Source organism: Takifugu rubripes, chromosome 16 (assembly GCF_901000725.2).
Source record: "Takifugu rubripes chromosome 16, fTakRub1.2, whole genome shotgun sequence".
NCBI classification, from domain to species: domain Eukaryota; kingdom Metazoa; phylum Chordata; class Actinopteri; order Tetraodontiformes; family Tetraodontidae; genus Takifugu; species Takifugu rubripes.
This window is the reverse complement of record NC_042300.1, coordinates 4,551,133-4,622,039: the sequence shown is the minus strand read 5'-3', so window position 1 is coordinate 4,622,039 and position 70,907 is coordinate 4,551,133. Positions and strand designations below refer to the sequence as shown.

Below are 70,907 nucleotides of genomic sequence, written 5' to 3'. Positions count from 1 at the left end.
CGCTGCCCCGGAATCCAAACTTCACAGGCTTGTTTATCACGGAGACGCTAATAAAAGGTCAGAATTTCCAACGTTGCGGATCTCCGGATCTCTGTTTGATGGGGCCTGATGGATGAGCCCGACACCTGCTCTCGGGGGATCGATGCCGAGACTTGAATGTCACACAGTTGTTGCATCACCAGCAAGAATAAACCCAAATTCCGCCCTTTTAGATCCACCAACGCCCACGAGGAGCCGAGAGTCGAGGCTCCAGAAGGTGCAGACGACGACGCCTGTGCACGCGGGGTCGGGGGCGCATCTGGCGGCGCCCGGATCTATCTGAGCAATCAGATGGAGCTGGCGAAGCATCACACGCCAGCCTCGGCGCCCAGCGGGGGCCTGGAGGAAGGCAAGGGGGGCGGGGCGGCGTGTGCAGATGGCTGATAACCCACCGTGTGGCGAGCTGAACCGCCACTACCGACTCTGGATCTGAGATTATCTCCACACACACACACACACACACACACACACACACGATGGGCCGCATCACAACAATCGCCTGCATTTCAGTTAGCAGAGGTTTAGCTAGCGTGTGGCTTTGTGTTTTTAAAAAAGAGCCGTTCCTCACAAAGGAAATTTCATCCTTGGAGCTCCACGTAGAGCCGACGCAGGCGGGAGAGTTGGTATAAAAGCCTCGCTCTTTTGTTCTGAAGCTCTTTTAATTGAAACCGGTGTGTGTGTGTGTGTGTGTGTGTGTGCATTCCCACCAACATAATCACATTCTAGAAGCTTCATCCACCAACGTGCTGTCGTTCACCTCCGGCTTCATTAACATTAACGTTGTTTCCATCTTTGACTGATTTCCTCAGAACTCCGAAACAACATCCAGGACCAGCAACTCCATCTACACGACCCAGAGGCAGCAGGAGGAACGGGGCACACAGGTGTGTCAGCTTGGAGCAGGTCAGGTGACCACACAGGTGAGGGAATCATCAGCCAGTCCTGGTGTGAGATACTTTCAGAGCTCCAGTTTGTGGCAGAAATGAGCCAGAACCACCTGTGTAGATCACCAGAGGTGGGACACGGTCGTTAGGGGCTTTTAGCAGGGAGAAACCCTGAGCGGAACCAGTGACCCATAAAGCAGCAGAGGACAGACAGGACACAAAGACTTAAATAGATGGAGGAGGCAGAACGAGACACAGGTGGGACAGATGGAGGCGGGGACACAGGTGAGTCCTGGGGGAGGTTTTATTCAATTATTTAACTCTTTTGGCCGTTTCTCCCTAAAAAAAAACGGTCCACAAAAATCTCCTGGACGGATTCAACAATAAAATGTAAATTAAAAACGCCTCTTCCTCTGGATCCGCTCCACAACAGCGTGATAAAACGGGAAATTATTGTTCAGTGAGACGCGGCGTGGGGGGTCAGCCTGTGTCCAGTAAAGGTTTTATTTGCTGGCCCGTGATGCGTCTGTGTACAGAAGGCTTCGGCTAGTGCAATATTTGGAAGTCGTAAAGATTTACGGCGGCGTCCTGCTCCTGCTGCCAGGCGGCGTCTCTTCACCCTCCTGCTGGCGGCAGCTGAGCGGCGGCGTAGAGGTGTAACACGGCAGGAAGTGGGTGGGAAGGCTCGGCGAGGCCGTTTTAGACTCAGCCCAAAGTCGTTATCAGCCACTTTCTGCGTTTTCAGCCGCCGCCAGTCGGAAGATTACTCCCTAGTCCCGATGATTTGGAGAAGTCGCGGCGTTCCCATCAGCGGCGGGCCTCCGGATCAATACGTCGATATTCCCGCCGTTTTCTACCCCCGCCCCCCCCCCCGCAACAGCACCATTCCTCCTGCTTCAGCCGGGATTTGACTCCATTCGGCAGCGCTAACGTATCAGGTTAGTCAGCTGCTAACGCGGATCAGAAGGTTCGGAATCATAATTGAGTCATTTTTTTTGGGGGGGGGGGCTCTTCTCACTCCTGAGAAATAACAGAACCGTCCTGTCGGATCACAGCAGCGGACCGGCGCCGGATCCCTCCTGTTGCCTCGCGACGAATCCCTAAAGTGTTTATCGCACGTTAAGAGGCAAACCCGTGAGGCTGGGAATGTCTTGACGAGGCACTTCCTGCCTCCGCATCAGCTGCAATAAGAACCTGCTGACGGGGCGAAAGCGCCCCCCCCCGTATCTGATCAGAACCTCGTTCGGGTCCCTGCCAGCTGCTGCCGACGTGCCACTTCCTACTATTGAACCTGGCAGTCAAATCTGGACGGCCGCTTTGTTCGCAGCACTTCCGTTGGCTTTTCCTGACACTCAGGCGAGCGCCGACGTTCCCGCCTTTGTGCTGATGTTCCCACAAGGAGACGATCAATTAGCCCAACGCCGCTCTGTCGGAGCGAGAGCAAAGAGGCTCGAAAGGAAGAGTGGAAACACGGAGGAGGAGTAGCGGGGAGAGAAAAGCTTCCTGGGGTTTCCAGACCATCGAGATTCCAGCTCCGCTGATGGAATTTGGGATTTGTGAAATCCCTTTATTGCCATCGTGGAACCGCTGTATTATTACAGCTTTTTCCTGTAAGCCGCATTCTCCACAGAGGTGAACAACGCGCTCCGAGCCAGGATGAGGGACTCTACATCCTCACCCCCATTCACGCCATATTTGCTTTAGCAGACGGCTCAAACAAACACGCGTAATCCTGCCGAGCTCGGATTCCAGTTTGTCCTCATAAAATCCCGTTTTCAGGCAGGAAACGAGCCGAGTGTTTGGTTGGTTCGGAACAATTAAAATGGCTGTGATATTAATAACGGAGGGAACGCTCCCGTGCGAGGCCGACGCAGGGTGGGGGGCGGGGCTACAGCCGATCTACCAATCAAAGGTGTCCAATGACATCAAAGCTGCTTTAGAAAATGTAGCAACACGCTCGATCCTGAGGTTCTTCTGCCGCTGTTTTACTTCTTATTTTGATACTTTCAACTCTTTATTAGAGGAAAACTTGAGAATCACACGCGTTTTCCAGGAATTCAAACTTTTTTGCTGTTGTAAAAGAAGCATGTTTTTTCATTTAAAGTGTGTTTTAATTGGGCAACAATGTTTTTGCTCTCTTAACGCGGAATTTTAACAGATCATTTTAAGAACGTGTTCTGGAGTTCCTGTTAAAAACTGGGCCCAGTTATCCGCGCTGTTCTGTGTGCGATGCTTCATCCATTAGTAATAACGCTAAACATCTGTACCATATTTACAGCCCAATCAAACGGAATGGCTAATCCGCCCACTGTTGCATCACGTCCGCGGCTTCAAAAGCTGGTTGAGGCTAATTATTTGTAATTAGGAGAGTTTTTGTTGTTGAGGGCGTAAACAAAGAAATTGTACAAATTCAGCAAACAGTGAGGCCTGCGGGCCGACTCTGCTGGGATTATTGATGCAAGAGCGTTAGCCACGCACGTCAAATTAGCCCTTTTCCAACTCCTAAGTGATGTTTGATGTTGGGTAGCCTCGCCTCCCCTTTGACCCAGCAGCCTAATTAATACGGTAGAAATGTGTGATTTCATCAGGGTTGATCGGAGAGCTCCAGTCGCAGTTTTATTAGCATCTCATCTGCTGGAAACGATCTGGAGGATAGCAGAGAGGAGGGCCTCCCACCCACAATAACATGGTCAAACATTCAAGAGACGCTTGTGAGCTAACAAGGCTCGTCTGCATCAAATTCTGCTGGTTTTTTTCTTCTTCTAATGCAGCTTTTTTAAAATTAGGCTGCTAACGTTTCCTAAAGTGAAACCGTGCGCAGCCCTTCGTGATGAACTCATCCACAGGCTGCTTTTAGCTTCAGCTACACAGAATTTTGGAAAGAAAATAAGTTAAACAAAAAGTTAGCAAAGTGCAAAACAGGGTGAATGGTAGGCTAATGCTAGCGTTAGCGTTCCTATCCTCGCCCTCGCTCAGTACGGATCTCTCTTGACATCTCTGACACCATCAAAGTCGGTCACCAGTCAGGTGATCGTCTCCCAGGATGTGTCCGGAAGCGGCACTGCAGGCTAACGTTAGCTACAGCAACACTGTCGTCTTTGAAGCGCGGCTCCTCTTTTCTCGGTGCCAGAGGCGCGCTGGAAGGCAGCGGCCAGAAAGGAACAAGCCTCAAAGGAAGAAACAACGGAATTCCGACGTTAGCTAATTGTGTTTCGGATCTCAGAAAGAGAAAACGTAGAAATTGTTTTGATCCGTCGTTTTTGCGTCGCCACCTTTAATCTAGTGGAGTGGAAATGGAAAAGGGTCAAATATTTCAGTCTTGGGAATAAAACAAGGAAAGGGGTTATTTTCCCAGTAAAGACATTCCGATATTTTGCTGCCACAGCGACTTGTTACCAGGGAGCAACATGGCGGGAGCAATTTGCCGCGTTCACCGGTCAGTCTGTTCTTCAAAGGATGCTTTAGTCTCGCTGCCGTCGCTCCAGTGCCAGATTACAGCCTGTCGGGCCGCCTGCCGCCACGGCCAGATAGCAGGAATATCGATACGGCCGTTTATGTTGCCGGCTATATTTTCCGAATGGGAACGCTGTCGGGAACAGCCTGGAACGGCCAGGCTGTTCCTGGCGAGGGCCGAGACAAATGCGGCGTAGCGCCGCGATCCATCGACAACTCTCACGTCGTTTCATCCAGGATTATTAATTATTGTGATCTGGCTGCACCAAAGAGGAGCTGGGATACGGGAAAGGGGGGGCAGAGGGGATGGAGGTCCCCCCGTCTGCCAGCACGTTTCATCCCATTGTCTCTCTTTTTTCCCTCCTTCTTTGGTGCCAGCCACAGCCGGACGCCCAGATGAAGCTCCAGGGCGGCGAGTTTGGAGGAGGCGAGAGGCTAAAGTGCTCGCCGGCCGGCCAAGGTTCCGATTTCTGGGATTTGCCGGTGAGTTGTGTTCCCGGTTTAATGTTGTCCGAGCAAACACGGCGATTATTTCCACCCTCGATGCAGTCGGCGACGCCAGGGAAGCAGCAAAATGGTAAAAAAAAACCCCCAAAAACCAGGGTGAGCTGGCCACAACGTCTGTTACTCCCCATCCCAACGTTCCAACGTTCCAACGATGGCCAGTGTAGCAGGATCCTGGTTTAACTGGTCCAGTCCGGTTCATCCGGAGGGCAGGAATAAAAGTGGACATGGAGGTCCAGGCAACAGCACAGTCAAGCCATTGTCAGTCTGTTACATTTAACATTGTAAACCTGCAAGTAAAGTGTGTGTGTGCAGATATGTGTGTGCGTGTGTGTGTGTGTGTGTATGTGTGTGTATACTGTATATATCTGTGTGTATATGTGTATATATATATATGTGTGTGTGTGTGTATATATGTGTGTGTGTATATATGTGTGTGTACATATATCTGTGTGTATATGTGTATATATATGTATGTGTGTGTGTATATGTGTGTGTGTGTGTGTGTATGTGTGCGTGTATATATGTATATATGTGTGTGTGTGTATGTGTGTATATGTGTGTGTGTGTGTGTGTATATATGTGTGTGTGTATGTATGTGTGTGTGTATATATCTGTGTGTATATGTGTGTATATATATATATGTGTATTTATATCTGTGTGTATATGTATCTGTGTGTGTGTATCTGTGTGTATATGTATATATATCTGTGTGTGTGTGTATATACTGTATATCTGTGTGTGTGTGTGTGTGCATATGTATATATATCTGTGTGTGTGTGTATATGTATATATCTGTGTGTGTGTGTGTATATGTATATACATCTGTGTGTGTGTGTGTGTGTGTATATGTATATATCTGTGTGTGTGTGTATATGTATATATATCTGTGTATATGTGTATATATATATATGTGTATTTATATCTGTGTGTATATGTATCTGTGTGTGTGTATCTGTGTGTATATGTATATATATCTGTGTGTGTGTGTATATACTGTATATCTGTGTGTGTGTGTGTGCATATGTATATATATCTGTGTGTGTGTGTGTATCTATATCTGTGTGTGTGTGTGTATATGTATATACATCTGTGTGTGTGTGTGTGTGTGTGTATATGTATATATATCTGTGTGTGTGTGTGTGTGTGTGTGTGTGTATATATATCTGTGTGTGTGTATATGTGTGTGTGTGTGTATGTGTATGTATGAACCCGTCTCCTCGCCGCTGGGCTCCGATGCGGCTCTCCTGTAAATGCTAATATCTGCATGAGAATTTCAGACATGTTGGCTGTGCTGTTGATGAATTCAATTAGTTTCCCATTTCTAATGCATAAATACCCCCCCACCCCAGACGTGCTGGACGTCCTCCTGTCTCAGCGTCCTCCATGTTTATTTCCTCCGGGTCCTTCTGCAAGCTAATAGAGGTTGTCATGATAAATGTGCGCGCTGGCGTCCGTGTTATTAAAGTGAATATTACTTGTACGCGTGCTCACTTCATCATCACCTCACACCATTAATCCTCAGCTCACCGCCGACGTTCTTCTTAACTCTTCCATTATTGATGGAGTTTTACATTAATTACTGTGTAAATTATTCTATAAGCCGGTCTTGATGAAGCACAAACGCATCCCAGTAAATAAAGAGTCGACGCGGAGCTGGGCCTCATTTTAGGATTTATTTTCTTCATTTTGTGTGTTAAGATGATACAAATTGTTGCTAAAGCTAAGCTAGCTTTGGAAATAAAGGTGCAAACAAACTACATCCAAACCCGGAGAAGAAATCTGCAGATCAGAGAAATGCAATTAAATGACTTGTTTTTTCACCTTAGTCATGCTAACGGTAAATGCTTCTGCTAACTTGGTCAACCTGTTTTGCCAGTAAATTACAGAATTCTGATGTTTAGCTAACATTAAGTCCAAAAACCTCCGTTTTTCAAGTGTTTGTTGGCAGAACACACAAATGAGCAAGTGGCTTTGTCACACTGACAGAAGTTTCCTGTTGTTTCCTAGCAACAACCGAAAAATGTCTCCGAGGAAATTTGGTAAAACCGAGCTCCTCTTCTCATTTATTCTGGAAATGGATGTTGCGAGTGGCAGTTTTTGTGCGAGGTTGTTATGAAGGATCGTGAGTGCAGGTTTTTTCCACGAACGCGAGGAAGTCAGTAGTTGACGGCGTCGCAGCTGCCGCCGTGGCCTTTAATCAGCGCCGCGCACGTATTTCACCGTTACACCCTACAGGAGGAGATGTGAGGCGGTGGCGCGTGGACGAGGTAATATCTCATCTCATCTCATAAAACCCGACCTTGATGTTCCGTGATTAAGATGCTATCGGAGCAGTTCTGAGGCCGCGGACGCAGCCGTAAAGGTCAGCGTGGGATTTGCTTCACGCCCTGAGTGATGGCGTGCAAAGATGGCGGTCACGAGAAGTCACCCGCGGTGACGGTAGCGCGTCTCTGCTTCTGATGGTGGAGGTTCAACAGAAGCTGCTTCCTCGCTGCGCCATCAGCACGGGCGAGCTAGCGTCCCAGCTAGCTAGACTGTGGAAGGAAGATGAGAAAAGTCCTTTGGTTGGCCTTCGCTCCGGCTTCGCCGCGGCCTCCGCTCACGTCGTTCATCACTCACTTCTCGCCAAACAAACAGCGAAGCATGTTTGACGCTGGCGTCGCCTTCGTGCTTTCCGCCGGCTGGATCCAAACAGCGAATCTGCTGAAAAAATAAACCTCATCTCCTGCACGTTCGCGCTCGGCCTGATTGGACTTTAATGAGGACGTGAAAATAGTTCTTGGGGTTCGCATCAAAATTGGCGCGATGGCGGCTGCTTGGCGTGCGATGTTCACGCCTCTCGGTGTCTCGATGAAGAGAGCGATTGTTCGGAGGAAATGGCCCATTTCAATCGGGCGCAGCTGTAGATGCGTAGCAGATGTGCCGCTGCATTTTTTTTTTTCCCATTCCGCGCTCACCTCGTCCTCTCTTGCTAACCTTCCGCTAGCGCGCTCTGGCAGCCGTTTTATTAGCAACACCTGTGTCATGTTGATAACATGGTTCCATTTTGTGCTAGCGGAGGAGGAACGGGACATTTCCCTCCACCTGTTCCCTGAAACAATTGTGGTTTCCTCGCCGCCTCCGACGCTAACACCAAGAAAGCGGAGCGAAAAGTAGCATCATCCGGCTCGTTCAGAGGCGGTTGGATGGCCACCACGTGGCCTCCTCTGATTAGAAAAGGGCCTCCAACGGTTCCTAAATGACACCTCCTGCCCCGACTGACTCTGAATCAGCCCCTGAGCCGTTTAGCAGCTCAACCTTCCGCTAATTAGCAGAAAAGTCACAAACTCACACATGCAGAAACACCAACCTCCAATCAGGGGCTAATTTATTAAAGATAAATGCAGTTGATCCAAACTCTGACAGGATGATTAATGCGAGGAAGAAGGCCAGTCTGCGTTCTGCTTGGACGGGTTCTGGTCTCTTCATCCTGGATGACATCACCCCCCCCCCCCCCCTCCCCCAGGTCCGTGTTAGCCATGTTATGTTCTAAAAGTTGTTTCCGGTTAATATTAAATGTTCTAATTAAACTTTCGCCGGAGTCCGACTGCGATAATGTCCGCTGAACTCTACCTGCCCTCCGTCTACACGGAGGTTAAACGGACTCAACCGATGTTTTGCGTAAATCTCATTATTTTACCGTTTAAAGAGCCGCGGCCTTAATTAATTTCCTGTTACAGGACAAAGAGGACAACAGGCCGAATTAGCCGCCAAAGACCTTTTACGCTTGAATTACAACCTGTAGCGTAGAAATACAATTAGTGGGCGCGGGGTCGTCGCCATTTAAACATTAAATGTGAAGTTTAAAAGGAGACAAATTGACTAGAAAAACAGTTTAGTGATTTAATCTGATTCCATTTAATGTGCCGGGCTGGAAAGTCACCTTAAGACCTGGAGGACTTAGGAAATGAAGACCTTAAAACCACCAAGCTGCTATTTTTAGTCACGAGAGGAGATCCCACAGAATCCCACGTGATAAAATGGGATTTGGGGGGGAAAATCCCAACACGGAGGACGATCAGGTGGCCAAATAACAGCTCCTGTCTTTGGGGGCGGGGCAAATCAGACCCAAAACTGCTAGCGCTGTTCGCAGCCTCGCTAACGCTGCGCTAAAATAAATAATTTCTTCTGCTTTCTACCACAATTTTAATTAGATATAAACGCTTGTTGCTTATATTTATTTTGTTTGAGCGGCGCCACATTTAGCTATCGGAGTATGTGTTAGTTCGCAGCTTCCTGGCTAATATATTAGCTTTTTACGCAGGAAACGACCACACCAAAGCTCAGGGGAAGAGTTTGGCTGCCGGTCAGGGCTGAAGAAGTCGGCACGAGAGTCGATTACATGTTAATAATGCTCAGTGGGCATCGTTAGACCATCGGTGGAAACCAATTAGCCACGATTGCAGAGTTCTCCTGACAGTGGGGAACATATACAACAACGGAACGCTCATGCAAGGCGTGCTAAAAGCAGACAAAAGAGGTATATTATGGAAAAGTAGGCGCTGATAACATATAATGGCGGACTGCGTATGTTCTCAACCTTCAGCGTGGGCTGTTATTTTCTGCTATCATGTCTGAAGGCTGGAAAAATGAAATAAAAGCACTTTGTGGTGCCTGTTCTCACCCTGGGATCTGAGACACCGGGTGGACGGGTGGACGCGGGTCCCGAGGGGAGGGACACGCGGCGGCAAAAGTTCCGATTAAAAAGACATCGGTGTGGAAGATGGAGAATATGTGGCGTTTTCAATGAAATGACCTTTAGTGTCACGGTTGCTGTGTAAAGACTGAGCTCCTTCACGGGGGAACTGGATGAAACGGACCCGGTCGCTCTGTAGTTCTGAAAGAGCTGAATCAAGATCTGTTTCAATCCACAGCTGCTTTTTACCAAATACGAGGAGCGATGGACGCAGAGATGGAATTAAAGCTTAATTTTGACCTTCAAAATAAAAGCACACGCAGGTCTGGCATTTGGAGGCTCTGATGCTCGCTCACGCCGATTAAAAACAGGTAATTTAGGACAAACTCCCGTTGATTCCCACTGCCTTTGAAACAGGAACCGGTTCCAGCTCATCCCTGAGAGGCTCCCCTCCGATTTTAAATGTTGAAATGTTTAACCTTTACATTTACCACGATGGCGGCGGTGACATTTGACACGCGAGGAGCCCTGATCAGGCAGGGATGAAGCTACACTCTGAGAAGTGAGGGTTCCACCTCTGGACCCTCCTCGAGGATTTGGGGGGTTCTGGTGGACGTTGGTCCCGCTCAGACCTTTAAAGAGCCCAGCTGTCAATCACCATGGGTCACCTTGTTTGTGGAGTCTGAAATAACACATGAGTGTGTTCTTAGCATGTTGTTAGCATGTTGTTAGCGCATCAAGAAGTAAAAAAGCATCTTAACTTTATTGGTATTGAGTTCTGGAGCCTGTCACCAGGGGGCGCCGCTGTGAAGGATTCCTCCTGGTTGGAGGGGCTTCCTTAGCGTGTGTGAGCGTTGGAGCGGCGAGGGAGGCTGGATGTGGTCAGGCGGCGCTCCAGCCGCTCCGGCCCACCGGTAATGGTGTTTTCTCTGTGGGGATTCACATATTGAAACAATGAGAGCCGCAAACAGCCCCGTTTCAATTACGCTGAAATATTTTACACATGAGGCAGCCGTCGGGGCGCAGGCGGGACGGAGGACGTACATCAAGGGAAGCAGGTAGCGCTTGAGCGTGCCTGGAAGGTCCCGCGGAAAAGCTAAAGGCAGCGGGCGTAAATCTCACCTCGCCGGAATCCGATTTTTTTTTTTCCTCCGCGCAAAAAAGGGGAAAGTTTAGGATTTTTATTTTACAGCTCTGTCACCATCCAGAAGTAGAAGGCTGTAAAACGGGCGCATTACTCAGCGGCCACGCCCGCGAGACGCTCGTTAAAGCGGCTAACGCTAAACACAGTCCTGGCATGTGCTGCGGTTCAGCTGTGGCGGCCAGATGGATCCGGAGAGGGAACCGTCCCCCCTCTGGAAGATCAGCTCAGGGGGCCGCGTGTCACGCTCCCACAGATATTGTTGTTAATAAAAAGCTCGTGATGCTGCCGCGGCGCCGCTAGCCGGACGTTAGCCTCAGTGGGGCTGTGAGGAAGAGGAGGCTGAAGATGAGCGGACGACCAGGTAACACAAACGCCCCCTTCTGTTCACACATGACACACGGGGGTTCACTCCCAACCTGCTGATGAGGTGGATCCTCGGTAACGACCCGCGACCGTCGTCATTAGAGACGGATGAATAAAGACGGATTTAAGGTGATTAATCAGCAGCATCTGAAGAATCCGCCTCTTTAACGGCGCCTTCGACGCCTGTTGAGACGCACGTTTACGCTTTCGGGGCGTTCGTTCTGTCTCTCTGACCTCCGGATTATTGTTGCCGCGCTCCAGACCGAGGGAGGCTCCGGCAGGATTACCAGAAAAACCCGTGATCCTCGGCGAGGCCCAGCTGAGTCAACTCGGAACCGCGCTGGGTTCTGCCCACTTTTTAAAGCACACGCGCCTCGTTCGGGGCTTTGACCTTAAACGGGCCGGAGGGGTCGTCGGGGAGCCGGCTGGGCCAGATAGCATCACGTCTGTGGCCACGACACCGCTGGGACGACTGGGGAGGCAGCGGAATCGGACTGGGATGATCCGGCCGCAGCACTGACGCTATCGGCCGGATCATCAGATCCCAGAGAATCAGATCCCTTTCACGACCTTCACCAGATCGTTATCACACCCACACCCACACGTGTGGGTGTGGGTGTGGGTGTTGCGTGTTCTCACATTTGCTACATATCGAGTACCAGAATCAAAGTGGGGGCCATTGGCTGCAAAATGGGAGTGTTTAGCTGAGCCTCTTTAGAGGACTGTTGGAGGTTTGAGAGGCTGCAGGTTGAGGTTTGGGATGAGTTGAGGTTTGAGTCGGGGTTAAGAGTAGGATAAGTTAGGATGGGTAGGTCAGGGTAATGTGTTGTGTCCACCTAGGGTATAAATGTGAGGATGTGTGTGTGTGTGTGTGTGCGTGTGTGTGTGTGTGTGTGTGTGTGTGTGTGTGTGAGATGTGGTCGGAGCTCACTGTCAGTCGTCCCAGAGGTGAAATCGAGCCCCGAACTGATTATTATTTTGGATTTTTGACTCGTTGCCGTCGTCTAATTGTTGCCTTTGCGGACAAAAGTATAAAAACTACATTAAAGAAGAATTTCCTGCTGCGGAAGAAAAGAGAATCCGGGCCGCCGCCGTGCCGCCGCCCTGCGCCACAACGCTGCAGCTAAAGTGAATTTTGCATGGCGGCTTCATTCATTTACGCCGCAACGAAGATTTATTCATATAGTTTCAGGTTTCCAGAACAATTTCCGATCATGTAACGTAAGTAAAATTCAGATCCATTAAGGGATCTGCAAAGGTGCATAAATCACCTTAATAAAACCGTCACCCTCCATTTTTGATTTATTAAAATGAAAGGAGCCGCCCCCGCCGCCCCCACATCCCGTTCAACTCCACGTCGTGTCGTTGCCGTGGGAACGCTTTAAGATTTAAATGTAAACAACAACAGAACGCCGGCAGATTAGCATTTTTGTTTGATTCAATAATAAAGCGCGTCACCGCGGAGCGCCGCGAGGCCCCGGAGCCACGATTGACAGAACACGACTTTAATCAATTCTAACGTGTCGCAGCTGAAAATGACAACGTTCCCAACATCGGAATCTGTCACCGACGCTCGATGGAACACCGCCGGCAGAACGGGCGGCATCAATCACGCCGCGGCGGCGGATTTGCGGCGGAAGCGCGAATCACATCTGCTGTGATTCAAGATGGATGAAAATGCGTTTGGGAAGCAGGAACCTGAAACCCGCCGCGGCTCAGCCCGACCCGGCCCGGCCCCCCGGGATCAGCTCGGATAATCTCTTCCTGGTTGCTAAAGTCTTTTAGGAATGAAAAACACCTCAGGAGGAGAAAAGGTTGGTTCTGTATCCGCGGAGTCGGGACAATGGAGCGTCTGTGGCGAGACGATCCGGGCTCCATGTAGCACAAAGATACCAACAGATGAGTCGGCTGTGACTCGCCGGAGAAGCTTTATCTAATTTCTATGACTTTGCGAGTGTGTGTGTGTGTGTGTGTGTGTGTGTGTGTTGGGGAAACCGTGGCTACAACTAGATAACCTGAAGCTTGTTACAGCCTCGGCTGTAGGACGTACGCTAGCACCCCCTAGTGGCAGGTCGGGGTTGTTCCCTCGAGTGTCAGGTGATTTTTAGCGATAAATTTATTCTATTTCTACGTAAAGAGCGTCAACTTTGCACGTTAGCTAATGCTAGGTTCAGTGCGTCTGCATTAGCCACAGAATTTGCCCGACGTGTTGGCGCTAATTGTAGACGCAGACGACCTTCTGATAATATCGGCTTTTTTCATGTGATTTCTGAGACGCAGGTCTCAGCTCGTCCTAGCCAACAGGTTGGCAACATGCTAACTGCCTCTCAGGAGGCTTTGATGAGAGGTTGGTTGAACGGGATACATGAGAGGAGGAACCGTTCGTCTGTGCGTTTTATATTTTCCCACATTAAGTGAAGTAGGACTGCGGGAACCATCAATGAGCGGCGTTCGTTCTCTGCTCACGGCGGCGAAATATTTGAATTTCTGAAAGCGCGATGACAGAACGGCTCATTTTCTTTTGGCAGCTGCAGAATAAAGTTATTACACCGAGTTGTCTGGCAACTTCTATGAAAACAACTTTTGCATAAAAATTGCCTTCTAAATGTCAACGCGCTAATTCTTCAGCGTCTCTGTCAGACATCCTCGCAGCCAACACGGACCCAGATCTCCATGACAACATTTGTTTTTCTGTGAGGAAAAAAATTCCATTTCACAAATACAGGTGTACATGCACGCTGTGTGTGTGTGTGTGTGGGGGGGGGGGGCGTTATCATTTTCAGGAGGATAAACAACGTTAGCGAGAACACTAATCTTGGTGTTGCAGCTTTGAGCATCTCCTCCGTTGCCGGGGTATAAATAACATAATTAGCCATGGGAGGAAACAAAAATGCCACTTATCTCGCTAACGGCTGCGGCGCTCCACATTCCGCCGCCCGTCTCTCACTCCCGTCCATCCGCCAGCGCGGAAAAGCGAGGGACACTCCGGCTAGCGGGAGGGAGACGAGCGGCAGACGGTGGTTAACGTTCACGCCGCGGGTCGTGATGCCGACGGAGAGCGCGGACGAGTGAAGGTCAGAGGTCAGAAGGTGCGTTTCAGGGTCAGCGAGCGAGCATCGTTTTCGAGGGCATCGAGTTGCCGGTGCTGAGGGTGTGAAGGAGACCTTCCTCTCATGCAGGATGAGTGGATTAAGGTCATTTATTCGCCCTCATCTAGACTTCTTGGACTATTTACATTCGCTAATCATCCCTCTGGAGACGCAGTTTTATATTCACAACAGGTTCAAACTCTTTCAAACAGCCCAAACCCAACATATTTAAACACGACACATGTTCATGCTAATTTAGCGTCACTTCAGCTCCACCACTGACAGCCGAGCTCCTTCGGTACAAGATGGCCGCCCACGTGTTCCAGATGTGGAAGCTTTACTCTGTTTGTATCTCGGTGCTTTAGGAATCAGAACCAGACTGAACGATTTCAACACAGATGTTTGATCCGATCAAACCGGCATCCAACGTTTCCAGACGATAATGATCGTGTTTGTACGATCGTTTTGGCGTCCATGATCCCACAAATCCCCAAATGTAAGAGAGGGCCAGAACAGGCTAACTCATTCAGAACAGGCTAACCCATTAAGAACAGGCTAACTCATTCAGAACAGGCTAACCCATTAAGAACAAGCTAACTCATTCAGAACAGGCTAACCCATTAAGAACAGGCTAACTCATTCAGAACAGGCTAACTCATTAAGAACAGGCTAACCCATTAGGAACAGGCTAACCCATTAGGAACAGGCTAACTCATTAGGAACAGGCTAACTCATTACATACTTTACTTTGTTTAAATGGTTTGAAAATGGCTTTTTTGCTATTTAAAGTACGATCTGGATCTGGATCTGGACACAAACCGCTAACATTTGGTTCTTATTGGAGCAGACAGGCTGTTCCTCAAAATCTGATATTTCCTGCCCGATAGTTCTGGAAACCGCTCCTTCTCCTGGATGGACCCTGGCTGAGGACGTTTCCCCCACATCTTCCAACCCTCATAACTCTTCGGGAAACCTCTGACACTGGCTGACAGTAGCTTTAATGCAGCGGCAATACCCGTCCTGACACGGCGATCCCTCCTGGGATGCAGGTACACGCCCACAGGGTGTCGGTGCTGAACCGGCTCGTCTCCAGTCCTGTGATTATGACCACGCAGTCGCTCTTCTCCTCACCTCGGTGATGAGCGGGAGCTGAATACTGATCGGCATCCATCATTCAGCTTTATGGCTCGGAGCGCCGTGTGGCGCCCTCTTTTCACCTCAGCCGTGTGATTGGATCCGGCGAGGCCACGGTGGCGGCAGGATCGTTGAGGACAGAGATGAAACCGCCGCTGTCGCCGCAATAACGTACAGATGTAACATAAAGAGCGGAGCTCATATACAGAAGAACAATGAGAATTTATGATACCCAGAGGTGAGCGAGCAGCTCTATTAGCATTTATATCTTAAAACGAACAAAACCTCGCCAGAGACAGGTGGCGGCTAAACCACCCGGTGGGTTTTATTTTACACAAAGCGTCACAAAGCCGCCATACGGGGCGATTCAAGGTGGCGGCCTGATGTTCAGCAGCCGAAAATGAGTTGAGGTAATAAAGAAGCCCAAGAAGGACATATCAAAGCATCAAAGCATGCTGTTTGGCCCCTCTGGACCTCGCCAGCGCTGCTGCCAATCAAGGCAAACAAATGCAGCCACAGAAGCTCAAGCGGTTAATAAAATGAAGGGAATCGCTAACGCTAACGCTAATCCAGTGGGCAACATCATGTCACCTGCACTATAGCAGCCATGCTAACATGCTCACGGTAGCCTGGGCTGGATCAACAAGATCAAAAGAAAACACATATATTTCTGCCAAGTGTGTGTTAACAGAAGCGAACACAATGCTACACGCTATAACACCAGCGCACGGCTCGGCCCTGGTGTCCTTCCTGGAGAGCTCCTGATAATCCATATTTCATTTCTCGCCAGGCGGTGTGAAGTGTCTCCCCGAGGATCCCGCGCGTCACATCTGTCACATCTCACACAGGAAATGGGTTTGATGTTGACGCTAGCCAAACAGCCGCCGCTTTCTAAGGTTTCAATTTTTATTCCAGAGAATTTCTTTCCTTGACCTTCGTGCCGGGGAAGCAGCTGAAAACGAAACCAAACAAAAGGGCGGCCGACAAGAAAACAGCGCAGGAAGTGACCTCGCCGCGGCGATGCGACGCCAGTTTCACGTGGTTTTCTGCGCGTTAGCTGCCGCCGTTTGTGCAGGGGAATGGATCCGAAGAGTTTGAAAACACGCCGGCACCGTCCCCTGACCAGGCCGTCCTCTCATTTCTCCGCGTGCTATTAAACCGGCAGCTTCCGGGCCGACGAGTCCTCCTGGCGACGGAATATTGCCGCTAAATGAGCCGTCATTAAAAAAAAAAAAAGAGGCAATTTCAAAAGTGAAAGCGATGGGAAAAAAGCCTCAAGGAATCATTTTATAAGGCGAACAAAACGAGCGGAATCACCTCCCCTGAAAAAGTTTCCCTTAAAAGTCCATTTGGGCCGTAACGGATGAGTTGGATGGCTCCTCCCGGGAAGCATCCGTCTCACCGTCAGATGTAAATTACAGTCCTCATAAGGCTGCAACTGTTTTATTCATGAGGTTATGATTACACCGTTTCTGTCCTCTGAATATTCAAAACGATCCGATTCAATGCCACGGGGACGTGGACGTGGACGTGGACGTGGACGTGGACGTGGACGCGCGCTCCGATGCATTATGGATTAAAACAGCGCGGCGTTTGCTCCCAGGTCCGCAGGTTCTCCAGGAGGGTCCGAGAGATGCCAGCAGAGTTCATATGAGAGCTGATCGTCTGAAAACCTTCGGTAATGAATTGCCGTCAATTATCCTCTGGTTCAGTCCCCCAAGTTCCATGTGAGGCGTCGGCGCTCTTGCGGCGCCGTAATAAACGATGTGTGCGGAAGGTCCGCGGCTGAGATTAATTGAGGGCGTTTATATACATGTGTGTGTATGTGTGTGTGTGTGTGTGTGTGAGGCCTGAATGGAAGAGATGGATCGCCATGGAGACGGAGCAACAGGGAAACTGAGTAATTATGATGTGCTGGGAAGCAAAGTGAGAGCTGTCTTAAGAGCTCCTCTGGCCGTCAGATACTCCGGAATACTTCATCCTATCACACGGCCAATTACATCACGTGTCACTCCGTGATTTATTACACCGGAGCAACGCCGCGCCTGACGGACAGCTGGGGCCCAGACGAGGTCCTCGCCGGCGCTCCGACACCTGCGGCGCACACGTGCGCGGGAAGGGACGCACCTTGTTCCCCTCCGACGTGCACGTGCGTACGTGTCGTTGACAGTCAACACAAACAACGACCGGCGACCCAGAGGGTCGTGCTGTGTTGATGTTATCCGCAGCATAAGGTAGCGGAGGAAGCCGCTAGCTTGCGGCTATCCCGCGGTAGCTGCCTTCCTTGTTTCAGGGGCGGGAAAATCCAGTCCTCCAGGGATTCAATCCAGGGCAGGCGACAGCGTCGTCTACCTGTAGGGTAGAAAACCTGGCGGGAATCTGGTCCCGGGGGACTGGATTTTCCCGCCCCTGCTTGGTGGGATCAGACACCTGCGGAGAGGCTGGGAGGGTTGATCCCGTCGATGGAGAATCGGGATCAGCTCCAGCTCCAGCAGCAGCGTTTCCTCGGCTGTGCGGCCTCATAAAGACGGCGACATTATTGTGAAGGCTTTATTGGAACGCCGGCAGGTTCAATAAGAAGGCGGAGGAGTTTCTGGGAGAATATTGAGATCTCAGCTCTGAGGTAAACACTGTTTTCACCTGGAGATGGAAAAAAGAACCCTGGCAGCCAGCGCGAGAAACAGGACGTCTTTTATGGGCTCCAGCAGCGGCCGGCTCACTTCCTGTTGTCCAAATTTGATATCTGAGACCAAACTGAGTCACGCTGAGAAATGTTCTGTAATGGACTGGAGGATTTGGGAGTGCTGCAGCGTTCCAGGCTCTTACGGTGATTTAGGGATGGACCTCAGCTCCCGATTCTCATCCTGCTGCAGCGGCTGAGACATTCCTGATGTGCGGCGAAGCCCTGGTCAGGTTCTCCTCGTGACAATGGTGAAAAACCCCACATCTGGCCTCGGCCGTGGCGTTCAGGGAGTTTAAGAAATGCAGGAAAATCCAGTTTTTCAGGGAGGAGATGAGATCATGCTAATGTTCTCTCTCCGCCAGTGTCTTGTGTCCCAGCAGCACTAGTGTTTGGGTTGTTGTCTGGTTCTGGTTCCTGCTGCCACGACCTGAAGGTCCACCTTCTTTGTGTAGCTGTTGCACTCGTGCTCAGACCCTCCCTGACCCAGTTTGACCCCGGATTGTTCTCGTTATCGGCCAAAACCACAAAGAATAATAAAAGAAAATCTCCGGAGCTGATGTTTTTTTCTGGGAAAGAATAAACAGTCTCTGCCGGTCTGCGAATCATCTGATTTAGCAGGAGGAGACATCAACCTTCAGCCCACAGGAGCATTATTTCTTCCCACCGAAGGTCTGTTTTTGTCTCTCGTGAGCAGCTTTTTTAAAAGGAATGAGACATCTTGACCGCCACTGAACATCTCAGCATGTCTGACCTCTCAGGACCTAAAAGAGGCGACGGTGCCTTCAAATTACAACAAACTACAGCTCATCTCAGTACTGGCGCTGAAATTCTGGTTCTGCAACTGCGTTTTAGGCCGCGCATGACGGTCCAGCCCAGTTTCCGTCATGGCCCGATCCCCCCTTACTGATTTTTAAAAACAAATAACAGACAAAATTGAATTTATGTCTGACTCGCTCCAAACTGTAGATGCAACTAAATCAGACAATAGACCAGCCGAAGATGTAATAAAAACAACTGTTTACCAGAAACCAGATGTTGGAATGAAGTTCTGGACCGACCCGAGAAGGGAAAGTGAACGCAGAACATCGACAGCGTCGCCGCCAAGCTCAGGGCAGGAGCGGAAAATCTGAAGCGCCGGGGAGGATTTCAGGTAAAGAATGTGCAGCTCTGGGTTTATGGGGTGCACAGAGGCGTCGGATTATTGGACCAGTCGGCTGCCGGGTCAGGGTGTTTGCTGGGGGGGGGCGTTCCTGTAAACAGGCTGCCTGGAATATTTACGGAGGGCCGCTGCCGTGCACCAATATGTGCGGATTACTTCCTAAAACCCAGACCAGGCTGTAATAACTCTCAGCTGCGTGCCGTCAGACATCTCTCATCACCACGACGACCCCCCCCCCCCCCCCCGTCCTTGTGACGATGTCAGCGTCTGCCCCTGTTTCTCACTTCTTAGCCAGAACGTTTGAGATTTTCCTTTCATTCATCGGATTTTAGGAGCAAAACTCGTCCGGGTCGCACTTTTGAACCCCAGAGGCGGAGCTTCAAAACAAGCTAGCTGGGCCAGTTCCTGCTTCTGAACGTCCCCCCAGCACGTGTGAATGGGGCTGGAGCCCTGCGGAGGAGCAGAACTCTCTGGTCGGCAGGTATTGTGCTGGTGGCCACCCACCCCCTCGCCAGCGCACCTCCCAGGTCTGGTCTTTTCCAGGTTGTGGTGGATTAGGGGGAAATCCAGGCTGTTTCAGACAGCAGCCATTCATCACATCCGTCTGTGGTTTGTTTGTTTTGCTTTTGCGGATCACAGCGTGCGTTCGGGAAAAAAAGCTTCTTTGTTCCCTGGGAACCAGCGTCAAACTGGCATGTGAACCGTGTCGAAACGGAAAATGCGGTCGTTTCCGCCACGGCAGGTTTTCTGTTCCCTAAATAAAAACACGAGTCCTACAGTCGCCGTCCCGCGAGAGCACGGAACAGGAGACGTCCTTCAGGCGGACGCCGGCGCGTTTATCCTGATTTTGTTGGCCTTTAATGCTACGCATCTGCTTCAGAGCCGCTTCCGCGCTGCTGCTGATGGAAACTGAGGGATCATAACTGCTGTAATTAATAATCCCGTTTGGTGACCGAGCGGTTCCAGAGCTGCTGCCTTCAAAGCTGCGTCTTCAAAGGGTTCTCCCAGGGATCCTTTCACGATTCCACGTGATTAATCCGCCATGATTGACCAGAGGCCGCCGCGGTCCAGCAGAAGGAGACAGCAGACACAGGTGAGCCGTGATGGATGTTCTCCTCCTCTCTGAAGCGTTCCTTTCTCCTTTGATGGCTCTGTCCAACCTCGCACCAGCAGGAACGTCCGTCTTCATTAACGGATGCGCGTTGGCTTCTGCTCCCACCTCCTGGACACTTGGCACCTTCTTCTGTCTCCGTGTGTCATGTCAGCCTGATCTCTGCCGCTGCCTAATGATGTTCTGGCCGCAAATGTCAAGGACGCCGGCGTCTCGGAGCTGAGATGTTCCTGACATCAGCCGGTCTCTGGTTTTATAATTCACATTTCTTCTCCAACGAATTTCACCCCAAGTCTAAAAACAAAGGGTTGGTCAAACCGCCTTGCCACCACGTAGGGGAGCATGCTCCAGGTACAGGCGAGGGCAGAGCGAGGTCGAGATCCTGACGTTCCTGAAAAGTCAATCTTCCGCGCAGGAAATGGAATGAGGTGATTTTCTGGATTGACGGGAGCTTCATTAATTAACCTTGAAGCTGGGCTTCATTAATTTCCACTAATGTTGCTGCTGATCGGCGCTCCGAGCCAAATACCCGCAGCAACTTCAGCACTTTTAGCGGCCGTGACGTTAACGCGCTAACAGCACGAGGCGGATAGAGGAGCGTTTGACAGAGCAAAAGACGAATGTCAACATCTGACACCAAGGAAAAAGAAGACGGTTCCCAGAGTTTAAGGGTTTAAAGGCAGAGCCGCGGTAGCGTTAGCATTAGCTTAAAAACCTTCTCCTTCTTCATCTTTTACCAAAAAACAACAAAAACCCCTCAACTTTCTGACCTCTGCCACAGAATATTGCTCACACAGACGCTAACTGTGGCTCTCAGGAGCGGGAATGCTAAGCGTACGTTTCGAACACATCCCTCCTCCAGTATCGGTCCGAGTTTCCCTGCTGATGAGCTTCTTATTGATTAAGGGTGGCCATCACCCCTGTGGGCTCCATCTTAAAGCAGCTCCCACAGATTTATGGGCGTTTCAGCCAGGTTTATCTTTGCCTTAATGCCTCTTTGTTCAGCAGCGTATTGGTGTTTCTGTCACATTGTTAAAATCTATGGTGCAATATCACTCTCTCGGAATGGGCTCATCGGAATGTCAGGCACCGTAGATCTATGGCCCAATATGGCAGACGGAGTAAAAGGCAGAGAGACGGAGCGGGAAGCTCGCGGACGTGTATCTTCATTCTGACGGATGGCGTCACAAAACAGGCAAAAGAGATAACGTCGGCTGTTTGTGTTAAACTCCTTCCTGACATCCGCTAAAATTATTCGGCGCCCGTGATGAGTGTTCCCACTCTCCGCCAGCCCGGACCATTTGCCCCGACTCTCCGCCCACCCGTGGCTCGCGATTACACCAGAACGCACTCAGAGGATCGATTGGTTCCACGATGGCGTCAGCGGCCCCAATGATCGTCTCCACGTAAATCCTCCTTCAGACGCGAGCCGCCTGTTTCGCTAACCGCAGAGGTCAGAGGTCACCCCCCCCCCCCCCCCTCGTGATTACGGCTAGCTGGTCGATTTTGGCGCAATTATGACCCGGTGCCGCGACGCAAAAGCCCGAACGGCGATCTGGTGTTTGACGCTCACACTTCCTTCAATTAGCATCAAAGCTACATTTCAAGAAGATTAAGGCAACAATGAAACGCTCATGGAGGCGACCGGAGAAACATCCGTTTACTCCAGCGGGGCGGATTATTGACGATCCTGAATCCACGATTCGTTGCCCAACTGACCGACTTGACTTCCTGCTTAGATGCTGTTTCGCAGGGTTAAGACTGTTTGAATTTCTGTACGCACTCCAAATAAGCTAATGTTAAGCTAATCGAGCTGTTGACCGTCCGCAAACAACGCAGAGCCGCCGGCTTAGCGTCGCGCTAAACAAATGTTTGGTTCCCGAGCAAACGTGGCTCCAGAAGGCTGGAGACAGTCCGTTAAATGTCCGTCTCCTGGCAGCTTTGGGATGGATAACGGTCCGTTTGGTCCCGGGTGAGTGACGAAGAGCAATAAAAATCGGAATATTTAAGCGGACGTCATCAACCTCCTGAAGATGCAGAAATGCTAGAACCCGTCCTGCGCTACTTAAATAGCCCGCAGGAAGGCTTATTTCCAGGCACCGGGGCGAAGGCCAGACAATGTCTGTCCTTTTCAGAGGTTCGGGGGATTGGCAGGGCCATGATCTCCTCTTCTCGCAGGTCTTTGTGAATCCCTGGAGGTCTCTGAGGCCAGGCCAGCTCCCCGGAGCCATTCTGCTCTTTTCACCCAGTCAGCCTTCATTAGCCTCCCACAGAACAGGCGCTCCTCCGTCGGAGAGGCGGCTGGAAGGCGCCGGAGGAAGTTCTGAAAATAGGAAGCCACGTTTAAATCTGCCAGTTAGCAGGTGTCTCTTATTAGTCAGCAAACGATGACCACAAAGGCATTTTAGGCTGAAACAGGAAGTAAAGTGGAACAGAGGTAATTATGGGGCCGCCGGCGGCTTCATATTTATCTGGAAGGATTTTTAAATGGACCAACACTTTTTTCCGCGTCTGCTTTTATTCATCAAAGGTAACAGTTAATTACTGTTCCTAATGAAGCCTATTTTCTGAATAAAGGAGCCTGAGTTGAGGCCCATCGGTGACGGCGGCTCTTCACTCAGATTAATTGCCTCGTGTTTGGACTCGTCCGGGTCGACATCGGGGAACATCGCCGGAGCTGAACCCGTCTTTACAACCCGGAATGAGTGTTAAACGCTGCCCAGACAAAAGGAAGAGGTCATTTAATGGAGCTGCATGTGTGCCGATCACTCGCAGAGCTCCCAGGATTAACAATTAGCAAATATCAGCCTTCAAAGTCTTCCGGCGAGGGTCCAAAGGGTGGAGGCCGGTGCAGAAGGTCACGGGGCATCTGGGAGGCAGCTTCCCGGCTGGCAGCTTTCACGGAATTTCGGAAGATATCGGCATTAATTGTAAACAAACTTCCTGAAGTGTCTCATTGCGCGTCAGGCTGATTCTCTGGGACACGGAGCCCGAGCGGAGACGTCTGGATCGATGGCGCTCAACGCAAGTCATCAATTTTTCCGCTAGTTCAGCAGAGGGGAGGCTGATCAATCACGGTGACAGCTAATGACCTTTGACCTCAGCATGTGTCATCATTCAGGTCCCTGGAACTCAGCTGTCGGCGCCACCGGAACGTCTTGGCAAACCCTGAGAATTTCCTGAATTCCGCTCTGTGGATTAAGGACGGGTCATCTTGGTTTCAGCATGTGATCGGCGTGCATCACGAATACCACCGTCCTTGAACGCATCAGACGTCCAGCAGGTGAAGAGCTGCCTTTCATCACCATCCACTATAAAGTTGTAATTAAAGGTCGGCTCAGCCCTCCGGGGGCCACTGAGCAGCCATACGTCGGCCCACGCCGGCCAAAAATGCACAGAGCGATGACACACCGGGATTCCTGGGTATACGAGGAGATCAAAGACAAATACGGCAACATCAAAGCAGCGTCAGGGGGAAACTCCACGTCGTTCACCGGCCTTGTTTCTGTGTTTGTCTCGTGTTTCAGGAACAGGAAAAGAGTTGAGGAAACAACGTTTGTAGCGTGTTTAACACACGACAGTCCAGCATGTACGTACTCGAACAGTGTTAGCAGAGTTAGCAGTTCACGCTTTAGAGCACGCTAACGCTACGTCGCCCGCTGGAGATATTGCATCCCATCATAAAAAGTGTTGTCAGTCAGAGACCAGCGGGACCAGTTCAGAACCATTTCACCCTGTGACATCACCAGTAACAGGACTTCCTCTTAGCATGGTAGCACATTAACTAGCTCCACAGTTGCCCTTTGGGTTTATCGACTCATTATTTTAATTCATGCACATCCATCAAGCGTAGACAGCTTTGTAGACGTGTTTTATGAGATTATCTGTCAAAACCTTCAATAAAAAGGCCACATTAGACATTTTCTGTGTGAAATCGTGAGGTAATTCTTCAACGTGAGTGCATCTGAAGCTAAACGAGGCTCCGCGCGACAGCTGCCTCCTAATTTCCCTGTTGTTGCTTTGTAATTTAAAGGTAGATGATATAAATGTATTTATAGCGGCAGAGACAATAATGAGGGGCTGTTCAAATCTCCCCAGCGAGCAAATCTGTGTTGATTCAGATGGTACCAAGAATCTGTTTGTGTGGGTAAATTTGTTGAGGGAGGGGGGGATTTTCAAGGTCTGATGAAATATATATCAACACACACACACACAAGAGAAAGCTCCTCCAATACTAATCAAATGAATCAGTTTAAGTGCGTCTCTGCCCTCCGATCCATCAGCTGCTCCTGTCCAAACAGCTGATAACACTGCATATCCAGGCAGAGGCACGTGAGCGGGTGCACATTTCACGCCTGCCCGCTTCAGGGGCTAATGAGCGCGGTTAGCATTCCGCGAGTGGGAATCGAACGTCATTATTTCCAGTGCGATTCATTGTGTGTCCGGTGATCAGAGACCGTTTCAGAGGGCTGTAATGGAGGCCGCGGTGACGGAGTCTCCAGTAAAAGCCAAATTAAGCTACTTCCTTTTTGCTGTATTTTCCTTTTGTTTTGAGCCTAAACTTAAATCTTCCAGGAGATCAGAAGTTGCTCAGGTATTTAAACTCTTATCATCCCATGTTTATTGAGTTGATTAGAGCTGAGGTTGCTATGGTTACTCTTCTCATGCGTGGTTGCCGCACTCTGAGATGGCGAGTTAATACGTGAACCTTAGAGGCGACAACAGAAGTAGATCGCTAACGCATGCTAGCATCGTTGAGCCTATTCACACTGGCCTTTCAGGCGTAGCATCGAATCAGGACAGTTTTGTCTGTTCTTCCAGGAGCGGCTTCATTCGCCAGCGGGAACGCCACCCTCACATTCCCGGGGTCTGGCACGTCTCCGCCCCGCCCTCATTGCTCTGATCCGCGCGTCCCGCCGCCTGCCCGAGATGACAGAGATTGCGCGGTGCCGAAGCCCCCGCGCCGCATTCCAATGGCGGTTAATATTGAGTAGCTGCCCATCATCTGGTGCCTGATTGATGACATAATTAGAGACGGGCTGTTTGATGGAGATGCCTGGCGAGCTCCTCCGTCTGCTGGCCTTTGTGTGGACGTGAGGCCCGGGTCCCCGGAGCGTTTCGTCTGGTGGTAACCTTGCCTGAGCATGAGAGGCTGCACACCTTCACGTTGTGTTGCTGTGTGTGTGTGGGGTGGGGGGGCTCCAGGCCCCGCTCTCCTTAACAATGAACACAGCTCCGAGCTCGGAGAAGCTGATTAAATTAAAGTGCCTCGCAGGCAATCATGCCAAGGTCAAAGAGATGCTGTGCAAACTGCTCCTGGCACCAACTTTTCCTCGGCTGTGCGCAGACGCTCCTCGGCGGACGTGTGTAGCTGAGGCTCGGGAGCGGCCCGACCTCGCAGAAAGAGGAAAATGGAATTGTCACTGTTGATTTCGCTGCTTCCACATCAGGGAGAAAATGAACTTTCAACAATGTCGCGATATGAGGTCTTCGTCTCGGGGCCTCGTTTGATGGCTCTTCAGGAACCGGGAGGAAATGGATCGCTGCCTGCCGTCCGTTACGGCTTGGTTTCACCTTAAAAGAGGAACTGGAACTGCAGTTTTGGTTCGTGTCAGTTAATACAAGAGTCATTCTGATATAGAAGCTCTCTAACCCCAAATAATTAAAATATCTCTCCTATAGAGACGTCCCAAGATTCTTTAAATCCCAAATTAGAGCACTGAAAAGAGAACTGGACAGGTCCCCTACTATTAGAGTGGTCATGTGACCAGGTAAGCCTGTTGACCACATGATCCACCTGTATCTGGTCGGGGCTGCTGGGACGACCCCTGAGCCCTGAGGTCAGGGGTCGAGAGGAAAATGCTGCCGTTCTATTGTGAACCGTGAGAATCCTCTGAGCAGAAGGGGTCCGCCCACCTGTAGGAACGAACAGATCTCTTCTTGGATCTCTTCTCAGAAACAAGGAACCTGCAAAACCTGTCTGGTCTTGCAGACTGCTGCTCCACAACAACCTCACGCCCCCCCCCAGAGCCTCCGTCCTCCCTCCCTCCTGGTCCATATGCATGTGAGGCCACACCGGCCGATCGCCAGGGTCGTGATATTCACGGAGCTGTTGCTGCCGACGTGTGAGCGTGAATAAACATGCGCTCGCTTCCCGCCGGTGATCCTGATGATCGGAGCTAGATCTGGGGCGCGTTGGCCGTGCTCACCGCCGCGTCCGTATCAATACGCCCTCCGCTCGGCCTCCCTCCTCCCTGCAGATCTCCGGCCTCCTGCACACGCTGCGCATCGTTGATGGGCTTCACCACCTTTTCCTGCTCATTCGGAGCAGGCCCGGTTCCTGTGGGGGCATCTTCAACCTGCATCAGCTTACAAACTCATTCAGATTATAAAGTCCTTCTCCTCCAAACATGCTCAAGGTTACGTCAGCATTGAATTCAGGCTCTCAGAGTGGATCCATGTCCTACCTACAAACGCCTCCGAGCTGCTCTTAACCCTGAATACTTAAAACAGGGATTAACGTGGTGCGTCAGAGGGGTGGGGGCGCCTGTCGGCACCAAGACCATCACGGTTTGGTAGCAGAAGTTCTTTGGAAACATTTCTCTGCAGCATCCGTCATGAATTTTCAAAAAGAAATCAGCTAAATCGAGAAAAACACAGACAAGTCGTGGCTGCACACCAGAGCGGGGGAGAGGTCCAAGGAATGGATTTATTATTTCTTAAAAAGCCGAGCCAGCGCTCAGTCGAGTCCAGAAAGGGAGGATGGAGATGACGGCTGCACCTTGACAGGGCTGGAACAGCTCGGAAAAATCTAAATCTGTCTAAACGTGACAGGAAGTAGATGAACTCTGCAGCCAGAGGACAGATTCCCTTGAAGCTAATTGGACCCCCGTTCTTGTGCGTCTCTCAAGAACATCTGGGCCTCTGTGAGAGTCCAGAGTTTTCCAACATTTTGTTTGGTGGATGTTTCAGGATGTGGTTAAAAAAAAAAAATCCCTTTGCAACATGGTCCGACCACAACCGTGGGAGATCTGGAGGTAGCTACCTTCGCTAACCTGAGCTAGCCTCCACACTGGGAGTTTGTTTGCCTGCTAGCTCAGATGAAGGCGAGGCTCCTGGAATCTTAATTCCAGGTCAGGTCTGTAGCCACACCTGTGTTTATCACACTTTCTCTGCATGTAACAATAAACCACTTAGCATGACTGGTTCCACCTCCTCTCACCTCACAATTACACGGCAAAGGTCAGCAGGGGTCAAACTGAGGAGTGACGAACAAAGAGAGGAGGGCAGCGGTGGCCGAGCCCCCTCAACGTGTCCAGTCAGCGTATTCCTCTGTGGTTTCGCCGGCACGCCGGCGGCTAATGACTCAGCGTTGGAGGGGCTCCACGTTCAGATGTGCAGGCCAAGCCTGAGCGCTATCAGATGGTCGCGTCGGAACACCGTCGGCGTCTTCGGCATATGCCTAATTGGCAGTTGGAACGCCGGCGCTGCTGTCGGCGTTCCAACTCATTAACATGTAATGTGCACCTCGGACCCGGGGTTGGCAGGAGCGGCTCCCGCCCTCGCCGTAAAACTCAGGGAGCCACGCCGGGGCCCCAGGTGGGAGACACAGGGGTCCCTGCTTCTGGTGGGCTCTTTGTGCCGGCTCACTGAGACGTTCCCTGTTCTCCTGGGATCTGATTCAGGTCTTTGTTTTCACCATTCCGAGCGATTGGGCGGGAAGGGGGGGGAGGGGGACCGGGGACGATGGGAGTTGTTAACAGCTTGTAAAACATATCTGTTTAATTCGAAGCCACAGTTGCCCCTCTGCTGATCTCAGATGCCGCGTTCATCTCCTCTAATGCTAATGCACTTGGCTTTTATGGCGCCGACAGAGAGGATTCTGCTCGTCGTGCCTCGTTCTGCAGAGCTCTCAGAGGACGTGCGAGAGCCTAATGAGCTCCCAATTTAGACTGAAATGTTTGTTTGGGACGGCGAGAGAGGAAACGACGAGTGTTCTGCAGGAAACTGCAGCTGGAGCGGAGAAGAAGCAGACACTTGAATTTTTGATAAGTCGGAAATGATTCGGATGTTTCTGCATCTCTGGAAGCTGCAGAGCAAAACATCCACCGGGAAGATTTCTGTTTTCCTGCAGGTGACAGACGTCAGTGTTCATGGAGGTCAAATAAATGACGGGGAACCTTCATCGCTGTCTAACGAGACACGTTAAGTCCCTGACGAATAACTCAGCATCGTCGGCGTAACGCCGATCTTGGCCTCTTCATTGTTGGTGATTTCATACGGTGACGTGTTCCACACAGGTCGTATTCAGCACCTGTATTGTTACATTTTGCAGACTTTTTTTTCCTAAAACGTCCTACTAATGAAAACACTTTGCTAGTAGCTGCGGCGCACCGACGCACAATTACTGAGGGATGAGGATGTGGGAGGTCTCGCTAATGTTGAGCCGATGCGTCTCATTTTATCTACATAATTAACGTGATCTCGGCTCCTGAAGTGGAAAGAAAACTCCAATCGTCGAAACTATCCAGCGTGAAGAGGTGCAGCAAGTAAAGGAGCTCTTAACTTTTTGATGATCCAGCCATAGATTTAGAAATGACTGCTTGGAAGCTATAATTTAACATTTTCAGCCCAGAGGTTTAATTATTAAACCCAGTTCAAATCAGCCTAGAGAGCAGTTTAGTTAAAGAACCTCCACTTTCAGCTCCTTCCTAGCGTTAGCGGCACAACCCCAGCCCCCCCACCAAGCCAGAAACACTGGCTAACACTCTTAACCTACGACATCTGATGTTATGTCCTCGGCAGTGATCCAGTGGGTGATCCAGTGGGTGGGAAGCACGTTGGCCCCGAGGCCGAAGCTCGAAGAGTATTTATGACTGATGAATGTAGCAGGCAGAGGAGCTCGTGACTCAGGGACAATGATGCACATCCGTCTCCGTTCTCACGCCGGTGGAAACTTGTTCAGGTGATTCACCTGTGCTGGTGTCATCACCGTCCTGCTGTCAGATCCATGAGTCAGCTGGGAACCAGCCTGGGTGTGAAACCTGCCAGTCAAAACAGTCTGGCGTCCTGAGCATGTAGCATTTAGCTTGTCCAAGTAATGAAGTGCAGCGCGCGTCCTCGACTGAACCCTGATGCCATCTGGTTTACAATGTCATGTATCGTTAGCTGCCTCTCAGCGCTATTGTAGCCTTCGTGCTAGCACGGCCTTTCTTAGTGTTCTGTATAAAAAGACTTTTATCCTGTCGAGTGCTGAATCACAGCTCATCATGTGACTGAGTCAGGCTCCGAACATGTTTCCCAACATTCCAGCTCTAAAAATGGCCCGGACTCTTCCTGTCATGTCTCACCTGTGGCCTTTTTTATGCCAGGGAATGTGTGGCGGCGTTTCCACAGCTCGCAGCCTTTATGGTGGCTCTTCAAGGATTCTCATAAATCACGTTTGGAGAGTGCGACCCCGCTGTCGGCGCCGTAAATACACGCTGCGACGGCCTCGTTGTGGGATGAATTCATTTCACGTGTCGTGGCGATTCAGATCTGCACCCTGAAATATGTCAGTGTCTTTAAATGCAGATTTATCCACCTTAAATCCTCTGAAACAGGCGCATTATTTAACTCTGCGAGGCGCAGACCTCATTAGCACCGAGTAATCCATCTTTTTCACGTTTCTTAATCTCTAAGCTTCGGCAAAGTCATTAAATCTCTGCGGGCCGCGACCTCGCGCTCCGTGACGTATCTAAAGTGGAGATAAAGAAGAAAAAAGGGTCTTTTCTCCATTTCCTCCTGGTCACCTCCAGAGAGCCTTGAGCCTTTAGCCGTCGCTATTCGTCACCGTCTCCGTTCATTACGACCTTTAGCGGACGGCGAGGTCACAGCTGCTCCAGTCCCAACTGGAACCGGGACCCGTCTGACCTGCTGGCCGGACACGCCGGGGCTGACCGGAGTGCTGCCGGATCCCCGTCCCCATTAAGACAGGAGGTTCTTGAATGGTAGCTTGATGGTGGGAAAGTTGAATCTGGAGGGAATCGAGTTCAGATTCCGCCAATTATTCCTGTCTACCGACGCGCTGGTAGACGTGAGCTTTCCCGCGGTAACAGTGCTATTTACACGCCGCACGGAAGGACGGCCAATTAGAACAGAACCGTGTGCCGAGCTTCGGCGTGAAGAACAAAAGAGGAGCGTTCCAAAAAGACGGAGACGTGAGCGCAGGCTGGTATTTTATGGCCCGGGAGGTAATTAGACATACGAGCATCAAATGGCGCCTTATTGTGGAATAAAGTGGATTTTACAGAAACAAGGCAGTTTTACTCCGGTTCTAATCACCGGCGCTCTGATCAGAACCAGTCTTTGAGCTGATCCCACACCTAAACCACATCTCTCTGAAATTCCTTGTTGTTTCCAGTGGCTGGGAAAAAGCTCCACCTGCTCCAGAGGCCAGAGGATCGTGGGTGCCGGTGCTGCTCCCACAGGCGGCTCAGGTCATGTGATCGCGGCTGTTAGCAGCGCTGCCGTCCTTGGGCCCAAACCGTCCTTATCTCAAAGTCAATTTGCACAGCCGGGTTTCCAAACTCCGGAATAGACAAACCAAACAGCGGCTCTTTCAGCTTCCAACCCGGCGGAGGAGGAACTGGGCACCAGTAAACCCAGTGAAACAGCACATACAGAAGAACAGAGTCCAGTGATAAAAGCTCCACTTGTTTGCTTTAAACCTGTTTTTTTTTTCCGCCTCGTTTCCTTGCGGCCCGGATCCTGCTCGGCGGGGGAGCGGGGGAGCGGGGGAGCGGCGACTGTGAGCACCAATAACAGAAAACACATGTTTCTGTGCTGTTCAGGGTCACAGAGTCATTTAGCCACAAACAGGAAGGGAAAACTAACACATTAGCTTCAGAATTAGCTGCTAGCTTTGAACAGAACCACAAAAACCCGTCCTACAGTGCTGCCTGAGCGGACGTCTGCATCCTGCCTGCAGGTAGACGCACTCTGACGACGCTCCTGTATCACAGAGGAGCCTCAACACCTGTAATTGGCTCCGGGCCCTGCCAGGATTCCGGTCTGACAGCAGTTTTCAGTGTAAATATCATTTTGTCACCAATTAGGAGCCTGTGCAGCTGCATTTCACAGGTCATTAGAAGAGAAGAAGGTGGCGCTCGGCGTGGCGCACGTCGCCTCCCGGCTCAGAGCAGAGCTGCAGGTCCCGGCTCAAAACACACAACTCATTTTTACCCTCAACAGAAACCGGCTCGGACGTCTAATTTAGCTTTTGCTCAGCGTCTCAGCTCAAACACCGGCAGACAGAGCTGGACCCACTTCATTTATTTGACAGCCTTTCTGAGCAGAACCAGGTGAACTTTGATCGATTGGGCTTTTTGTTTAATGTTCAGCTCTGGCAGCAAATGGGCAGAAATCCGGTGACCCATCCCGAAACACATTAACCTGGAATACCGCGAAGGAGGCAGAGGCCACACCTGCAGCCGCTCCTTAATTAAGGGCCGCCGAGGCCATCGCGGGACGGCGAGAACGCGGCGAGCTCGGCCGCTTGCTCCGACGCTTCTAATCGCCTGGAGACAAATTGCTTTCAGCAGCATCTTTAAATGACTTTTCCTCCATTTTGCAGCTGATTAGAAGAGGCTCAAACGAGGATCTCGGAGTGGCAGAAAACTCCACCTGCGCCGCCACGGCTGCTGTTCTACTCTGCAGCTACAGGTGCGCTAACGAGGCGCGCTAACGAGCCACACGGTCCTGGAAACGGGATCTCTCCATCCAGCACCGAAACATCGCAAACAAACACAAAATCCTGGCAGAGAACCAGCGAGGAAGTGAGCGGCTAAGAAAGGGAAACTAAAACAACCTTTTTTGGAGCAGGAAGGGGGGTGTGACCACAGGTGTTTCCACTGACGCTAATTATGAGCTGTCTGTTGAGGTAGGAAGTGAAAACCTGTTTCCTTTTAATTAATGATTTATTCCGTTAATTAGTCTAATTAGGAGTTTGTGTATTCACTTGACTTTTTTGGTTCCTTATCCCAACATTATTTTTTTTTACAAATCTATCTATTAGCGTCTTTTCTGGCGTTAAAGCTGCAGTTCGATCGGTCTCCCTTAAAACAGGCAGGACTTTTCTCTAAAAGATATGAGCAAATATTCCCAAATTAATCAGTGTTTGTGCCCGACCAGCGAGGGCGGCTGGGCGGAGCTTCACAGGTCATCTGCCAAAGCAAACGTTGGCTCATTAGCTGCGGTTAGCACAATCAACAGCGTGCGACCTCGCGAAGCGCTTTAAAGGTGCGATATTTGAATCCGCGTGCAGAATAAATACTAAAATAAAGCGGGACTCTCGGGCATAAGTGGGCAGCTCTGCCTCCAAGGAGAAAAAGGCTCAATTCTCTTTAAAATTCGAGCCGCGTCTCCACCACCTTCATCAGGTCGCGAGCTTGCAGCTCCATGAATATCTCTCCCCGTTTGGTTCAGACTGCGTTGAAAGCGCCTGAAGTCAAATTTTAAAACCTTTTTAATCCACTTGGCTTCTCTTGAAGACTTTAAGGTTCTGAAAAGAGAAAAATCACATTCTGACTTTTGAGAAAACGACCAATTTCCTGCCCCAAAAGCGCCAGCAGGGGCACCGACCATCCCGAGTGGATCGGGACCAGGGAGGTTTTCGGACCGGCCTCGCGGTTAAGAAGGCAACTAAGAGCCGGGACCGGTGGCACCCACAGGGACTTGGACTCGTTCTGGGGTTCTTGGATTACCCTCCAGCTGGAAGCTAAGCTGCGGTGAAGCTACCACGTCTCCCAGACCTCTTTTAAGAAAAAAAAAAGGTTAACTTTGGAAAAGTGCGTATAGTACAAAGCTTAGACTCAGAATTATGAGCCTCTGACCCAAAATAGAGGAAGCCAAGGCTGCGTTTCTGCTGCCTGATGCCTCCTGCCAGCACCCAGAGCTAATGAGGAGCAGGCAGCCGCGTAGAACAGAGGCGACAGAGGGGCTCAAATCCGATGGCTCTTTTATTGTCAAAAAGCTTCACTTAAGTATTTACAGTTTGTGCAAAAACATTTAAAGGTTTCAAGGACTTTACATTGTAAGTTCAACCTCAAGGCACATACATGGAACAACACCAATATTTCATCATGAGAACAGAAATGTAACTTTGGTTCCTAAGAAAACTCGTAGGTGGTTAAACGTAACACTGCGGCGTCTGGTGATCGTCCCGACCGAGCTGTTCTGCATGCACCTGACTCTTCCTGCCCCCCCCCCCTCGCTCAAACCCCCTGAACCGTCAAACCTGTGTAAGTAAAATCAAAGGCGATGAAGCTAAAACACAGAACATGCACAAGCGCCCGAATGAACATTTTGGCTAATAGATATCTGCCCCCTCCCTGGAGAGGGGATGACTTTAAACATTTCGGCTGCTCACGCTGTCTCTGAACTGCTCTCAAATTTGTCGTTTTCCATGCGATTCGGCTAACACAAACATCCTAGCGCCCTGGAGCGCCGATAAAGTGATGGCAAGAGTTTGTAATTCAGTTTTGTGTGTTTCCACAATTAAGAGTCTGCAGCAGAAACAACAAAGGGAGCTGCTTCCCCGCTAACGATCTGGCACTAAAGACGAACAGCTTTTGTGTCGGGTTAGCATGTTCCTCCCGTTAATACTGTTACCGCTGTGTGCTTTCTGTTCACGTCTCGCCTGGTTTTTTCTTCCTCCCATCATCCAGTTGTGTATGAAAGGTAAGGCAAATGTCTGTCTGGGTTACACATTCACAGACGGGTTAGCGCACGTAGCAACCGTTCCACCCCTCCAGCTTTGATCTGCACGTGACATCACGCAGGGCTTTCATCTGGAACAAAGTACGACCGGAGCGACACGACGTGTGAATGTGTTTGTGGAGATAAAAGGTTGAAGTTAAACAGAAATGGAGATGCTTTGATAACCACAGAAGGTCAATGAGCCCTTGAAGTGAATCCAAACGAGGTCAAAATTGAGATCTCCGATGGATAAGTGATCAAGTGTTGCCGGAACGGATCCATAGGGTGACTTTTTTTAAAAAAAAATTCTTGGCCACATTTGCTGCTAATAATAGTTTATAAAGCCTGAAAGTCAAAGATGAACAGATTTTACCAGGGTTAGCACGCTAAGCAGCTAGTAAATGTTCTCTTGTGTCGGTTCCTGAAACATTTCCGTGGCATGACTCAGCATTACTGAAACGCTGTAAAACTCTGCATGATCGGTCGTCCGGGCGACAGCGGGCACGGCTACCGCCAGACCTCAGAAGCGAATTGTATCGGTGCGGAAGAAAAAACCCGACAAATATTTGCCTCCGACTGTTTGGCCGAGTCTCCGCTGGTGCTCAGGCCTGGATGTTTGAGCAGCTGCACTGGGGCACCTCTCAAAGGGTTAATGCGCTCGCCCAGCATGACCTCCAGGCCGCCCAGTGAAAATAATCGCTACATATTTTCACCCTTTTTTGGTGGGGGATTATAAGGAGAGAGCTTAAGGTGGGGAGGGGGGAGGGAGGGAGGGACCTCTCTGAGCTTGGCCTCTCCAAATAAAACTGTGTCAAATCAAATAAAGTCGACTTAAAAAGTGGAGAATAAAGAACTCTCACCGGCACCTCGCACGCAAAGAGCTGCTACAGACGCCAAAAACGCTTTTAATTGCAGCCACGCAGGGATCAGAGGACCCGGGGGGGGGGGGGGGACGAGAGTAGATGAAGTGACAATAACGCCGTAGGAGCGATCAGGCGACGCCGTCCTGGTTGGGGGAGCGAAGGTTAGCGCCTCTCCTGACTGGATCAGGGGTGGAGCCGGATCCCATTGTCACAATGTCCTGATTGGATAAAAAGGGGGTTGGGGGTTGGGGACGAAGGTGTTTAATTAGGTTCAACAAAATGAGCGTGGACGAGGCCTCCATCCCATAATGCAGCTGAAAATCCACCCCATCTATCATCAAACTGTTGGTTTTTAAAAGCTTCCACATCATTAAGGAGCTCGATGAGCATTAATACTCGAGTAGCATCACCTGGTCCTGGACTCCAGGGGACCGGTGGGGGTAAAGCCGTGCAAACCCTCCCTCCCTTTGCACCCCCAGATCCTGTCTCGCTCAACTGCCCCCTTGTGGCCTCATTTGTCAAAGCAGAGGGGATAAAAGAAGCAGAACAAATGAAGGAATTTCTTCAAAGGGGATCTGGAAGTCCCGGCACAGCCCTGCACCTCATTAGAGACAATAATCCTCCCAGGCTTCAGAAAAAAAACCCTGCAGATCTACAAATTAAAAAAGAACTTTTCCCAAAGTGTCTCCGGCTAAATCCACCTTCGCTTCACTGCCGGCAGAACAAAGGTGTTCCGAGCTCTCCTCCGGCAGCATTGACGACCTTCCTGACACTTCCTGACATATGATCGCAGCCTCGGCCGCTTCCTGCCCGCCTCTAATAAGAAAGTGCACTTCAATTTCTGTTTACGTGTCACCGGCGCTGGATTTCCACAGCACTCCAATCAGCAGCATTTGGATTTCCCCTGTGCGGTGTTGTCTTTACTAGCGCTCTGGTGCACCGGGGAGGGCGTTGTGCACTTCAGAAGAAAGAGCGAGAGAGATGGAGAGGACGATGGAGAGGGAAAAAAGGGCCCTATTTTGCTTCTGTGGTTAGCGAAGGATCCCAGCCCTCGAAGCGCCCTTTCCAACGGTTCCAAAGCCGACGGCATTCATCAGAAAAGCTACACCCGGGGTGCCGTGATTGTACAAACCCATGTTCTTGTACAGTACTAACCATTTATACCACTCTCAAAACCCTGCTGGTTATTAAAAAAAAAAAGAAACACTTTTTATCTCCTTTTCTAAGAATAAAAAAGATAGCAGAGATTCCCACATCAGTATCCACAGTATAAATTACATCGTAGACAGAACTTGGAAATATATATGGTACAGTTATATTTGACTAGAATTTATATTGTCGTCTACACAAATAGCGTGTGTATCGAAGTGTGTGTGCGTGTGTTTGGTGTGTGTTTAGTGTTCCCGGTTGATCACGTGTGGCAGAACTCTGTACTGGGCACGTTGCTGCTCTTGCAGTAGGCTATGCTGTTTTTGCTGAGGGGGCAGTCTCTAAAGCCGATGCCCCCGTTGGGCGTGTAGATGGGCTGGATCCTGAAGTCGCCCTTGAGCAGCTGCTCATTGTTCAGCGCCACTATCTGGAAACTGGTCTCAGTCATCTCAAGAATGGAGTTATCCTTCTTGGTTCCAGCCTCGCAGTAGTCGTCTTTTCTCCTGCCGCGGTTGTATTTCCACTTGGTCGAAGACGACCGGCTCTTCCTGTGCATGTACCAGCAGAACAGGCTCAGCAGAGTTACCAGGACGAGCAGCACGGCCCCTCCTATGATTCCAGCCATTAGCAGCGTGGAGTTGATACCCTCCTGAGGAGCTTGCTCCCTGCCAGGAGCCTTGGTCCTGGCCTCAGAGCACAGAGTATCCTCCCCTGGCCTGTAGGAGTTTAGAGTGTCCAGCATGTGCACGCAGATCCGATACACAGACCGGGGCTCCAGGCTGGTAAGGCTGATCTGTCGCTGGTCCCCGCTCACCGTCCGCTCTCTCATACCTTCGTTTATTTGGCTTTGGCCTCGTTTCACCCAGGTGACTTTGTAGGCTGTGACGGTGAAGTAGGAAACCCAGCTCACCTCGATGTTGGTGGAATTCACCACATGGAAGGAGATCTGAAGGGGATCCTTGTAGGGAGGGAGGGGTCCCAGAGGGTTCTTATGCTCAGGGGGTGCCGGAGGGGAGGACGACTCAAAGTAGTAGGGGATAGGGGTGGTCATGAGGGTGGACGTCGTGGTGGTGAGGGGCACGGTCGTGGGCGGGGGAGGGGGTGTCGAGCGCAGAGTGGGCCACGGTGGCGAGTCACTCCCAACAGGGCACTCTATGATATCCAAGGTGAGCTCCCTGATCGCCATGCCACGGACCTTCTCTGGACTCTGACAGACGAACCCTCGGGCATTGATGGACGTGGGCAAGGACTTGAGCCAGACCACCACCCACTTCACAGAACAGTCACACCGCCAGGGGTTATTTCGGACCATGAGGTGCCTCAGGCTTGACAAACTGTCAAACACACCCTGTGTAAGACTCTGGAGCTGGTTGCTCGAGATATCCAATTTTTCCAACCTATTTAGGTCAGCGAAGGCTGCCACAGGGATCTGGTCAATCTGGTTCTCTTGCAGGCTGAGTTTGATCAGTGCCTGGGTGGGCAGGAGCGGGGGAGGGAAGGTGAGCGAGTTCCGGGCCAGGGCGAGCTCGTGGAGGTTAACCAGGTCCTGGAAGGTCCCTGGTGCAATGCCCTCATCTGTCAGCAGGTTCCCGTCCAACACGAGGCGCTGCAGGCGCGTCACATTCTGAAAGGCCTCCTCTGCAATGACAGCAATGCGGTTCTCGTCCAATCGCAGTTCCTTCAGGTCCTCGGGAAGGCCGATGGGAACGCTGCTCAAGTGGTTCTTGGTGAGGAAGAGCAGTTTGAGGCTCACTGCCTCTCTGAAGGCCCCTTCCTCCACCCCCACTGTAGAGATGGAGTTATCATCCAGGTGCAGCTCCTCCAGTCTTGTCAGCTGGGCCAGGGCCGCCCTGGAGATGGTCTGGATGTTGTTCTCTTGGAGATGCAGGACCCGCGTGTTCTTGGGCAGGTTGATGGGGAACTCGTCCAGCTGGTTACCGTAAAGGTACACAGTCTCCACGGAGGCCAGATTGTGGAGTTCCATGGGGAACCCGGCATTGTTTATCTGGTTGTTATGCAGAAAGAGGATCTTGTAGCCCTCCTGTATCCCCAGAGGCACTGATGTCAGGCTGCGTTCATTGCAGTACACAAACATGTTGTCACAACGACACACCTGTGGGCACGAGGCGCCCGAGCTGAACTGCATCTGGAGGCTCAGCGTGACAGTTAACCAGAATTGTACGAATGAAGCCCAATCTTTATTCCAAGGTCCGGCAAGAAACTCCATAGTGAAATAGGAAAACTGAAGAAGGAAACCCAAAGAAAAAAAAAGAACAAAGGTAAAACTATATATCCACCAAAAACTGACCCCGCGACAGGGTCACTTATGAGAACCTGGCAATGACGCAGTCAAAGGAGCAGGAAAGGGTGGGAATAATCCTGTAAATGCTCGTCCTCAGCCAAAGAGTGAAGGCCTCATTAGCGGCGAGCGCTCCTCTGATGGACTCCATCCATGCTGAGACACCAGACCACAGCTGAACTCGTCACTCATTGGCCCACGCAGAGCTCAGCCGGGGCCAATTTGAATCCTCGCAGTAGAGGTCGGCCACAGGCTCCACTCGCCTGTCCGTCACACGCTGCCGGACCCCAGCCAGGACAGAGTACGTGGGGGGTGACATTTGGATCCAGAGACCTGCAGGGCAAACAAAGAATCGCTGAATTAGAACATTCAGCGGTGTCGGTTCTCAAAACAAGCGCTTGCTTGTGTCTTCATCGGCCGTCCTAACCACCTTCCAACAACCGCAAAACATGGTGAAATTTCAAACCCACCATGTTCTTAAAAAGAATCATCTTATTAATATTCCGGGCGGTTCTTAAACATCCGGTTTCAGAGACATAAAGACGTCTTTTGTTCCTTCTGCTCCCTCAGAGGAGGAACAGAGGACTGCGAGGACACTCTGGTGGGTTGTCAGCCATTATGGCCGCGATCGACGCTGCCTTAGGAGAACCAGGCTAAAAAAAACCAAAGGCTAATCAAGGCGTCACCTGCCCCATCCAAAACCCAAAATAACGTAAACACGCTAACCTACAAAGGACACGGCGGCCACGGCTGCACCCGAGGCTGCGGGAGGAGCTCACGACGAGCCCGCACGCTCGGCCCGACTTGTAGATTTAAGAGTGTGACGAGCAGGACGAAGAAACAGAGCAGAGGCGGTCGAGGAACAGAAAACAGCCCCTCTGACAGACGCCAGCTGTCAGCTGAAGCCGGATTGGATCATAATTTAGACCCCCGACCTGCAAAAAATGATCAATACTGCAATATCTCAGCACAGAGCGGCTCGTGAGGCTCAAGGCCGCCGGATCGCAGCAGACCCCCGGAACCATTAGCCCGTTCCCTGTTTTATAACCCACACACACACACACACACACACACACACACAGGCAACTGAAAAGGTTCGGATTATCATCTGCAGCTCCCAGTTTGACTGGAGGACACACACCAGTCGAGCGGCGGCTGGATGGTTTCGCGTGAGCGAGGGCGCCACCGAGGTGTCCGTCAGGGATGAGGAGCAAAGCGAGGAAGGCTGGACCCAATCACCAACCCGAGAATTGACACTTTTTAGGCTCTAGCAGAAAAAAAGAGGAATAAACTAACAAATAAAGGGGAAGAGGCTGTGACCATCACGGGAATCTTTAAATCGCCTGTTGTCTGGAGGCGGCAAAAACAATCTTTTGACACATCTGTGATCTACTTTTCCAAATTAAAACAGCTAAATTTAATCAAATAAGATGGGGGGGCTGCCACAGAATCTAACCCTGAAGGCAGCAGCAGCAGAAAGATTTTCACAGCTGCATAAAGAAACTGTCCGGCAAAAATCCAGAAAAACGAAGCCCGATCTCATGTTTTCCGTATTTTTTTTTATCGCGACAATTAAGATCAAAGCGAAATAAAGACGACGGGAGTTCTTTTTTCCTTCCTCCTGTTTAATTTGATTTGCAGGGACGAAGCCCTGGTTCTCCTCGCGAGATAAACGCGCAGATATTCGGCGAGGACAATCCGATTAGAACCGGATTTTCGCCACAGAAACGCAATTAAAAAGTTTAAATGGATCGGCCGTTTCGGGGGCGATAAGAGGCGGATCAGGTGGACTTCAAAGGCTGCCCAGGGAGCAGGGACCCTCTGAATGAACCATTTCAGAGGGTCCGACTGAGCCGTGCTGCGCATGGAGAGTGGAAACCCTCCAGCACGGAGAGCGCAGCGCAAATGTGCAGCTCTGCGCTTTGTGCCGCGCTCGTCTCCAACATCTCATCAACCTTCGGATTATCGCTTAAAGGTTTTAATTAATCCTGAAACAAGTGGCTGGGAATTTAGCGACTCGGTGCCAGTTTGAGGGGATCTTTGATTTAAGATTAGCGTCGGATTTAATTCCCGGCTCGATTTGAGGCCGTTTTTTTCTGGAGGAGCTGAGGTAGAAAGTTACATTTCTGCGTCACGCAGAAATAAAGAGCGGAGGTGGCTGCTGTTGACCTGAAGCTTATAATTATTACCCCCCCCCCCCCCCCCCCCCCCCGTCCTGAGTTACCGAGCAGCAGCCTTTACCTTTGCCGAACCTTTCTCCGTTCCACAGCCCGCCGGAGCAATCAAGTTCCCCCCCGTGAGTGTCCGGATCCCCCCGCCTGAAGGCAGAACTGCTGTGAGCCCAGCGGGTCTTCGGAACAGCATATTCCCCCGCATGGGTCCTCGCGCACGGCTGTGGCTGTGTCCGCACCGCTGTCCTCCACTTTTTCCTCTTTTTGAAAAAAACCAAAAAAAAAAAAATTCCAGCTCAAAAGCCAAAAAAAAAAAAAAAAAAAACTCCCTCCGTCAGCGACTCAGGCGCCTCCTGCTGTAACTCACTTCAGCGCAGCCGCGTCCGACAGACCCGCTTCACCTCGTGCGCGCACGCTCCGAACGCTGGCGACGCCTGATCCGCACCGGGCCATGACGGCAGCCGCGTCCGCCCCGAAGCGCTCCTCCGGCGGGGAGCGCAAAGTTTCCTCTCCGAGACCGCAGCGCAGAGCCGGAGCGAGAGCTGCTGCCTGCGATGCTTCAGCTGATAGTGCGACGTGTGCGTGCGCGCTCGCCCCCTCCCTGCCTCACTCCCTCTCTCTCTCTCTCTCCCTCTCTCTCTCCTTCCCTCTCCCTCCCTCTGTCCCCCCTCCCTCCTCAGAATAAAGAATGCATCTCCTCCAGCAGCTCCGTCATGGCTCGGAGCCACAGAACCTCCCTCACTCTGCAGAAACTCTGGGTCTCTCGGAACACGGCACCTCCTCACCCAGATCGGCCTTTTCCTTCCCAAATCCTGGAATCCTCCTGGAAAAAGCGCACAGCTGGTGCTGAATGTGTGGCGGGGGCGGGGGTTGATGACCCCCCCTCCCCTTTATGTCTTGTTTTCTTTTGCTTTAATCAAAGCTTGAGCCTGATGACTGCGGTCGCCGTGGAAACGTGAGCTCAAACACCCAAAGGGGTGAACTACAGGATCCCACCGATCCTGGAGCAGCTGGGCTGATGACGGGAGGCGTCGGTGCCGGTCCGACTCGGTTCTGCTGGCATCCTGCTGCTCCACTTTACAGGCCTGAACTGGGAATAATAAAGGAAGCAGAGCTGCATGTTTGGGCGCAGCCGGGGCCGGCGGGGTCAGAGGTCGGGTTCTGAAGCCTTGTCGTTCGTGTTCCGGCTTCCAGCGGGACCGTAACTGGGCCGCAGCTCACAGAAACGGATGATTCCGGTGGTTTTCTCGCAGCTCCGCGCTGCGATCGGAGCTGGATCCGGGGTATCCGTCACTCCGGCCCGGCCCACCAGCACCTGGTACCAGCGGATACACCAGAGATGATTGATGGTTCTGGTGCGTCAGAGGCTGCGTCCATCAGGCAGCCAAACGGGCTCACACAAGTTCTCTCACAATGCAGGAATGGGTCAAACGGAAGGCTCGGTCCAGACGGAGCCGCTCCAGTGGGCTCCAGACAGGTTCTGAACGGGAAGGGACGGGCTCCAGACCCCCCAGGAACCCCCTGGACCCTGACCAGCATCACCAGTGGTTTATAACAGGATGGAGAAACAACTGACCTTGATGTCAGTGCCCCCCCACCTCGTCTGCTCTGTTGCCCTTTGACCTCCTGTGACCCTCCTGTGACCCCCCCCCCCCCCCCACCGCGTCACCGTCACCTGTCTGGCAGTGGACGGAACCAGAGTCCAACCCGCTGCTCTTCATTCCATCCATCGGACTTTTGTCCCCAGAGGAGGGGGAGCATCATATGGGACCCCCCCCCATCTCTGGCGTGGCGTGTTTGTTCTGCTCGTGCGCCTCGATAACGCTGCAGATAGACATCAAAGCGCCGCCCGCGCGGCCCCCACTGGGCCTCAGACAGCGTGAAAAGACGGCGGGAGCGAGGAGGAGGGAATAGTGCCTCCGTGTCTGTTTATCCCGGGGTTGTATCCGTGTCCGTCCCGGGAGACGTCATTAGCTTATCACATTCCTGCAGGAATTTACACGGACCGCCCAAAAAAGGTAAAAACACGGACCCCAGGACCCCCCCCCCCCCCCCCCCCCCCCCCCCATCCCCCCCCAGCTCCAGGCCTCAAAGACGAATATGCTGATAATGTTGGCAGCGGCCGATCGATGCTTCCATTAATTTCCGAGGCTGTGATCACGTCGCCCCGTTGATTATCCATCTACATGCATCTCTGTCTCAGCGGGACCCCCGGGAGCCAACGGTGGAGGAGGAGAAGTGACGGAGCAGAAAACCTCTGCTGGAATCGGACCGATCCACTCCAGCAGCTGTGGGGGGGCCCCGCTAGGATGGCCCGTCCGGGCTGGCGCGTCCTCTCCCGTCCGTCCTGTCCCGAGGACGTCGGAGACGCTGGGTGGAGGTGGACGGCGTGGACACATCTGGGCGAGCGGCGTCTCCGCCTGAATGCTGCCCTGTTGCTAACGGCGGGCTGTATAAACACGGAGCTGACAACAAGCGAGGCCCTGTAGTAGCTGGGGGTGGGGGAGGGGCACAGAGGGGGGGTAAAAATCCTGTTTGGGGCAGGAAGAGGGACGAGTGGATTCCCGGAGTTTATAACACGAGGCTTCTGCGTCGCCTCTGGAAGCGCGAAGCGTGAATTCTGGTCATTCTGCCGCTCCTCTCTCTCCTCCAGCACGGCGGGAAAACGGTCCGGTTTGATATTTTCCTTTAAATTTCCCTAAAATTCACTCACGGCTCTGGCGTTTGCTCCGGGACGATGCAGGAAGGGCGTAGAAACATCACATATCTGCTGGGCCTCCGCTAGGTTGCTAGCTTGCTCCTTTCCACAGACTGGCGGCTACGCTAGCCTTCCTAACCCTGCTTGCTGTGGTCACCTGACACCCTTTTGTTTTCCGAACTAAACCTGTTAGATTTTCCATATTTATGATCACGTACGAACAAACTAACGAAATCAGCATCAACAGCACAAGTTAGCGAAACCACGGCTCTGGTGACACCTGGCCAGGCCACGTTAGCAGCTGCTGTCAAGCTTAAGTTTGGAGTTCACATCTTTGTCTTTGTTGGTTCACCCCCCCCCCCACCACCACCACATCGACACCTGTCACCTGTGTCTTCGTTGCTCCGCCCCCTTCCCTGTTTACCCAAAGCTTAAACTTCCTCCTCCTGCTTTTTGTACCGGATTTTCTAGCACAAACATGCTAGATCAGAGATTAGCCGCACCCTCCCGGAGCGCGCCTTCAACTCAAACGTGTCGCCTCATCCGATACAAATGTGCCACCTTTTTTTTTTGAGTCCGAATGATGTTTTTCCCGTTTAAAGCGACGTGCACAGATGCCGTGAGCGGGCCAGCGGAAAACAGCCGTTTAGCATAAAAGGGAAAAGGACCCGTGAGACAGGAACTTAGAGCAGGAACGTAGACGGTTGCCAGGACGACGCAGGTCACGCCAAAGACGGCCTGATCCCACCTTCAATCCCAGCAGCTTTCCTTTTGTTTGAACTCACATCTGGGCTGAATTTCCCGCTCCGAGCCGGTGACGGCGGTCCGCAGCCCCTCCCGCATCCCAACGTAAACAGAAGCGGTGGACGTCCATTTGTCTCCGAGCTCAAACATCAGTATCCCGACGGACGCGCGGAACGTCACGTTTCACCCGCGTCGGCGGCTCCGCTGGGACCGCTGAGCGCCAGAATTTCCAACAACGCGGAGCCGTTCTTCAGAGAAGAAGATGCACTTCAGCGTCGAGCGGGAGCCAGGTGGTCCCAACACGCTAGCGGCACGGGACGGAGCGGCGGGATTGGCCGGCAGTCGTCAGGACAACATGAAAACCAAACGTTGGACATCAAAGGCAGATCTGTCGGGACGGTTTTGGAAAACCAAAGTTGTCGGGCCCTCTGCGAAATGTTCCCCGTCGGGTTCCGCGCCCCCGAAAACGCGGCCGGTGCCTCCCCGGACGCGTCTCTGTCCCGGGAACGGCGAGGGAGCGCTAGCTTTAGAAACATCAAAGCAATAGCTGGAGAAAAAGGCAGAAAGGGGACGGCAGCCTGCACAGTGAAGCCTGGACGTGTCTCCAGCGTCCAGCTGTGGGCAGCTGCTTGAGTCCCCCCCCCCCCCCCCCACCTAATTAGCTGGAACCCCGGCGGCCTCTCGCCGTTCGTTTGCTTCTGACAGCTGATTTATTATTGCGTGATTTGAAATTAGCGCAGCGCGAAGAGCCTCTCATAACAATTTACACTCTCTTGACCTGGGACGCTCGTTAATTATTGGATTAGAATTAGAGGGAGGGTTGGACCCGTGTCCTCCCGCTCCGTGATGGCTGCTTTGTTTACCGGGATTCCTGCTCACGCCGGAGCGCCGTGCTTATTAATATTGTCTGTTTTTGAGGGAAGGTCGTTCCTCTCTTCATTCCCGTTAATCCTCTCGTGTCCCCACTTCAAACATTTAATACTCGGCCGATCTTTATTCCTCCTGGAAGCTTTTTAATTGCCTGGGAAGCCGAGAGGCGTGATGGCGGCCCGGGAGACTCCTGTTATCCTGACAAATCCTGCCGGTGCTGAATTTGGGTGGATCCCGATTACATCAGAGTCCAGGTGAGACGACGCTCTGCTCCGAAACATCATGATGCTGCTCAGCAGGACGGGCTAATGCTTCGCCATCTTTGCCTTCAGGAGCCGTGATTTAATATCGGACTCGTTCCTCCGTGAGTTTACGGTTCGAGTTCTTTTTTCGGAAGAGCGTGGAATTCTGGAATTCCTTGTTTGGGATTTGTTTAATAGAGTTCAGAGCAATAATATCCTTAATTACGTCAGAAATGCTGGTGAAGAGATGCTAGTTGGGAGCGTTAGCCTGGATATTGTCTGTCTGACTATTGAATCTCTGAGAGTTGATGTTTTTAGCTTTAGCTTCCACAGACCTGCTGCAGTCTTTACGCCCATAAGGTCGTTAGCGGGTCGAGCCGCGACCTTGTGACCTTAGCCGCCCTGTGTCAGAAGGGCCGTTAGCGGTCGAGCGGTCATCAGTTTAGGCCTGAGGAGGCCTCAGAGCGACTGTTAGCAGCCGGGTGACCTTTAGAAAAGTGTCCACCAGCGCGTGACCGGAGTCGTTCCCAACAGGGTACTTTGTGGATCGGGGTAGTTTTTCCTTCTCCCAGACCCGTCTGGACCGGCTCCACCTCAGAGGACGCTGGGACGGGCGGCGTTGCTCCCCCTCTCATGGTGGGAGGGGCCCCACCGTGGCGAGATGAACTGAAGCGACCGTCTCTGGGGTGAAGAACGACGCTAAGGTGGCTAAACGGAGGCGTTCCCTGTGGGATTCATGACTTCTGCTCGCGCTTCTTCATCTGTCTCCCGCCAGCTCAACGCTCTCACCTCGGACGATTAATCTCATCCATGGAATTCCGCCTCACCTGTCGCTGACGCCCCCCCAGCAGGAAGAAAAATGCACCCTGAATTTGGTCTTTATAAGATATTAATAAGACCGAGGGCCAGAATAAAAGAAGCACTCAAAGAAGCGGACGGAAGGAAACGCCGCCAGCGGCCTAGCACAGCCTCCTGCTCATTGCTAGCATGCTAACCTGTAGGCTGCATGCTAACCTGTCGGCTGCATGCTAACCTGTAGGCTGCATGCTAACCTGTAGGCTGCATGCTAACCTGTCGGCTGCATGCTAACCTGTCGGCTGCATGCTAACCTGTCGGCTGCATGCTAACCTGTCGGCTGCATGCTAAACTGTAGGCTGCATGCTAACCTGTCGGCTGCATGCTAATCTGTCGGCTGCATGCTAATCTGTCGGCTGCATGCTAATCTGTCGGCTGCATGCTAACCTGTAGGCTGCATGCTAACCTGTCGGCTGCATGCTAACCTGTAGGCTGCATGCTAACCTGTCGGCTGCATGTAACAAGTGTGATCCCAGAGGGGAACTTGAATGTTTCCACTAATGTCCTGTCAAACCAAACTGAGATATCCGAGAATGTTCCGAGGTTTTCCCTGTCAGATGGAATTCTGGAGCTGAGGACAAACGAGCCATGAGCTAACGCTGGATAAATAAATATCTGAAGCAGCCTCCCAGCTAAGGAGGACGCGGCGTTCCTCAAGAGCGTGTACTCGGCCCCTCTTATCCTCGGGTCGATCGGCGTGTACGCGGTCGGCCCCTGATTGCTGGGCCGGAGCCGCCTGTGGACCAGGTCCGATGTGGATTTCATTGCCCGTGGGGATGATTCCTTTTTGTCTCAACCCTTCCGGATTGTCGCTTCCCATTTAGGTTCGGAGCTTTTAAGCAGCGGTGCTGATGGGAAACACGCTGCACTGGTGATCCCAGACTGGTCCGATCAGCTCCATCTGGAGGGGCCGACCGGCCCACCTGCTTTGCATTACACCCGACCTCCTCGTGTCGGGCCTGGCGTTCCGGCGTTCCGGCGTTCCGGCGTTCCGGCGCCTTTGGGTGCCGCGTCACGTGTTGGCTGATTAATGGGGGGTCCTGCTGGTGTCCCGGGATGATCCCTGCTGTCAGGCTGGGGGATCAAGCGAGGCGCCTGCGCTGACACAGCCCCCGCTTCCGCAGGTGCTCCTGCTGCCCCGGAACCTCTCCGACCCCCCCCCCATCATGACCCTGGCTGTCTCTAAACAGGCGCGGCTCCACCTCGCCGCCGCCGCCCTGGAGGCGAGGAACAATCGTTGGCACATGTGTGAAAACAAGCCGTCAGGAGGAATGGCAGGAATTCCCCCGCTCCCAGGAAGAGCTGGCAGGTATTTCTCATGACTATCTGCTTTCCCCGGAGTATCGGGTGTCTCCGGGGAGAGTCTCAAAAATGCCTCGGAAAAGTGGCAGGAATGCCGAGGAGGCACATGGAAGCATTTTAGAGGAGCCGCCATCGCTCAGCGTCCTCCCCGTATCTCTGGCAGGAGAGCGTTAACACATGTTCGGTCCCCGGCCCCTCCCCCGCGCGCACGGACACGTGCGCGTGTGTTGGTGTCACAGCGGGGGTTGTGCAGGAATACGCCCCTGGGAATCTGACGCTGGCCGAGCTTCAGCTCTGCTGATACCTCAACAAGAAGAACTTGTTCTTATCAATGGGAGGCTTTATTTCTGCTGTACACACACACGCACACACACACACACGCACACACACACACACACACACACACACACACACACACGCACACACACACTGGTGGCCTGCAGACAGACACAGTAGCAGCATGGTGGTTCAACACAGCCCTGATATCAATAATGTCGCACACCTGCGGAATAACAAACAGACGAGCGCCTGTTGGTGCAGCAGCTCTGAGGAGGAACCAGAACCAGAACCAGAACCAGAACCAGAACCAGAACCAGAACCAGAACCAGAACCCCAGAGCCATCCCGCCGGTGCTGCCTGCTGGTAGCATGTTTGACGCCGTCGCTGTAGCTGCTACATGCTAACCTCTCCTCGCTCTTTCCAGATTCCGGCGCCTCCGTCGACAGAAACGGACCTCGGATTTTCTTCCTGCCCTGTTAGCGACCGCGGCTCCTTTGAGCTTCCCCCAACAGTAGCGCGTCTGCTCTGTGTTGTCAACAACAGCTAGCTCAATGCTAGCTGATGGATATTAGCAGCGGTGCCAGAAAGAGGAGCCTACAGCGTTCCCAAAACTGTGGTCCGTGGTGAGTTCGCTCCTCAAACAGGAAGGATGACGATGGCGTGCGGACAGAAGCGGAAGTGAAACAACATTTTCTGGCCAGAGTTCAACATCTGGGGGCTAAAACTTCCTTTTCTGCAGCAGTCAGCTGATGTCAGCGAGCGTGGCGCCCACGATGACCCCGTGTGACGGTAGCCGCGGTAACGTCATACGGCTGAGGAGGAGGAGGAGCCGGGACGGAAGTGTGACATCATCAAGGCTGATGAAAGGACAGCGAAGAGACGCCCGTCTCTCCGGAACGCCGGCGTTTAGCTGCCTCAGTCAGGCCGGACAAAGAGCCGGGGACGACGGCGGCGTAGCTCACACTCACGTGTCAGGTGTCTCACACAGGCGAGCACACACACACACACACACACACACACACACACACACACACACACACACACACACACCGCCGCCCCTCCTCCCCTACGAGCGTCACAACTGTGGGAAAAGTGTACAGGAACCACGGTGAGGCCGCAGGTTCCCGCTGTCCAGTGGTGAAGCACAACAGGTTAATAAACCCCACAGGTGACCACAGGTGACCACAGGTGACCACAGGTGACCTGAGGCCGCGGGTTCGGCGAGGAGGCGGCTGGAGCAGTTGCCTCGGCAGATCCGAGTCCTGTAATCCAGGAGTTAGCGATGGATGAGGCCAGACATTTCCCAGCAGGCGTTCCGTCTCGGGGAGGTTCGGAACCGCAGTTGTTGCGGCGGAAAACTCGACGCCGCGATTCTGTTTTAGGACACGAGTTTAGTCCGTTGGCTGCCTGACAGACGTCACGCTGACGTGCGCGGCGTTAGCGGGTAGAAAGACAGCGATGAAATGCTAAGATACTGACAGGAAGCTGAAGCTAAAGAGGGCGCGCAGGTGAGTCGCGCAGGTGAGTCGCGCAGGTGACAACGCATCTTTGCAGACACAAGGATGATCTGTAGCACTGAAGCTAACTGAGAAAAATAAGCTAGCTCCTGCTTTAGCTCTGGGTTTTGGGGGAAAGCTTGTTTTTAATGACCCTCGGAGTGAGCTAGCTTAAACGTGCCTTTATTTTTGTGTGCGATTTTGTGACAAAACATTTTTTTAATTCACACTCGCGCTAATTATGAAACAGCCCTCGTCCGCTTTGCTAATATTAGCCCACTTTTAGTAATAAAGCGCAGGTGGCGCGTCAAGCTTTCCTGACACTTCAGCGATCTCTGAGCTAACTTTAGCGCGTCAACACGTTTAAAAGTGTCGGTTTGAAACTTTACACTAATCCAACTAATCCGAACAGGTTCGCTGGGTAATTGAATCACCGCCGCCCGTTTTTGGCGTTGGCACCGTAGCACACGCCACCCGTGAGTCACAGTCACACGGCAACAACGCGACGGGCAGAATAAGTTCACGCTGAGGCTGCGATTGTTGGCGGTCGTGAGAGCTGCCATGTGACTCCTGACAAACCAAACAGCCCAACTCCTGTCCGGGGAGAGTAAACAAATAAATAAAGATCTGCTGTTTTTGTTTCTCTGACTTTGACGGCTAAAGACCAAACTGGAAATGTTCAGTTAAATAATAACTGCAATCTGACGATGAGTAAGCTAGTTTAGCTCAACTGCTGTTGCTACTGTTGCTAACACCTGTTTCATAAATTCTCTTGAAAAGTTTGTCTTTAGCTCGTGAGGAATCGTCAGCTGTCAGTCGGCTGTTTGACTTTTATTAAATATTAAATCCCGTCAGCGTGGTGGTTTTATTTTGAAAGGCGGTTTGAAGACGGCGCTGCTGTTCTGGAACGCCGCAGAGTTCTGCTGTCAGTCAAGCGTCTGTGGCGGCCCGACGTCTCTGCCTCAGACCTCCTCGTGTCTTCGTAGCTCCTCCTGACAGCTGTTCCACCTTCGCTCGCGCTCGCGCGTCTTCACAGGTCGGTTTTATCCCGATGAGCTGTTAGCGGACACGGCGGGATGCTATTGAGGAGTGCTACCGAGCAGCAGAAGACATACGCTAAATGACCTGGTTGTTGGCTAGTTATAAAAGTTATCTACATACTAGTTGCACCAGGCCTGAGCTAGCATTGCAGGCACTGGGTAGCTACAGAGAGTTAGCAAGATTTTTAGCCAGATTTGGTGTGTTAGTAATTACACGGTAGAGGCTAACTGAGTAGGTTAATGGTGGTCGGATGTTTTAGACGTTAGCAAGGAGAGGAATAACGTTAGCTCGAACTGCTCTCTTGTCTATACGGATTTATTTCAGTGAGAATCTCACGTGTCATCATCCTCATTCACGCAGAACCATATTTAGCCTACGTTTATTATCACGTTAGCTGTTAGCACCGGGATGGTTGTCAAGGTAATCGACGGGAGCCAGAGATAAAGGAGCTACATTCCTCAGATCTGAGCGCTCGTGTCAAACCGTGTTTACATCAGCAGATGCCGTAAAACGCTCCTGTTCTGTCCCACGCAGGACAGCGGGCAGCAAACGCCACACGATGTTACGTTAGCATCAATTAGAACGCTCGCAGCGGCGCGGCGCTAAAGCTGGTCAGCTCCTCCGTTTGGTCCCTTTATCCTGCCTCAGATCTTAAAGTGGTTACAATTCCGGATCTATCTCTGGGGGGGGGGGGGGGGGGGGGGGGGGGGGGGGGGGGGGCTGCACCGGGGCCATGAACAGGCCCGAGCGGCCCTGGACGAGGGTGTGGCGTTGGGGTGCCAAGGCGCTGCCGGAGGACTTAACCCCTGTTGTTTCTGAGCTCGAATGTAACACACACACACACACACGCCTTCGGCTTTTTAAGGAAACGACTCCCCCCCTTTCGGCAGATCAGGATTCCGTGCTGGAGAGATTGATTTAAAAAAAGCCGACGTTGGGAATGAAGACGGGAACAGAGCCACAGCAGCTTTGATGCCCCCGGCTGCTTTTTCCCGCCGCTCCGATGCTAAGCTAATACGCAGCGGTGCAGCTGGGGGTCAGCTAACGGGAGCGCCGCCGTCTCCCCTCTGGAAAACGCGCGTCTTTCCCGAGGACTCGGCTACAGAAGCTCATAAACCCAGATGATGGACGGCGCTGCCCCTCAGGCCGCACAAGGAATCCTGGGAAAAGGGAACGGAATCAAGCAGCAGATGTGGCTGAAGTCATTTGGCAGGAGGCTGCGAGGGTCTTAATTAATGTTGCCGTGACGACCAGACACTTTGATGGCAGACGTTGAAGAATAACCGAATCCACGCTGCAGTCTTCGCGTCTGGAATACTTTTCTTTGTTCTTTGTGTTCCCGCTCCACACAGAAAAACAGCAGAATTCCGAGTCCACGTCTCCGGGAACCGATCCGAACGTCCAAGGCCAAAACAAATGGACCTGCTCCGTGGATCGGTGCTGAGATGGCTGAAACTGAAGCCGGAGCGGGGTCGTTCCCAAACGGATCCTCGCTTTTGACTGGCCCCAGGAATGGAAAACACCGTCAGGTTCCAGGATCTGTCCTCCAGTGCGTCCACGCCCCCGGGGGGGCCGCGGAAAATGTCAAACAACAGCTACAACCGCTACGTTCTGTCCCTTCACACCGCTCCGCGGAGAGAAAGGAGGAAAACCGGCAGCTTCGGTTCAGGAGGCAGCGCTTCCCGGGACCTGGAGCTCCGTCTGAAATGCCTGACCTGGGTTCGCCGCCATAGCAAGACTCGCCCCGATCGGGCCCACGCTCCCAAGCATTCGCTCCCCGGAGCACCGGGTGCAGCCGGATAAAGAGAACATTCCCCGACCCACAAGTGGGAATGCAGACGGTGTCAAAACACGGCGTCCCGATTCTGCTGCAGGACATCTGGTCTCGTCCGGGCTCAAGCTCCCGTGATTCCGTGACATTCCCTGGTGTTCTGCTCTTCATCCGGACCCAGACGCTAACATCGCTAACGCTAACGCCTGAAAACGCAAATGTCCCGCGGGGAGACGAGCGCCGCTCTACTTCCCGGGAGAAGCGGCGGGTTGGCGTCTGTTCCGAGAGCCTCAGGAGGACGGACCTGGACAACAGGACTCCTTTGGTTCCCTCTTGTTTGGACTCGGAGATCTCGTCTGTTTGCTTCCGTCCTCGCTGATCAAAAGTCTTCCGCGTCCCCCGTCTTCTCCGGCGCCCGTCTCGTCTCCGTGGACGCGGAGGCTGCCTCCGCCACTCCGCCTGTTTGATGTCGGATCCTCAAACAGACGCTCTCAGGGACACGGAATTGTGTCTCTTTTGTTCCCGAATTCACACGGGCATCGTTTGCAAAAGCCAATTCCGTTTCCTGTTATAGAAGCTAGCTTCAAAGGCTAGCTATGCTAGTCGTAAAACAATCTCCGCCCAGCCAGGTTGGGGGGGGGGTTGATTCACACGCCAAAATTCCTGCCGCCCTCGTGTTGGCAAAATAAATGTTGAAGGAAAGTATCAAACACGGCTAATTAGCGTAGCTTAAGCTAAGCCGTTTTTGCCGCCTGTGTAAACAGGCGGTAAAGTGGCGGCCTGGAGGATCAGCAGCCTTTTGTCCGTGAGCGGCGTTGTTGGTTCTGCTGCTACAGGTTGTGTACACCAGACTTTTCACCGCCTGATCAAAGGATTCCAGCTAGTCTGAGTTAAGCTACGGATCCAAGCTAGCGTAGCCGCGGGTAGCGTTCCGAATGTCTATTTTGAGCACATTGTGGAGCCTCCTGAGATGTTTCGGCGTCTTTAAATGACTCCGAACATCAAAGTTCTTTCCACGTTCCTCCTGTGAGTGCAGGAACTTCCTGGAGATTCCTGAAACGACCACAACAGAGACGGATCCGACAGAACTGTGGATACACGGAAATGAGATTTACGAGCTTCATGTCTGGAGTCGGACTCGTAAACCCCGATGATACGCGTGCACGTGTGTGTGTGTGTGTGTGGGGGGGGGGGGGGGGGTCAGGAGGCCGTTCACACAGAGGTGCGGTCAGGCTCTGGCTGCGGGCCGGGTCGTTCCGAAGGTCATGTGACCGTGGAATGTGGCCAGAGGCCGCTCCAGTCAGACGATCCCTTCAAAAACAAGTCCAAACTGTTTCCCGCCTGGGAGGCGTCACCTGTCCGACACTGTTCCCACCTTAGTTTAAACAAAACTGGGGGGAAAAGAGGTGAAACGAGGGCCGGGAATAACGTATGAGAACGAAGGAGAGGGAGTGGCCACGCCCACTGGTGATAACCACGCCCACCGGCGGTGACATCAAAGCCGGGGCATCAGCGGCGCTTTGATGACAGAGGAAGGGAAGCGTGACTCGTGCACGGACGAACGCGCCTGTTCCCTGAGAGAGCAGGGAAGCTAACGGAACCGTCACTGGACCGGGAACGTGATGCCTTCATGGAACTGAAGCCACAGAAATCTCCCTATTTTCTGAGTAAGTGGAGGAAAGAACAGAGGGCCTTGAAGGCAGCACGAAGCCTCCTCCAAAGTTCAGCGTGCCGGAGCAGAAACTCAGCTAGCGTAGCGTAGCTTTATGTAGCGCCTGGCAGCTGCTCGCCTGGCGTCCGCTCAGCCTCTTTGGCTGCTGTAGCGGCTCCGTGGCGAAGGAAAGGTCTCCGCCGCCACCACGGCGAGCTGCTGCATCATCATCATCATCATCATCATCATCATCAGGGATGATGCAAGACTCCCAAAATATGAGCGGGTCTTTTCAGCTGTTTGAAAACTTTTATGTTTTTTAACAAAATATCTAATAATAATAATACATTTTTCATCAGTTGTGATGAAACCTGGCTAAGCTAGTACGCTAAGCTAGTACGCTAAGATATTACGCTAAGATAGTACACTAAGCTAGTACACTAAGCTAGTATGCGTATTGATCTAAATACTATACTACTGTACTAAATAATAACAAAAAGGATTGTTTTTTATCGTAGAAAAGTTCCTGACGGAATCTCCAGAAATAAATCTCTCCTTTTATTCCAGAGCCCTCTCTCCCACCAGGACGCCGCCGGCGTTCCCACGAGGTGAAGAAGCGGATCGCCTTCCCGGCGTGAACTCAAGAACGTTAGCAAAGAGCTCAATAACATCGGCGAGTGCCGCCGGAGGCTAAATCAAATTACCAAAATGGAACCAGCGTCGGCGAAAACGGCGCCCGTCAATCACGTCCGGGACGTTTAAACCTGAGACGCCGGCTGTTGTTTTTACAGCCGGAACCTCTGGCGCCCACATTTTTAACAGTTCTCGCAGCAGAACCAACAGAACCCGGGGTTCTCCGGCTCCGGGGTTCTCCAGGTTCCCCGGGGTTCTCCAGGTTCCCTGGGGTTCTCCGGGTCCCTCCCCTCTGGGCGTATCGGAGCGAGGGATCGCGGTGCTTCCACGCCAGGTTTCACCTGGTGGCGAGGACGCTTCATACCTCTCATGCTAGTCATGCTAATGTGGTTTCAGGGCCGATCCAGCAGTAATCTAGAGATCACCCCCCCCCCACGACTGAATAATCACGTTACACGTTTGTTTGGAATCGCAGACGTGTTTTAACAGCTAAACGTACGTATCGGATTCTTTATAGCACTTAACTCCAATTAACCTCAGCTCTGCTGGGGGGGTGGGGGGGTAATCAGATTATCCAGGACTAGTTTCCTTTTATCTGGGGGAGGGGGCGGTCCTTGAGACACGGCGGAGAGCAAGAACAAGCTAACCGTTGTGCCTGAGACCCCCCGAATGCACCTCACATGCTCGCCCAAAGTGGCCCGGGGACCCATGGGTCCGGGGGCCGGGGGGGCCCGGAAGTCTGGGGACCTTCCACCGTGTCCTCAGTGTCTCTACGTGTCCAGAGTCAAACGTCTTTTAGATTTTTCTTGGTTTATTTCTGACGTTCAGGCGTCTTGTCAAAATAATTTAAGCGGTCAAGGCTCTAAAAAGGGATCTTTGGAAACAGAGGCGGGTGCCCCCCCCCCAGGTGTCCCCCCCCCAGGTGTCCCCCCCCGAATACTCAAAAGCCAAAAACACATTCCAGCTGTCCAACACGCTGGCTGGTGTATTTGTGCAGCCTCATCCTCCGGCCTGCCCCCCCCCACAGCCGCCAGTGGCGTCGATGCTTCTCCACACTTGAACCTCGATGAGCCGCCGCCTCGGTCAACCCCCCCGACAGGAGTAGTGAGGGATGTTAGCGCGGTTAGCTACTGTTGCTAACTGCAGCTCCGTTTTTATAGTTTTGCTAATGACGAGGGGCCATTTCACACCTTTCTAGTTTAGCCAGTCGATGCTTTTGACACAAGCTAACGTTTAAGCTAACGTATAAGCTAACGTATAAGCTAACGTATAAGGATATAAAAATTTGTTTTGCTCTTTTGAAGGAACTTTTTTGGTTTTTCTTTAACATAGCGAAGGGTTAAAAATGTCGGCACCGGCAATTAGCTGATAAAACGAGGGGCAGTTCTGGCGCTTCTCCTTTAGCATTATAGCCTCTCTAAAGGTTGGAGTTAATGAAGAGGGATTAACGGGGATTAACGAGGCTGCAGCCAAGGATCCCAAACTGTACCAACGTTAATAAAGTGCACACGGCCCCCCCGACCGCGGCCAGCGAGGAAGCTAACGGTTGTTGTTTCACGCGGATCGTGAAATCTGCCTTAAAAAACCCCGATAATTATCTTTTTTGTGTCGTCCTTCTGGATAAAACTGGGTTTTAAGTTCTTCAAAAGTTCTTTTTAAGGGATTTCGTCACCCCAGAGGTTGTCAAGAGAGAACAGAAGGTCAGAGCGATACAGGTGAACAACAGGCCGCCGGCGGCGCCGTGAATAACGCAGGAGGTTCGTCTCTGAAAGTTTAAACCCTCGTCTCTCGACTGCAGGCGCAGCAGCGCCGCTGATTGGGCTAATTATGCTGCGGAGATTGAGCCTCTTAATGCACTCGTCGCTACATGAATCACGGAGTTTGGGAGCGTTTTTTTTTCTTTTTAGCTGCTATTTTTCTCTCTTACGTACGCACGTGCACGCATGTGCACGCATGCCACTGCTAATATATCACAAACATTCTCTCCGTTAGCAGCTAGAACAAAGCCCACATAAATTACAGCTAATTGCCACGCAGGTGCTAACAGGACGCCACGGCGGCGTGTTGGCGGAAACGTGTAAAACAAGCGAGAATTAGCTTCTCAGCACGCGTGATGAATCGCACACGCGCCAGGTAAAAGGCGCCGTTTTCCACGTGACCGATGATTGAAGCAACTTAACTAGAAAAAGGCGCTAATTCACCTGCTAAAATGATCCTTTGTTGCTAGCAGCTGAACCATAAAACTGCTTCTTTATCTTGTTTAAACATAAATAAGGTGATTTCTGTGGGGGGGGGGTCACTCACCGCTGGTTCCTGCTGGCTGGTACCGGTGGACCCGCGGCTCCGGGGGGGCTGGTTGAGGTTGAAGAGGCAGCAGGCGTGAGGGCGGTGGGCTCGCCGGAGCGTGTCCACCTCACTCAGACGCCGGCGGTTCCTGCCCCCCCCCCACTCGGTGGGGAGGGTGGACCCGCTGGGACGCACAGAACCAGATCCAGAGCCGTCCCGCCTGGACGGGCCGCTGCTCCCCTCGCTCTGCTGTGGGGGGGTCGGGTTTCAGAGCTTTGACTGGAATGTGAGGGGGCAGTCGTGTGGAGAGGCAGAGGTGCCGCAGAGGTCAAAGGTCAGCGGGTAGTGTGTCGGAACAGAGAGGACGGGGGCGTCTGTCATCTGGGAGATGTGTCTCTGGGGGGGGGGGCAGGGTCCCACAAGAAAACAGGGGTTTAAGGGGGGGTCACGGTTACGGAAATGGAGCGAAGGCGGGGGCATGTTTGACAGCTCTGGAGGGGCCGGACCCCAGTGTGTTTACACAGAGTCTTCAGAGGGGCCCAGTGGGGGGGGGGGCAGGATCGGGAATCATACGAGCGAGCGCAGAGATAACGAGGACGGCCCCCAGGCCCACTGGCCCCAGTATCACCACGTAAACCAACACCATCGCCGTGACGACCCCGCCCCCTTACCCATCACCCGCTGCTACTTTCACCGCTCAGGGAAATGACCCGTGACACCTTAAGCTCCTCCCCCTGGTGAGCGGCAGGTGAGCCCGGGGCCGTTTACTCACGCTAAACATGTCGCACGACCAACAGGTAACCCCCCCCTTCCCCGCCCCCCCCGCAGGTCTGACGCCATCAACGCTGACCTCCGCCCGGAACTTCAGCGGCGTCTCGTAAACCTGGAAATATGGGCCGGGCTAATTTTATTAAGCATCAGAAACGGTGAAGCTGCGCTAACGGGCTCCGTTTACAGCAGGAGATAAAAGGATTAACGACTAAAACGGGCTCATCATCAGTTTACAGCCCACCAATAAACACGGAACCACTGCGTCCCCACTTGGCAGCCGCGAGGCTACGTTAGCTCCAGGTTAGCCAAGGCTGCGTTTATGCTAACATCCAGTTCAGAATGACGCCGCTCGTCAAGGTCACCTTTGATGTGCTGCTGTTTTAACCCCCCCAGAACAGTGTGAAGGTTCTGGAATCTTCTCCTTCAGCTCCAGCTCAACGTTTATTTCAGTGACGCTAGCGCTAGTGTTAGCATGAGGCTGGCGCCGCTGTAAATCCTGTTGTGAGCGTCATAATTATCCTGCGCTGATACTTTGGTCGAATGGTGAAGAAATGCTAATAGCCCAGCTCGCGGCTAAGCTTAGCGTAAACGGATTTTACCGTGAGTGTTGTGTCGGAGTTCTGCGCTCCAAAGCTAGCGTTCTTACACCCCTTCGGGGCGGCGCCGTCATCTTGGGCGACCTCAAAGTGGAGCCTTTCAGTCGCTGGTGTTGGAGGCACCTGTGGGGAAGCGCAGGTGTAACACGGATGACAGAACAAAGATGGCGGCCGGCGGCGCGTTCGGGTCGCCAAACTGTCAGGCTGGTTCTGAGCGGCAGCCCCGTGTGGGGGCGGGGTTATTGATGTGTCAGTCAATACCCCCCCCCCCCCCCCCCCCCCCATCTGTGGACTTCCACCCCGCGCGTGCGGCCACGTCCTCTCAGGCCCGTTCCCATGGTAACGGCGCTGATAGTGAGCAGCTTGTTTTTGGCAGACGTGGTGCTGCTGGACCGCTGCCAGGCGCTGGGGGGGTCCGATGGGCGGAACCGCTGCCAGACACACACACTTCTGCAGGTACGGACTCCTCTGTTTTCCCAGGAACCGCCAGGCAGCTTAATCAAACACAGATCCTGTTTCAGCGCGTCCGCGGCGCCGCGAGCTGACAGGCCCGGCTGGTTCTGCAGGGTTCTGGTCCTCAGGGTGGCTCACCGGATCCCGCTTTAGTCAGAGCTGAGGGTCCTGTTACGCTCTCGGCTGAGCTCCTGACCCTGTTTTCTGGGTCGTGGTGAGAATTCCTGAAGATGAACGCACACGTTTAGGTCCCTAGCTAGCGCGGCTCATTAGCCAAAGTGATTTTTTTTCCATCGTTTTGAATTTCAACGTCTGAACTGCGACTTTAACGTAGGAATTAATTCTGACTAAACTTTGACACCTTCTTTTTTCCCCCTGATCCTGTCTGCGTGGCGGATTTTCCATTTAAATCAAAGCAAAGTCGTTTGCCTTTGATCTCTGGCCTTAAGTGATTGATCCTCTTGTGTAGCTAGCTAAGGAGGAAGCTAACCAACAATAAAGGAAGGTGAATGTATCGGGGGAAGTGCTCAATTCTTCCTTCATAGCTGTTGACCTCCAGACTCCCTGCAGCTTTAAGTAAACATCCATAAGATAAATTCTGGACCAACATTCCGCTCGCCATCTGTTCCCAGAGCGGAGCGCGTTCCCTAAAGTCTAATAACTTTCCTTTTTTTCTTCCATAAATATCAGAGGGGCAGCCTGGGATGGAATTAAAGGGGATTGTTTATTGTGCAAACAGCTTCCTCACGTTATGATGTTTGGATTCCTGAATGGAATCAAAGTGAAGGGAAGCCCGCGCTGGGGGCCGGAACGACCCCCCCCCCCCCCCGCCCAGGACAGACGGGTAATGACATCATTTGGAGTTTGGAATCAGCTTTTTACAGGGAAAACTAAATGCGTTGCTTTATTGGTTGCGGAATTGCCAATTAAAAAGTAACACCTGGAACGCCGAGGCCGGCCCACGGGACAAATCCCCCCCCCCCCAGAGAATGCTTCCCTTTCCAACTTCCATCCTGTGAACACTTGACAACAGTGGTGCAGGAACGCCGGGAGTCTGGGGAGCCTCTTAGATGTGTCCGTAAAAGCTGCAGCCTGGTCTGTGACCCCAGCACACACACACACACACGCACACGCACGCAAACACACGCGCACCCCCCCCCCCCCCCACACACACACACACACACACACACGCACACAGGCACACACACACACACACACACACAGATTTCTCCATCTCCTGTCAGGAAATCAGCATATCTCATATCTTAAAGCTGTGACACCTCTGGACACCTTCCGTTAATTCCAGGCTCCTGGAACAGGAAGTGCCTGCAGGCGGACGGAGACGAACGACACACTTGCTGCGCCGCCGTGCGCTAATTAGCTTGGCGGCTAATAGGTAGACGGACGCGTTAGCGTCCAGCGAGAGGTCAGTGTCTCGACCGTGCACGCGTAGGAAGCTTCTGGAGGTCCTGCGGAGCGTCGCGGCCTCGCAGGAGATGAACATCGCCCCACATCGCCATGACAACCGCCGTGACAGCGATGCTGACAGGCGCTGCCGTGGCGACGGGCTGAAAAGAGCTCCTATTTATTTTGCAAATGTCTTCAGCAGCTGCGTCGGCTTATTGCTTTCTGGCCTGACTGACACCGTCGTTGTGGAAAATAAAGGGACGGAACCACATCTGACGCATGGAATATCGCTCGGAACTCCCCCAGGAGACGCGCACGGGGCGACGCACATTCCCTAATGAGCTGCCGAGTTGGGACATGAAGAGACGTACGGACACGGCTCCGAGCTCCTCTGGAGCCGTCGTCTCCGGATTGACGGACTGGTTTTCCAGGTCCACTGTTGTGGAAGCTCGGAGTCACGTTTCCTTTTGTTTTTGTTCGTTAGCTTCGGACGTCACTGTTAGCATCATGTTGATAAGGTCCTCTAAGGTCATGTGTACGGATGCAGACTCTCTGCTCACCCTTCTTCATCACTTCCGGGTGATTTGGGTCGGCTCCTCATCTTCAGTCCAACACTCTCCCATAGCAACAGAGCCTTTAGCATCTCCAGCTAGGAGCTAGCATCAGCTAACTCTCCGAGCCTCTGTGAACATGCTAAACGCTCACAACAGCCTAAATAACCGAGAGGAAACGCAACAGAAACCAGGATGCAGATGGTTTCAGGACTTTGGAGGAAGAGCAGAACGGGCCTGGAGAACTCGTTCCGCTCACTATCGTCGGTGGATCGGATCCCTGAAAACTTTAGTTTTCATACTGAACAACGTGGAGGAGAGAAGTTGGAGCCTGTTTGTGTTTCACCTGCTCGGGAAAGCTTTGAAGTGTCTGAAGAGAACGTTGGTGACACCAGACATGCAGAGAAACAGACTCTATCGGAGCAGAATTCCCAGATCCGTCCCGACTCCATGAAACATTCATCCCAACACGTCGGCGAGTCAGGCGAGGATACAGCGGCACTGCTGCTAATGGGAATAAATGAAGGTTAATCACCTGGAGCCCTGATCAAAGCAAGGCTCAGCTGTCAGAAAAAAGCTTGAGGATTCACTAATGACACACACACACACACACACAGACACACACACACATACACATACACACACACACACACACACCCTGTGTGCTGTTTGCTGATGAGGAGCCGAAGCTCATTTGAAAATGTTTAGGATAAAAATAGCCGTCCAATCAAAGCGCGGAGCCTGAATTAAGGTTTTCACTTTAGAGGAAATGATAATAATCATGTTTCCGAGCTTCTGGCCAACTCTTCCGTGACTGAGTGTAGCCGTGTTGCTGCTTCCGGCGTTCCGAACCGAGCTGGGTCGCAGCGTTCAGGGGGTTTTTGCTGCTCGCCCAAAACGGATGGACAGTTAGGTTTACAGGAGGCTTTATCTCCTTTGATGTTTCTTAACTCTGCTTTGATCTATAAAGTCTTCAGAGTGGTGAAATTTGTTAATTCTGATCTTTTTTCTTTCAACTACAGTTTTGCAAACGTGAACTTGCCTTTGATTCTTCTTCTTCTCTGAGGAAACTACAGATCAAAGACAGTTGAGACCGTCAGATCAAAGACAGTTAAGACCTTCAGATCAAAGACAGTTGAAACTATCAGATCAAAGACAGCTGAGACCTTCAGATCAAAGACAGCTGAGACCTTCTCCGTCCACCTGCTCTGGTCATTTCCTTCTTCATTTGTTCAGCTGTGGAATCCTCTCAGCAGCTTCTGCCTGAAGAGGACGAAGAGACAAAATAAAGGGTGAAAAGAGTTGAACCACCAGATGGACATGAGGGGACGTGTGGACAGAGGTCCTAACGGTGAGCTCTGGATGACCCGGAAAACTGCTGCTGTGCTCTAGTGGGAGTGATGGGATGCACCTCCTCCTCTCCTCTCCTCTCCTCTCCTCTCCTCTCCTCTCCTCTCCTCTCCTCTCCTCTCCTCTCCTCTCCCCTCTCCTCTCCTCTCCTCTCCTCTCCTCTCCTCTCCTCTCCTCTCCTCTCCCCTCCCCTCCCCTCCCCTCCCCTCTCCTCTCCTCTCCCCTCCCCTCCCTTCCCCTCTCCCTCTCCCTCTCCTCTCCTCTCCTCTCCTCTCCTCTCCTCTCCTCTCCTCTCCTCTCCCCTCCCCTCCCCTCCCCTCTCCCTCTCCTCTCCTCTCCTCTCCTCTCCCTCCCTCCCCTCCCCTCCCCTCCCCTCTCCTCTCCTCTCCTCTCCTCCTCTCCCCTCCCCTCCCCTCCCCTCCCCTCTCCTCTCCTCTCCTCTCCCCTCCCCTCCCCTCCCCTCTCCTCTCCTCTCCTCTCCTCTCCTCTCCTCTCCTCTCCTCTCCTCTCCTCCTCCTCCTCAGCTGCCACTGTAGGTCACACCCTGGTCCCAGACAGGCCGAGCAGCTGCCCGTCTGGGACCAGGAAGGTCACTTACTACCAGGACGGGAATTATTGGGAATTATGAAAGGATTCCGGAGCCGAGCAGCATAATGCTGCCACAGCAGCAGGTTCTCTCAGCAAGAAGGTTAATTACCAAAATAATTCCTCATTTTCACTCCACAATAGTATAATTATGGGATTAGCCCGTTAGCTGGGTTTAGCTAAAATAACAGAATTACTGCAGAGTTTCAGAATAAAAGTTTCGAGTGATTAAACATGAACATTTATTTACTCTGAAATTTTTCATTTTTAATCCATATTTCCTCTTTACTGTTTGTATTTGACTGCCCCGCCCCCCCCCGTCCCCCTTTGGGGGCTGCTGTAAAGTGAGTTTAGCCTTAATTAACTGTTAAATCTTTAATTACTTCTGTTAAATAATTAACAAAGAAACATTTTATTTTCCAGTGTGTAACTACAATGTGATTTTGTGCAGGAGGAATAAAGATTCTGTTTTAAATCCCGTAGTGTTTGCTTTTAATCCCCCACCAACCCCCTGTAGCGGCAGGATTAGCATTAGCATCATGTTTACGCAGACTGATGTTATTACAGCTATTTGGGATCCTGGGGGGGGGGGGGGGGGGCTGCCCCTACAGGACCAGCTGACCAGGTTCAGTACCCAGTTGGTGGATGTGGTTCTGGTTCCAGACAGGGGGAGGGTGAGCAGATCAACTCCATGCTCCGACCGCCATCGACACTAGCTAGCGTTAGCTGCGTGATTGACTTCAACATTTGCCACCCGCCTGCTCCATCCCGCCGCTGCTAAAAGGGTGTTTCCTGACAAGCTAGCTCGTTTTACATTTATGCGCTAATGCTTTAAGGCCTGAGCCGGAGCTCCGCGGTTTATGGGCTGTTGTATAATGTTTCAGGCGGAGCGCCTGTGCGGCTTTCCCTCAGCTTTAGCCGCCAGGCGCTAGCTCGGGAAGAGCAGCTCTGAGCTGAGTCGGCCTTTGGACTCAAGAGGCTGCAGTTTAATGAATATTAGCCTCCTCCGCGGCGTCCTCGGCTAATTAACAGCCCACGTGTAAAATTTACATGACTGTAGCCTGTGTGTGTCAGCATGTGGGAAGAGGAGGGTCAAAGGTCAGGAGATGGTTTTAAATGTTTGCTAAACCTTTTTATTCACTCATTTGAAAGAAAAAAAAACAAACCACAGCTTTGTTTTGCTAATTATACTTGACACCCAGCACATTTAATTAATACAACATTCTCAAAAACGTGATAATTGATTTTATTGCACATAAATGCATAAAACGTGAACTCATAACGAATATTTGATGATATGAAGTCACTGCTCTTTTCATATATTCCTATTTTTCACAGAATCTGTATAAATATTTAACGAATCCATCACGTTTGCTACTGTAGCGCCGATGGTTCCGACAGCGCTGGCGGAGAGGCTTCCCGAGGTGGCGCCTGGTTCAGCGGCATCAGGAAACACAAACGCATCTTCGGCCGCCGCAGCTTCAATATCAACATCGTTATTTATTCATCAGACTGGATTTTAGCTTCAATACAATTTTGAGACGGAGCCTGAATGATTAATGATCCGGACCTTCCTGTCCAGAGGGGACGGACGCTCCCGGGACACCGGTTCAGACGCCAGTGGGACCTGGTAGCGCCGGGAATGAGCCGTTAGCTAACGCGCCTCTTTCAGCCGAAGATGAAACAGGATCGTTTGAAGGTCGCCGCTCAAGAGGCGAGACGTCTCAGGGCCTCGGATCGCGGAGGTCCGTTTCTCCTGAGTGAGTCTTATCTCAGGAGGCGTGAACCCGCTCTGCCCCCATCTTAGCAACCCTCCACCTTGCGCTTTGATGTCCTGGCCTCCGCCTCTGCTGTCACCGCGCCGCCACGACGTAAAGAAAACCAGCCGCGCTGCTGCTGTCAGCACAGGATCCAGGAGTCTCGTCAGGACAGGGATCCGGGGCGGGCCGACCTGGGCCAACCGACGTGCACAGACTCGCTCCGCTTTGATGTTTCAGGCACAGCTTTTGTGCAACGCCGCCGAGCCGCGTTGCAGGTGCGAGCAGGTCAACTGCGACAGGTGCTGATCCAGTTCCAGGGCGTCAGAACCCGACGTCCACGGGTTCAGGCTGAGGGTCCATTCTGACCTTTGACCTGGCTCCTTTCAGGCCAGCGTTGAGAACCTTCTAAAACAACGTTTATCGGCAAACTCGACATTAGCAAAGACTTGCGGGAGCTTCCTGGTCACGGATGGACCAGGACCAGGACCTCAGATCTTCAATAGGATCAAGTTCTTCCTGCTGGATCTGATGGATCGAGCACCTCTGGGATCCTCTCCTTTAATTATCCCCGCGCTGGTAATTAGCTTCCTCTCCGAACCTTCTCCAGATGGGCTGATGTGGGAGGAACCTGGACCCGGACCGGCTGGACCGGGAGGCGTCGGAACGCCATGTGTCTGTGTTCTCTCCGGCACTAAGAGGCCAAAACCGGATAAAAAAAAGAGTGAAAACGGCGTGCTCGTGATAAGAGGTGCGCTAACAAAGAATCCTTTGATGGGTGAATCAAAGCAGCTCCTCATCCTCTTCTCACCTGCCTGTGGCGGCTCTTTGGTCTCCGAGGACGTTGTTGTTGCTCACCTTTATTTTTAGAATTCCCACTTTTAGCTATCTAATCTTTGCTTTATCTCTGTCCTTGGTTCACGTTTCGCTTGGCTCTGCCCCCCCCCCCCCATCCGTTTGTTTACCTGGGGCCCCCTCACCTGGGTCTAATTAGCCCCGCCCCTTTTACCTTCTACAGTGATTCCTGTTTAATCAGGATTGATCTGATCTGTGGTTATTCTGTCACCGTATTGCTTGCCCCCCCACTCCTACCCCTCGGCCACGCCCCCTCGGCCACGCCCCCTCCCGCTCTCCGCCGACATAAATCCGACGTGCGGCTGAAAGCGCCGTTTACTCTGACAGACAACAGCAATTGTCTGAGCGGCCGTCTTGAGTGGGGTTTGATCGTCACGGTGATCGTGTTTCATCTCTTTTGTTGGGGGGGGGGGGGCAGCCAGTGACCTTTTGCCCCCGCCCCTCTAAGTCAGGCTGTGATGTGGATCACATTCCTGCCTGTTTACATTAGGCCCGCACGGCAGACGGCGCCCGCAGCCCCGTTCACACCTGTCCCGTCACGTCCTCTCAAGGAAACTGTGATACATTTTTGGAACAGAGGGGCCATTGTGTCTCCCTGGGTGGTGGTGGTGGTGTGGTGTGTGTGTGTGTTGTGTGGGGGGGGGGGGATCCTGGGAGGGCCAACTCGCACGCAAACTGGCAGAAAAAGCAGTCCGACGTGCATTTTCCACGTCAGGAGGGACGGCGTGATGAACGACGGAGAGCTGGCTCTCTGAGGCAACTCGCTGTTGCCCCAGGTTCCAACATGCTCGGGAACATGACTCACCCCCGGAGAACCTGGAGAACCTGGAGACCCTGGAGAACCAGGGGATCATTGAGAAACCTGGGGGACCTGGAGAACCTGGAAAACCTGGAGAAACCTGGGGAACCTGGAGACCTGGAGAACCTGGGGACCTGGAGAATCTGGAGAACTTAGGAAACCTGGAGAGCCTTGAGAACCTGGAAAACTAGGGAACCTGGGGAACCTGGAAGAACCAGGAAAACCTAGGGAACCTGGAGAACCTGGGGATCCTTGAGAACCTGGGGAACCTGGAGAAGCTGGACAACCTGGAGAACCTAGGGAACCTGGAGACCCATTCTGTGATTCACCTTCACCCACACAGTGTGATGCATTCAGTGTCAGGTTCTCCGGTATCATTGCCTCATTATTCCTTTATCATCCTATTTACACGCCATCCACACGCTCACTGGCGGTGGCGATCACCAATCCGCCCGTCGCCGTTCCCTACACACACTACTGAAGTATCGGCGGTGGGATTCACAAAGCCCACAGGAGGGGGGGGGGGGGGGGGGAGAGGGCCTAGATTGACGGAAGCGGCGTGGCGACGCGCCTCGCGTGTCACGCGGCGCCGCTCGGCTGTCCGCACCGTCCAAACATCAGCCATCCTTTGATTCTGACGGGTTTCTTCCCTCTCATTAGAGCAAGCTCAGAGGTGCTCGGGGGGGGGAACGTGGTCTCACTCGCCCCCGACACAAGCAAACACTCGTCGGGTCAAACAGAGGTCTTCACACACGCTGTGTCCCCACAGCTCCAGAGATTCACACACAGCCTCCCCGTGTCGTGAGGACCTGAAGCCGCACTGAAACGCTGCCCCGGAGAAGCACACACACACACACACACACACACACACACACCACACACACACACACACCACACACACTCTGATGGAAAATTCCATTTGTCAGATTGGCTCATTTCTGACTAAATTAAGACTTTTACAGTTGTCTTCAAAAGCGATTGTTAATAAACGGTAATTATGAGTGGAGATGGAAGTCTGGGGAGGTGAAAATTCAATCAGCCAGACAGAACCAGGCGCGTCGCTCTGGGCCGCGGCGCGACCAGCTGGTTTTCTCAGCCGAGCCGGCAGAACCAGAACCTTCTGATGCTCCTCATAAACCAGCGTTTAGAACAGAACCAGTCTCAGCTTTAAGCATCCGCATGTGCTGACCACGTCAGGCTAAGTGAGCTAATGTTAGCTAGCATCAATTCGCTCAAAATGTCTTCACCATAAACAAACGCGCACGTAAGCCGGCTCGCACACGCACACGCGTGGCTCCTCTTACGCTTTGCTGACGTTCTGCCGTCGTCTCATCGGTGGTTTCGGTTTGGGTCACATGCTCCGATAGCAGGAAAGGTTAGCTAGCGTAGTGGCGACAGCCGTGTTCCACTTCAGTCTCCACTTTAAATTCCTGGTATTCATCAGCTGAAGTGAGGAGTCTGCGTGACGAACGGCCCCCTCGTTAGTGTCATTTACACCATCAGGGCTGCCTGTTTATTTTCCTGCTCGGTTCCCTCCCTTCCCCAGGAGTCAGAACATCCAGCTCCTGCCACCACGGTTCCTGGTTCTGATTATAAATCTAAGAGGGTATATAGAGTCCAAATATAGCCCCGCTGTTAGCGCCCGGCTGTGCCGAGCTCCGTGGCGAGTAAACACACAACCGAGTGCGATATTGCAGCGGTAATGTTATGAAAATTCTATTTGTAGCTCTTTAATATGTGTGTCTGGAAAAATAGGAGCTGCTGAACCACCCCTAGCGCTACAAGCTAAAGCTAACAAGAAGCTAGCGGCTTCTCTAAAAGAGAGTTTGGGTTCTACTTCCGTAGATTAAAATCTTACATTCACCCTCAAAAATGTTTCCGTGTTGACTCCAGCAGATGAATCACCTGTGGACCACAGCTGGAGCAGATGTTCTCCAGCCCTCTCGGCTCACGGACGGGCCGCTGCCTCATAATTATGCCGTAAGCACGCTATTATGGCCGTGACTCCGTAAGCAGACTGCGTGCGGGCTTTAACCTGCCGTCCGTGATGAACGACCGTCCGGTCCCTGCGTCATAAAGCCGCCGGTGCCAGAACAGAACCCTCTGGGCCGGGAGGGTCAACTGCTGGAGGATGGTTTAATGAGGGAGGGGCCTCCGGGCAGGCCAGTCGTCCATCTGCCCGCCGGCCGCTTTTCCGCGTCCCACATTTGGCAAAGACGGCAGCAGGCGTTCGCTTAGCGCGGCTGCTAAATGAGGCGTGTAAATGTGTCCCAGAACATCCAACTGGAAACATGCCAAGAGGAGAAGGAGAGCTAAATGAACCGCTGCCTGTGTCCCACGTACGTTAGCGAAACGCTAGCTCACACCTGCTTTTAAAGACCCCTTTTTCTGCCTGGCTCCTCCCATCCGCGACTGTGACCCTCTCTCCAGGTGGCGTCCCGTCTCGTGCGAGCGCCAGATCGGCAGAAGTCTGAGGTGGAACCAGTGCACGGCGGTTTGAGGCGCTCTTGAGGAGTCAGTCATGCTAGCTTTTCTGCCATGAAAACTGCGAGATAAACAGCCGGATCACCCAGCTCAAGGTTTCGGAGTAATCTGCCAGGAATGTGCTTTCTCATGCCTTTGATTGGCCGGCGCGCGGCGGCCAGATCGGGTCACATGATGTTGAGACTGTAAGCTGCTCTGCGGGGGCGCCTCCCACCGCCGCCGCCGCTGAATGATCCCATTGAAACAAATAACGGGTCTTGTTTGCACATTACAGCGGCGGGCCTCGCGGCGCTGTTGTGGGGGCCGGACACTCGGAGACCGCCGGACGGGTCACCCGGCCCGCCGGGGCCCGGCTGCGGTTACATGTGGGCGCTGGATAGGGTTGCAGGTGGCGAGCGATATAAGAAAAGAAACGCCGCTCATGCCAAGTTCAAGAGTTCGTGTTGCTTACTTTCTGCTGTTATTTTCACAGAAACCGACCGATGGGTCGTCTTAAACAACCAGGACAGCAGAGCGATATCCGCCGCGGAGGAAACGTCCGCTTTAAACGAGGAGCCACGAACGGGCAAAGACAGGAAGTGAAGCGGCGCGGCCGTGTTCTGAAGCGAAAAAGCTGTTTTCAAAGACAATGGAATCAAAAAAAGCCGCATAACTCATCAAAAGCGCGCAGAGTTGAGACATCATCACCTCAGAGCAGGAAGCGGCGGCGGTGTCAGTTCTCATAGCAGTCCCAGAATAGGGCCCCAGAGCCGGACAGAAGCCGCCGCTCCTCATTCCGTATTCGGCTGCGGTTGTATGACATTCCTCCGGGGACGCGGCTGACATTTGGAGGTAGACTTCTGCAGACAGAGCAATAATGTCACCGCGGCGCCGCTGTTATTTTTGTCTGAATAAAGGCAGGAAAAAAAAGACGGCCGAGGCTCGTCGGAGGCGGAGCCTGATCTAATCTGATCGTCCGTCACCGCCGTCGTGTGTTCAGCTCAACTTTATTAAAGAGTGACGTCCTGGAGTCTGACTGAGTGCAGGAACAAAACTGCCTTTTAACAGGGGAGAAACCCCCAGGCGGGACCTTTCCGTGGAACCAAGTGTTTGTGCTTGTCGTCCGTGGTTTCGGCGGCGGTTCAGCGCTTGGACCCGGCTCGAAACGAGGACGTTTCCAGGCGGATATCGGCTGGAAATCAATGTTTATCACGACAAATCCCACCTGGAGGATTGTTGACACGGATCATCAGCCTTGAAACACAGCGGCGCGGCTGCTCCACGAGTGTTTACGATGCTATAATGTAGCTGCTGGCGGAGCGGTTAGCACTGGAAACGCCGCTGCATCTTTATAGCGTTTGGTTCGATAGCCATTACAACTAAACGCTACACGCTAACTCGCTGTACTAGCTTAAGAGGCGCTTGTCGTCCCTTTAGCGCGGCCGAACGACCGCCGCAGCTGTGGCAGGGTCATTAAATACCGTGACTTCGACGCGGCGGCGAGAGACGTTCCGCAAACGCTGACGAATCCGAGCAACAGTCGGACACGGCGGCTCCCTCCCCGAGGAAAACCCGATCCCTTCCCGCCCCGCTGGACCGGCTTTGGACCGTCGCGGCGCGGGCGGCGACGTGCAGACGGGGGCGCCCTGCGTGACGCCGCGGTGCCGGGAATGAAGTCCGCAGGCAACAGGAGACGCGGGTTCGTGTGTGTGCACGTGGAGCGGCGAGCGCTGCTGTTGATGGATGGGGCGAAACATCGTTTATTGACACAACACCTTCATGTTTCACAAGGCCATCAGTCATACAGGAGGTCCATCTGCTGGTGTGGGCACACACACACACACACACACACACACACACACACACAGAAGTGCTGAATGCTTCAGTCCCAGCTGGGCTGACCTTCACCCACCGCCCCCTCCCCCGTGCGCTGCGAGGACGGACCCTCACAAAGGAAGCCTTTCAGCTCGGGACGCAGGTACGTGTTTGACAAAGACACCGTTAGCGTCAGCGCCGCCGAGTCCGACGTGGACCTGAAAGGCCAGCAGACTGTCCAGAGAGAGGAAACCGTTTCCTGAACGCCGAGCGAGTCAAACGTGAAAGATTTCCCTGATCCTCCTTCATTTTGCCACCACGGGAGGACGACACGAGGACTTCCTGTCCGCCCCCTGGTGGTGGGTTTTTCTTTGGTTTTATAGAAATAAAGGAAACCTGAACGGCGCCGATGTCCTTCCTTGGACGGTTCTCGCTATCGTTAGCTTTTCCTGTTTGCTCGATAAGCGCGCTAATCTGTGCTAGTGGAAGACTCAGCTAAGTAGACGCCCAGTGTGGGCTGGCTCCGCCCCTTTTATGAAGCGTCAGAGGGTAGACTAGAGACAGCTAAGTATCCCACAATGCATTTCACCTCGTTACTCCAGAAGTCCTTGTGTCTTTAGCTTCTGCCATCCCACACGCTGACAGGAAGTGGGTTGTGTGTTGATCCAGCTGGAGGAGGCGGGTCCCGGATCCTTCTACCTGAGTTGATAAAAGCCTGACAGTGAACGCATCATGAAAGGAAGCTCAGCAACATCTCCAGATCAGAAATAAAAGACACCTGTGTCCTTTCAGGCTAAATTAGGCAGATTCCGCCGTGGTGGCTGGCTCCGCCCCCTGGCTAACCACACACAGGTGGCTTCATTAGACCCTCTGAGGGCTTCCTGTCACATCTTCCTTCCATCCCAGTCGTGACCTCCCTCCCTCCACAAACGCTCCGTCCTCCCGCCGCCTCCGACCGCCTCCTCCTCTGTCGCTCGCGCTTTTTTCCGTCTCTGCTCGTCTTTAAAAGACGAAAATTCATAACGGATCTATAATTTATGTGCTGCAGCTTGATTTCATCTCCACCAGGACGCCTCATCATGGCTCCAGATGATTTAAAAATCAGGGGGGCACGCCAGGTTGCCGCGGCGACCAAATGATGGACAAACAGGCTACACCAGCACGTCCAGAGAATTAC

The 70,907-nt window shown here is 52.4% G+C and overlaps 1 protein-coding gene and 1 long non-coding RNA gene across 3 annotated transcripts; both read right to left on the bottom strand.

Annotated features, from left to right (window-relative positions):
- Nucleotides 1-33,226: 33,226 nt before the first annotated feature.
- LOC101069386 (leucine-rich repeat transmembrane protein FLRT2) lies at nt 33,227-41,057 on the bottom strand. Of its 2 annotated transcripts, none has more exons than XM_029849707.1 (3): nt 40,531-41,057; nt 39,431-39,556; nt 33,227-38,622 (listed from the first exon to the last, which is right to left on the bottom strand). In XM_029849707.1, the coding sequence occupies exon 3, from the start codon at nt 38,215-38,217 to the stop codon at nt 36,253-36,255; it is 1,965 nt and encodes a 654-aa protein (XP_029705567.1). In that variant the 5' UTR covers nt 38,218-38,622; nt 39,431-39,556; nt 40,531-41,057; the 3' UTR covers nt 33,227-36,252. The 2 variants fall into 2 exon arrangements, with proteins under 2 accessions (XP_029705567.1, XP_029705566.1); XM_029849706.1 differs by lacking the exon at nt 39,431-39,556 and having other exon boundaries at nt 40,531-40,720; nt 40,828-41,056.
- Nucleotides 41,058-57,217: 16,160 nt separating this feature from the next.
- On the bottom strand, nt 57,218-60,969 carry LOC115253100 (uncharacterized). The gene is made up of 3 exons (XR_003891408.1): nt 60,764-60,969; nt 60,453-60,610; nt 57,218-57,818 (listed from the first exon to the last, which is right to left on the bottom strand). It is a non-coding gene; the product is annotated as an uncharacterized lncRNA (long non-coding RNA).
- Between the last annotated feature and the right edge of the window lie 9,938 nt (nt 60,970-70,907).

What these genes read in the sequence shown, in the direction of transcription:
- LOC101069386 (XM_029849707.1), bottom strand. Translation starts at nt 38,217, where the DNA reads ATGGAGTTTCTTGCCGGACCTTGGAATAAAGATTGGGCTTCATTCGTA.